At 34.0% G+C, this 66187-nt stretch overlaps 2 protein-coding genes across 2 annotated transcripts; one reads left to right on the forward strand and one right to left on the reverse strand.

Moving 5' to 3' along the window:
- Positions 1-543: 543 nt before the first annotated feature.
- On the reverse strand, positions 544-35142 carry LOC145256439 (transmembrane emp24 domain-containing protein 10-like). The gene is made up of 5 exons (XM_080115344.1): positions 34732-35142; positions 5753-5873; positions 5177-5247; positions 3465-3591; positions 544-872 (listed from the first exon to the last, which is right to left on the reverse strand). Exons 1-5 carry the CDS (start codon positions 34906-34908, stop codon positions 751-753), a joined length of 618 nt encoding a protein of 205 aa, XP_079971470.1. The 5' UTR covers positions 34909-35142; the 3' UTR covers positions 544-750.
- A 154-nt stretch (positions 35143-35296) lies between these two features.
- Positions 35297-56430, forward strand: LOC145256440 (large ribosomal subunit protein bL33m-like). The gene is made up of 4 exons (XM_080115345.1): positions 35297-35434; positions 46521-46586; positions 52794-52900; positions 55607-56430. Exons 2-4 carry the CDS (start codon positions 46558-46560, stop codon positions 55654-55656), a joined length of 186 nt encoding a protein of 61 aa, XP_079971471.1. The 5' UTR covers positions 35297-35434; positions 46521-46557; the 3' UTR covers positions 55657-56430.
- Positions 56431-66187: the final 9757 nt, after the last annotated feature.

The raw sequence follows: 66187 nt of genomic DNA on the forward strand, positions 1-66187 counted from the left end.
CCCTTACATCAAAGTGACAATGTGCCTTGTTTGGGGGTGAAAATGGAATGAAAAAAAAAAAAAAAAAATTCATCAATGGCTGAAGCAAGGCTTGAAGAGTCATCACTTTTCCTAATGGTATTCATGTATATTTGCATAGATTTCAGAGTCCGTTATATCTATCAGGTATGCTTCAGTTTAAGACAGAACTTCCAAAGGACAAAGCATTTGGAAACCAAGACGATTAAACAAGAAAAGATTATCTGGCTTTGAAACTTAAAACTAAGCTCAAATGTTTACGAATTAGAATTCTTGTATGCCAAAATAGAATTTAACTTGTTGGTTTGGATTGGAAATTAATATGTGGATTAGAGTTTCTATATCACTTGGTAGATGAAATTTAATTAAGATGTAGAGAGGGCACATTGTGAAAACTTAACATTACGAGTTTGTTCTTTTAATGACAATTTTTGTCTGGCACTGACCAATTAGATAAACTTATACAAGTGCATAAGAGTTTTGCCATTAATCACACGTCAGAAAAGAAAAGAAAAGGAAAGAAAGTTACTTTTAACATTTTATTTTAATGTGGTGTGTGACTTCTTTGACTTCTGAAACAGTTCATATGTTGTGTGCAAACAGGAGAGAGGGAGAGATGAAAAAATGATAGGGAAGGGAGGGGAAAGGAGAGGGGGTATGAAAAGGATTTAGTCAGCTCTTAAAAAAAAAAATTAAAAAAAATTAAAAAAAAGGAAGGAGGGGAGATGAAAGTTACTCAATGAGTTTTTTGGACTTGAAATATCTACGCAAGTAGAGGACTTGCCACGTAGCCAATCCAAGCAGACAGCACATGGAGAAGATGCTGAAATACATAACTCGCGAATGGGTCGACTCTGAAAGTAAAAAAAAAAAAAAAAAAAAAAAAAAAAAAAAAAAAAAAAAAGAAATATCGTTAAACAGAATCTCAGTGTATAAAACGATAAAAATTGCTGAAACTAGGTCATCTATATTAATAGAATGATCTTGACTTCCGCCCATCCACCACTACCTCTACAGTTTCAATAGGAAAATAACCGAACACAAATTCTATGCATTTTTTTTACTTGGGAGTCACCATTTATCAAGGCCCGAAGGCGACTCGAGGATAAGGGTCAATGCATGGTAGTGTAGTAATTGTTAATGGTGTAAATTGGGTAGAATTTGATTATGGGGATGACTAAACAAGAACTTGTTTACATTTGATTTGAACACTACCATTTTGTATTCAACTGGGAAGCAGGCTTCACTTCCACAACATTTCCAGCATTTTCTAAAACATATTTCAAAAAAATCATGTGTACATTTCATTCCCATATTATATTTCTACATTTTTTAGATGAGGCTTGCTTATTCATATTTGGATGCTACGGAAAACTGGTTTCATCTTGAATGTTATTTTCAAGGTTTCAGTCAATGTAAACTCTGGCCTTCTTCCGGTGTATCTTGTTGAACTTATGCAATAAAGGGTTCTCTTCGAAATTCTGTACAGATTTCTCAGAGTTTTTATTTATTTATTATTTTTTACACAGTGATCACCACTTATCAAGGCCCGGAAGCCACTCAGGGATAAGGGTTATTGCAAGTGCATTATGTTAATGTGGAGATTTGATGAAGTGTTTACTTAGGGGGGGCGGTTCATTAGGGATTTGTTAACGTTGGACTTGAAGACATCCAAGTTGTAGTCCGTTGGGAAGCAGGCAGACGGAACAGAGGTCCACAGGCGTGCAGTTCTAAGAAAGAAGCTTTGTTCATGGAATCCACGTTTTGATATTTTTTTTTGAGTTCGACAGAAAGATTCCCGAAATTTGACAAGACACTCAAAGATTGAAGGGTATATTGACCGAAATGTGAAAATTACACTTCAAGGTGAGAACAGTCGTCTGAAGAATCTTAATATGAATTTCATCCCCTGTTTAAAAATTATTACATTTATTCCAAACAAAACGTCTCTCACAAATATATATTCCCATACATAAGGTAGCAAACATTTTCACTCTCTATCCACTAAGTCCTTTCACTTCACTAAAAAATCCTCTAGATAATCACTCATTACAAATCTTTTTAAGTTTAACTTTTTTGTCAGATTAGTGTAAGCTAACGCAAAACCATGGAGGATGTATTATTGATATCTGATCAGTCATGTATCAAAAAAGTTTCTCTCAGTTTGCTTATTTCGTCACTTAAATTCTTTTCGTATCTGTTTATGTATGTTGTGACTCGCATATTTATATCCGGATTTATCAATTAATAGCATTGGTTTAATTTTTGTTTCACATTTGTAACAATCTGACACTGGGTTGCTGACTTCAAGCCATCTATCCATAAGAGGAGGAAGAACACAAGTAGTTGTTCAGACAATCTCAAAGAGATATCCTTCCCATGGAGATAACATTTCACATTCAACATGTATTAGTATTTAATCATAATGATTAAATAAAAGCACACTCATTTTAAGCAGTTTGTAGATGCAGACACAATGTTAAGAAACAATGGAAAAATTGAGTTCTATCCAGAATTCTTTAAAAAATTTGAAATCTATATGATGCATGTATCTGTGAGAAACAAAATCATATTTCAAAAATCACGTAACTTTATCAAGTAGTTTTATTTTTATAAAGAAAATAATTTTTAAGCGATTAATAGGAATTCGTAGCTATTAGGACAAATTTCAAAAGTATGAATTTAGTTATCTCCCTTTGTTTTTTTAAGAGGGTTTTCAAAATGGCAGACAGGAGAGCGATTTTTCAGATACTCATAAACATTGATTTTCTTATTTAAAAATAAGACTAGTTGATCAATTTATCTGGATTTTTGCAATGTGATATTTTCATTACAGATTTTTTTATATTTTCAATATAGAGGGAATTCTGTTGAACCAAATTTTGTGATTCTCCACAAATGCAATGTCTGCTGCATATGCACAAAAAAATAAAAATAAATAAATAAAACTGAATTTTCAACATTACTCGTCTTGACCTCTTCTTGGTCTATATCCAATTTTCTTATATATGTAATTAAAAACTACATTCAACAAATGAATTAGATATTCATCAAAATAAATCAAAAGGAGAATACCAAAACAATTTTCTTAAAATCTCATTTAATAAGAATTCAATTATCAAATTAAATCCATCAAAATGCATTTTGTTTTTTTTTTCTGAACAAAAAAGTGAATTACTTTACAACTCTTTGAAATGTGAAAGGAATTTAGAAACCTTTGAACTATCAAATAGAAAGTTATTTAAAGTGGATTTTAACATTTTTTTTATCAAATTCCTATGTAATAAAAATTAAACCAAATTAGATTTAAGCATTATATAAATAGAAAAGATTATATTAAAAAACTTATAATTTTATAAAAATTTAGTTCAAATTTAATGAGATTTTGACACAAAAGTAGGATCAGGTATGAGGTTTGCTAGAAAAAAAAAAAAAAGTCAACTGACCATTTGTATCTCTCATTTCTTCTTCTCTTGCTCTCATGTAAGCAAAATCATCAACAATTGATTTGGACAAATCTTCTAGGCGCCGGAGTTCCACTTCTAAAGGTTTTAATTTTTCAGCTTTTGCCAACTAAGAAAATAAAAAAAAAAAGTGTTCTTACTCAAATGAAGTTAAGCAATTTGTACATTTTAAAACTTCAACTTTTTAATAAAATCAATAGAAAAGTTTTTGAATCAAATTATTTAATCGTTTGACAAAAAGGCATCCAGGTTTCTTTTACTATATTTGAAAAAAAAAAAAAAAAATGTATAACATGCAGGTGTATACCACCATGTTTATTTAACATTTGTTTTACATGTGGATATTGTATTTCTATTAGGCTTCATTTTTTTTATGAGCTACCACTTATCAAGACCAAAAGGTCACTCAAGGATAAGGGTTAATTAAGTTGTCATTAAGACAGTGAAACATAAGGATTAGTAACAATGGTTTAAATTGGGTAGAAATTAACAGCTAATTTCTACCCAATTTCAACCATCACTTTTTCGTAGAAACTACAGATATAGCTGAAATTTTTGTAAGAACCTTTGTTATAAAGGTACAGCAAATTAAGTATTATAGTATTCATTTGATGCACAGTTAAGGATTAATAAAGATTAGTATTTAATGCAAAAATGAACAAATTTAACCATATTCAACTATTAAATGTACTCATTCTAAGTTAATTTAAGAATAATATCACAGGTCAATAAATGATGGTGATAAAAAAAAAAGCTGTTTCAAAGCAGAATTGACAAAATTGAGGACAAATTCATACACATAAATATATCAGAGCATTCACACAGAAAAATATTCTAAATTCAAAAATGAAAAATAACGAATATACTTCTAACATAAATGTAAAAAAAAAAAAAAAAAAAAAAAATGATTGCTGCAAATGCAGATTTTAATCACTTATTCTTATAGAACATTTAAAGACCTCTTGCTTTAGCAAAGGAAGACATATCAATTGTATACAGTACATTTAAAAGGAAAAAAATTCAAACAAGTTCCCAAAGGCAATTAAAATGAGTTTTCTACCTACCAACCAAATTTGTGCTTTTAAATCTTTGAAAGTTTTTTTTTTTCCAATTAAAATTATTAGACTAAAAAATAAAAATGTCTGACTATTTTGGCAAATATCTCTGGATTTTTTTTTTGTCTTTTTGGATGTAAAAATACATTATATATATATATATATATATATTATACATACCATCAACTATTCCAAGTACAATATAATTTACTTTACTACCTAATTGAAAGGAGAAAATGAAAAATAAAAATTTTGAGATGCTTGTAGAAATGAAGTCAGCCATTTCTGATTCTGAATCCAATGTAAAACAATCTGAACAAACTTTTACTGAAATAAAGTTTTCAAAGACATTAGAACACAAAAAATAAGTCGGTAGAAAAGTAACTTTGATTGCTACTATTTGTTGAATGTTAGGATTTTTTCACCCCCCTTTTTTCGTGTCAACTATACTGCACAATCAAAGATTCAGGTAATGATGAGAATGATGAAAACAAAATAACTTTTGTATTTTAGTAATATTAGTTTTATTTTTTATTTAGACTAAATGTTACATTTTATCTAGGACGTCTTCAGTTTGAAATATGCATCTGACAAAGTATTGTGGCTTTCAATTTTTTTATACGAAAAACTAATACTTACATCTTCATAACTCATAGCTTCAACACCATGTTTCATAATGAGGGTCACTTCACGGTCAGCACCATGACCACCTGAAAAACAAAAAGAATAAGAATGATATTTCTATTTTAAGACAGACATTTTGAAATTTTCCATCTCAGATAGCCATGAATGTTAAGATACAGAGAAGGGAATCCGGTTTCATTTATCTAAGAAAACACTAAAATGGTTGTCACAGACACAACCTGAACGGATTGAGTATTGCAACATGGGATTGCTTCTGTCTTAAGAAAACAGGCACCTTCAGTCTTAACAGGATTGTTGGAAACAGATGCCTATTAACTTGAAATACCAAGACTAAGTTGCAGAAAAAAAAAAAAAAAGTTCCACAAGCCTGTAGTTTTTGGAAAGAAGCTACTAGAATAGGAAGTTGAAAGGAATTTTATTATATTTACTCATTTCCATCCTTTGAACTAGGTTGGTTTGTGATGTCTGTTTAAAGAAAATGTCTTCAGAATATTTACGAAAACAGAATTTAAAAGGATGTAGGCTCATCAAAAAGGGAACCAAATAGATGTTTATTTCGTCAATACTTACCCGCGACAAGTTTGTTATCAAAGCAAACTTCAAATACATCATATTCATCTGTGGTGAAAGCAAATTTGCCTTTTTTTGCATCTTGTTTTGAATATAAAATATGTCCTTTCGAATCTGTTACCTGCAAACATGAGAAAAGAGGTTTTCATTTTAATACAAGTATTGAGCAATTCAATACAAAAAAAAAAAAAACCCAATTATTTGCGGGTGTAGATCTCCATGGCAGTCACCTGACAGTTGAGTTTTCATCTGAATTTTCCACTATGCAATGTTTTATCTTGTGCATTGGCGCCGGTAGTCACAGATATTTGGTAAAAAAAAAAAAAAAAAAAAAAAAAATCCTTCTGGTAACACCAAGCGTTACTAAAAATAGTTTTAAAAGTTTCTGGAACGCTTGATCCAGTCTAGTGCCATCACAAATCAACTTCTTTATTATAAACGAAATTTCCATGTGCCATTTATCGTTCTTCACTTACACATTCTTGGATCTCTGGTTACATTGACCTCCAACTAGCACTCACTCAGGGTTGGACATAACAATGCATAGATCAGCTGAAAATCTAGCTCAGAATGGCCAAACAGGATACAGAACTCCGTCTGACCCTCTCACTTTTATGGGATTCACCACTGGAACCGTGATTGATTAATACTCATGTCAGCTACTGCAGTAGACTATCATTTGCGATCAGCATTCGTTCAGGAATGCAATAAATTCTATGTACATGTCATTTGATGATCTATAGAAATGAAACCTGACCAGTAGAGGTGGAGAACGTGTATGGAGAGAAATGATATGAGAATGATACAATACAATGTGTAATACGAGTGTTAAAGACAAGCTTAGATTCAATGAACACAGAGGAAGATTAAATCTGGACAGTATAGAGAGAGGTGTACAAAACAGGAGACTTTAATAGTATGGCCACATTGAAAGAATGGATGAGAGTTGAGGTGGCAGGTTCCATACACAGGAAAAGACCAAGAAAAACAGAAAAGTGATAAAAAAAAGAGTTTCTGAACCTTAGAAAAAGAGGGATAAAAAAAAGACCTGGCCAGAAATAAGTGTTTGGAAATCAATTTCTTAAAGTTATGCAATGCGTACTAGCATGTAAAATGTTTTAAGACAACTTTTAAACTTTGCAAGACAAAACAAAACAAATCCTTGCATTCATAATCTTTTCATTTTTTTGTTCTTAATCTACAATTCACTATATTTTCTCCCCAATTGAAGAATTTATAATTTTATTTTTTTTTCCTATCTTCAATCACTGCATTTCTGTATCGTCCCATAAACACGGTCCCTTTCATTTAAAAATTATCGCACCAGTTAGGGCATGTTATAGAGGTTGTACCAATAGTTTACAAGTACATATGGGATTTATAAACTTCCTATTAGGAGAGCAAAGATTAAACATCTTCAATAATCTTTAAAAAAAAAAGTTTTTCACAGATTACCTCAGTATTCACGATGTTAAAGTTTCAGTCATCATGAATAAATCATTGCAAACTTTCCAATACACATAACTTTTCATAAAATATACATTAAAATGGATATTTTATGATAATGCACATAATCATTGCAACTCTTAACAAAATTTATCACTTGTGTTTCTTGCGTCTATGCAATTTACCTGATTTTTTTTATTACTATTAATCAAATATTTAAATATAAAATGCAAGAGTGTAAAACAATTTTTCTAATTCTATGAAAAATAAATTTGCAAATTAGAGAATTCATTTTTTTTTTTTGTAAAATAAATCAAATTTTAATATTAAAATAAAAAAGAAAAAAAGAATTATTTCGCCTGACTCTTCAAAATTTCCAAGGAATCTGAAAGCATTTTATTAAAAAAGTAATGCCTGGTTTGGAAAATCCTCCATTAATTGAATGATTAAGAGTTTCTGAAACTCTAGATCTAATAGTTTTACAAATTGATTAAAAACAAATTTTATAACAATTGGTTCAATTAATAATTTAATGACCAGACAATACTTTAATAATTTAACTTTCAAAATCCTATTAATATTACAAAAATGTAAAAACTCGCAAATAATGTTAGATAGGTATATCTATTAGGATATTATTTTGCTAACTTTTGAAAATATTCTTGAATCAAGCTTGAGAGATTTTCATAAGGACATGATTCAACGAGTCTTAAATAGGAGTCTAAAAACTTATACAGTAGTGTATCTGGGTGTTGGCCAGGTATAGGGCTTAGAGAAAATTAAAAAAATATTTTAGTTTTCCTTTTAATTACTAAAAAGAAAATTGCATTTATCAACATCTATTATATAAAAGCGAAAATGTGTGTGTGTTTGTGTGCATTTTTTTTTTTGCATGTCCGGCAAAGGCTTTTTTTGGGGATCGGGGGGGGGGGATACCATGTCTTATACTCCCTAGATTATAATATCTCCGATTAATGAAAGGAGGTCGTCTATCTTTTATTTGAGCGACTTTTATTTTATAAAATTCACACTATCCCATGGTCCTGCATGTTTGTTGGGGTTTTAGTATAAATAAAGTGAAACTAATTGAAAAGAAGTCAATTCTTTGGCTTTCCCGCCAGGGATGTCCAGAAAGCAATGAGCTTTGATCAATGTGGAGGAAACCCTGTCATATCAGACAATTGCTATTCACTTGGACGCTCCTCTTTTTATGGGGATATGGTTTTTCCAAACATCAAATACGCAGAAAGCGTAAAGGCTGACTACAATATGGTGTTCAAGTCTAAAGTAAATAAGTTCTTGATGAGCCGTTCCATATAAGTTATCAAATTTACCAAATTTTCATTACTAATGATTACTATATTGTCCAATTTCTACTGTACACCCTTTAACCCTTATCCTTGAGTGGCCTCTGGGCCTTGATAATATGGTGATGCCTATGTAAAAAAAAAAAAAAAAAAAAAAAAAAAGCTTAACTGGCTCCGCATGATTTAATTTCTCTATGGTGTGATGTTTGACCTAGAAACCCAGACGTTCGTTTAACCACCTGCGTTTTAAAAGCGTTTATTTTCAACCATTCTCACTTGCTCTGCTGCCTTAGCGCAGCAGTAACGGGTCACGTTTTCTTTTCCAACAAATACACATAAACTGGCTTGCAGCCAAAGTTAAGTGTGGGATTTCATTCCCTTATGGCGCGATGCTTGACCTCATTAAATTTACGCAGCTGTGTGAACTCATTCAGCTAACTTTTTTAATCGTTAAATTTCAACCCTTATCACTTCCGCTACCCTCGTAACGTCGCGGTAAGTTATCAGGCTATCACTTTCTTTTTGCCTTCACCTCAAGGCTTCGGATTCAAGCCTACTTGCGTATCAAAACTTTTTTTTTCTTTTATACCTCCAAACACCCGGGCAACACCGGGCACCCACATTAGTCTATAACATAAATCTCACCTGTCTGTTTAAAATGTATGTATGTATATATGCCTAAAACTTTCGACAGAGGCAACAGATATTCACGAGATCGGTATCATTTTGAAGCTTGACCCTTCGGACGACAAATATTGTAAAATTGGCCCAAAACACTCATTTCTTTACCCTCAACAGGGTACTTTTCTACAGGGAGAGGGGGGGGGAAGGATCGCTTTTTTCGCTGATATTTTCAAAAGTCATCCCCTCTTTTCGATTGTCTAGCCTTAATTTAAACCTACGTCACTTCAGTTTAGCGATGGACGCAACAGCAGAGATGTCAGTTTTTTTTTTTTTTTTCACATTCTTTGCGGTATGAGTTTGAGCCTTTTTTTTTTCTCAACACACACCTCCAAACACCCGGGGATTCAGGCTAATTACATATAGACGAGAAACATGCACACACAGAGAAAAGATCTATTGTTATAGTTTTATTTGTTGAAAGTAGGAAATAAAATGTAATTGAAAAGGAAAGTTTGATACAATTTGTAAAACTAAAAACGGGTAAGTAAATATTTATTTTGTCTTCCATGCATGATTGAACCCGGGGTATCCATGCGTGTTATTGAGTTGGTAACACCTGCTGCATCAACTCAATGCATACAGATACCCCACGCACAAGGAAGACCGGGTTTGAGTGCATATGAAGTGACGACTGGTTGAAACATAACTGGTATCGATGTTTTGATTCGAACTTGTAGGGAGATCAAGTAAGAGATATTCGGTGTTAAAACTCATAGCAACATCGAAACTTTCTTCAGAAGGAAGCCAGTTCAACACGTCTAAAGTGTGTCACTTTGGTATGATATGGAGTAGGTTTTAATTATAGGACAAAGAATTCAACAAATACTTTACTTAAATCTCATCTATATAAATAAGGCAACGAGAAAGTCGACCGCACTGAAGAGTTTTCTCCGTATGTGTTCAACAAGATGCGAGAAAGAAAATTGTTAATCTTATTCAGTAATCCTTTCACACTATTCTTACGCATTCATTACACCAATACGATATTTCTGTCATCAAAAGCTGCATGTTTTTAGAATTCAAAAATAAAAGTTAATTTTGTTTTGCCGATTGCAGTTTATTCAATGGACATTTTAGATTTATAGTTACAAACATGTTTCAACAATAAAAGATACCCAGATATCATGCACCATATACTGGGTCCTATGGAGTGGCCATCCTGATCACTAGAGCTGTGACAACGGCATATTTTTTTCATTCTTTTGACTCTTGAGTATATATCCGATGCAGTTAGACACAGTTACTCAACTAAGAACCACATCACTCTACATAAAAGCATATAAGATATCAACGGATATATACTCGAGAGTCAAAACAATGAAAAGAATATTCTGCTGTCACAGCTCTACTGATCACCAGGTACGCCCTCTTCTGACTTCTTTTCTTCAGTACACCGTAAATCTGTAGTGTCGTCCACACTCTTTAATGCTTTGAAAGATGCAATAACAAGTGTCAAAGGAATTAAACACCCAGAAGATTTGAAAAAAATTTCATACAGAAGTGATTTATGATTCAACATAGATGGTGGATAATTTGAGCATCTCTTAAGTTAATGATTAGTAAAATAAAAGTGTATTTTTATGAAACTTCTGGCCTTCTTCAAGTGCTTAACCATGACGGGATAGGAATGCAGTCTCTTAACTCAATAATTACTGCCTTCCATAGTTGTCTCGCTACATTTTTAACCAACTAATCCTCTGGCCTGCTTTGGGTAGGATTAAAACTGCTATCTTCAGATAACCCTCACCTGGAACCGTAGAGACTCAACGCCTCTATCCACCACAGCACGAGCCCCGAATCAACAGATATGGAAATTACTCATCTCAAAGGATTTTAATTAAAAAAAAAAAAAAATAATAAAATAATAAAATATGCAAGACAAATTATATTAAAGTTTTCTAATTATCGAAGATTACACATGTATGGCCACTGGTTTTCTTTAGATAATTAGAAACTTATTCATGTTAGACTTGAAAACTGGGAAGATCGGCAGTTCTAGGAAAGAAACTTTGCTCATGGAATTTACATGTAGTTTTAGACAGAGATAGAGAAGAGAAATTGTTAGCAGTTGTAACTAGACAAGTGTAAATGTGGTGTGGGGGAAGGATTATTAGCATTAAGGAAAAGATATCAATTTGCCTTTTCACTCCCAACTTAGAAATAGATCACAATTTGCTGAAAATAAAGTAGGGGTCTTTAAGAAACATTTGAACACCAAATGTTAAATATTTGTCCAGAAAATAAAACAATATTGTCAAATCACTATTCGTTATATTATAATCAAAACAATCATTGAATTAAAAACAAATAGTTGATTATTAAAATCAACTTTTCCCAAACCAATATGCAAATTAGTGAAGCTTGTGATTGATATCGTATATACATAGGTAGTGCATAAATTTATACAAAGCTGAATTAACTTGAAATATCACAATTGAACTTTGTGAATGAGAAACAGGCCCAACTTCAGCATTTTTTTTTTTTTTTTTTAATTTTATTTTATTCTAGCTAGGCTAGGATAGTCTAGAGGATGCCAAACATTCATAAGCTATCTCATATTCCACCAAAGAGATCTTTTTAAGATTGTAATCATTTCTTTAAGTGTAATTTTGTATCTTGTACTCGATTCACAGGGTATATTTGCGAGGTAGTTTTTGAAACTCATGTTTACGAGTTCGATCACTCCTATAATTACTGAAATGATAGAGATCTTCCTAAGATTCCAGTTTCTTTTCATATCGTACATAAGACATCAGTATTTCGTTATTTTTCATCTTAGCTCTGCTTAACCCAATATCATTGAAGACACTAACTTCTAAGGTTGCTTCTTTCTCCTTGTCCCATATACCAGGTTTAATAGCTCTGTTTTCTAGACCCGTTGCTGTAGGAAGAGTCACAGTGGACATGCAGGTCAAATGCAAACAATTACAATGATGCAGACACCACATTCGTTATTACACTCTCTTGATACATTTCATTTGATTTTGCGAAAAAAAAAAAAAAAAAAAAAAAAAAAAAAAAAACTGCATTTATATTTGTTTTACTTGTATCCGACAAGTAGGCTAATTTTAATGATGCCATTTGTTGCTCATAAAAAATTACAACTATTAATTCTGACGTGGCCTTTTTGAAGCACTACTATAGCAATGAACAAGCAAAGTTTCATTTTAACAATAAATCAATGCAAAGCAGTTGTAGAAGAAGAAGAAAAAAAAAAAAAAAAAAAAAAAAAAAAAAAAAAAAAAAAATGGAGAACCAAATTATGGATTCATCAACTGAAATAATTAATCTTAAATCAAACACTATTTTGGATTGGTGCATTTTAATTACTATCACACAAACTGACACAATATTATATGTATGCCAGTAGCATTCACCCCAGGTGGATTGAACGGTCCTCCTCCAAAAGGAGGGAATTTTGAGGGAATATTAAATTCAGTCGCCCAGTCAATCATAACCAATGATATTGATTAATCCGAATATATTGTTCTACTAAAGGTCAGATTAGTCTATGGTGCAGATGATCATTTTCTACAGTGGCGAAACATGGCCAGTTACAATGATAGATCTGCATAAACTTGAGCCACAACAACGATTGCCTTCACTGCATTCTACACTGCCATTGCGTAGATAGAACACCAACTTAAGATCTAACTCTTGCCATTTGTCTTTTTATAACGCCATCTAAGATGGCTTGATCATGCACATCAGTGTTCAGAGAGAGTTGATCCATTAAGTAGTCCTACCTACATATGTGGTTGACAAATGTGCTGGTGAGAAAGTAAAAACCAGTACAGCGACAATTAGAAGCAACCTAGTAGCACTATCAGGCCCACAAATAGTTGATCTTTGACTATGGAATTGGGATTGACTAACTATATCATGTGACCTAGTGCAGGATGGTCGGAACTGGGCTGCCATGGACAGAGATCCTGTAATTGCTCAGAAGGAAGCCAACTGAAGCCAATCAGAGTGATAGCCATTACAAGTAGTGTCTGTATATAATTGTATTGCTCAAAATTAATGTCATTCTATATTGGTCAATGTATGAAACCATGATGCAGTGATTAGGGTACTTGAGAGGGGGGGGAAGTCAAAGGTTCAATCCTCAGTGTGGGTGATCGAAAAATACAATAGCGAATTACTTAGGACTTCTATCCAGTCATGGCCGACGAAATGAGAGCATGCTACCCCAGTGAAGTAAATAAAGGGTTCCGTTCAAAATTCTGTCCAGGACAGAAACATTCTAGAGTTTGACAAGATATACCTGAAAAAGGTTGGAGGTTATATCAACCGTGAGAATAGTAGTCTGAAGAATCCAAATATGAATAATCAATCCTCATCTCCAAAATGGGTGGGGGGTAAATTGGTAGTGAGGGGTGGGGCGAGAAAACAGTAGGCAGTTTTGGTGGAGAGAGAGAGAAAAAAAGTGGTAGTAGGCAGGTAGGCTGAAACCCATAATGCAGAGGGGGGGAAAAAAAAAAAAAAAAAAAAAAAAGTGATGCATTTGCTGATGTCTCCACAGTCCGACCAGAAGTTCAGAACGTTGAAATTAAGCGAGGTCAATCCAACAGATACGATGATTTGCAAAAATGGCGATCCCCCCCCCCCAGCACCTGTAGAAAACTGACCAGTTGAGGGTGAAGGAATTAATATTTTTGGCCAATTTTTCAGTATTTGTCATCCAAAGGGCTGAGTATTAAAACAATACCGATCTCGTGAGGATCCGTCGCTTCGGTCAAAAGTTTTTGAGAGACATACACGCATTTTGCCCTTATATATATATATATATATACTAGCGGGGGGTACCCAGTGTTGCCCGGGTGTTTAGAGGTGTGCGTGTTAAGCGGGGGAATCAAAACAAGAATAAGTGAAGTAAGAAGCCTGTTTGAATAAAAAAAAAAATAAATAAAAAAAAAAAATGTTAAAACTTCTTAAAAAGAGATCGTTGCCTGGGTGTTTGTGTTGGGGGGGGGGGATTTAAAAAAAGAAAAAAAAAAAAAAAAGTTTTGGTAAGTAGTTAGGATTGAACCCGAAACCTTGAGGCGAAAGTGGAAAAGAAAGTGTGCAAAAAAACCTGACACGTTACCCGCTCGGCCAACAAAGAGCAACCGAAACACGTTTGAATTTATTTATTTAAGTATTAAAAGCAGAATTGAAACGTGCCCGCAGTAAAAGTTAACTCTGTTGCTTCTATTTGACCTCATTAATGAGGTCAAATAGAAGTCGCACAGTTAACTTTTGCTGCGGGGCAGTTTTTGGGTTTGTTTACCCAACTTTGACTGGTTTTTTACCCAAGATGTTGGGGGGGGGGGAATCAGCTCCCATTGTCCAGATTGAATAGCAATTGTCTGATATAAGGAGTTTGGCCCCCCCGCATTGATCAAAGCTGATTGCTTCTGGACATTTTCCAGTGTGAATGCCGGGAACAGAGCCTTAGCTTTGAATTAGTTTCGGTTTTATACAAAAAAGCAGAATGAACGCAAGACGGGCTGAAATAGCAATAATTTTGTAAAAATCGACGTAAATAAATCTAGAGGCGACCCGCGTTCCCAAATCCTAGATATTATTATCTAGGGGATATATAAACAGATCTAAGCGATAGTACTCCCCCCCCCAGTGTCAGCGAAAAAAGCTTTTGCAAGACATACATAAAATGATCACACATTTTGTCATATATATATATATATATATATATATATAGATGAAAAAATGTTATTTTCATGGCAAGTACTAGACTGAACTCCCCTTAAACTTAATAAAAATAACAAAAAAAACAAAACAAAAACAAAACACTTAACTAGCTACAACCATTATATACGATTTCCTCCACTATCTGTGCCTTAATCTAAACGTATATTCCATGAACAAAGCTTCTTTCCCAAAACTGCCTGTCTGTGGAACACTGTTCTGCTGGCCTGCTTCCTGGTTGAATACAACACTAACCTTCAAATCCAATGTAAACAAATTCTTGTTGAGCCGTCCCCATAAATAATCAAATTCTACCCAATTTACATCATTAACGAATACTACACTATCATGTTACATTCATTAACCCTTATCCTTGAGTGGCCATTGTGCCTTGATGATAAGTGATGATTCTAAAAATAAATAAATTTAGTCACATTTTCGTGTGATTTTAATTTAAGGTTCTCAAATCCACGGATAACCTAATCATATATCATATGTATAATATAAGCAGCTTTAAGGTAAGTTTAATGTGAAGTTAAATACCTGAAAAAAAAAAAAAAAAAAAAAAAAAAGCAAATGAGACTGAAGAAAATGTAATCACAAAAATCAGTGACGGTCGAAAGATGTTGCTTTTGCAAGTCTTTCTAGAGGACCAGAAAACACATTTATGACTGACTGTATGATTTATGTCAGAATGATTATATAGTTACTAGGATTCGAATATGAATGAAGGCGCTTCAATCAAATGATGCTAAATATGGTAGAGAGCCACAATTCTTTAAGGTTTCCACTGGATGATGCAGAATCGATAACGTTGCATTAGAAGCAGGTCTCAAAAACTACTGATATTGAAACAAATCGCATTTGAACATTTCATTGTTCAAGAATGAAAACAGATTTCGCTAGGTCACATATTGGCAATAACAACAAAACTCAACTGGTCGAGACAATACGGCATTTGCCAAACAAAATTTTTTAAATCCCCTGTAACCTAGCAACAATATGTAAAGTTGTTCACCCTGGTCAGGTTGAGTTGCCTTTTTCCATGAGCTTACATGCAATGGTTAACAAATCATGATCCCATTGTTGGAAGCCAACCACCTGTGGATTGGAGAGAGCCAAGTCCTTGATGGTTGTCGTCAGTTGGGCACAAATATGCCTGCGCCACACAGAATCACATTGTGCATCATTTTATGCACATGCATACATGAGGTGCTTGTGCAAATCAGAAAAGAAATCGCAGGAAAGACAACAAACTTTGGAGTTATTGGCAGAGGTAGTCATAGTCAAAATCCTCTAGCTTCCACCAATTAACCATATTTTGCAGCAATTTTGCATTTATGGCCATGATCGATCAAAGACAATTTTAAACTTGAGCACGACAGACCAACATCCGAGCGCGACAGACCAGCGAACTGACAGAACTTTTTATGGATATGTTTGGACGCATTTCAACCAAGGCATGATTAATCAATTCTAAGCAAAGAAATAAATTTCAAATGATTATCACCCAAACACATAAACATCTGGGTTTGTCGATTCGAGTATAAAGTGTACACGTGGCAATAAAGGTTATTTTGACATTTTTATGCTGTCAAGAGGACACTCCCTTCCCAATCGAAAATAAACATCAAAAGTAACAAGAATAAGGAGGAGGGCGTTGCTTGGTTGGAAAGTCTGGGATCGTCGCTTAGTACTGACTGTAATCACAAAACAATCAGAGGTTGAGGAGGGGGTGTTAGCGAGTGTCAATTTACATACTGACAATGAATCGCAAATTATAAAGATTTTAAGTTATTTTCTCCCATTTTCTTTTCAAATAATTTAAATATAATTACTGGTTGATTAAACAACAAAAAAATGTTGCCCTGACTTTTGGGTGTTCTCCCAAATTGAAAATAAAATAGGGGCAACTTAAAAATAAACGACCTTACTGACAACTACATCTTAAAAATCACAAAAAAAGTAGGGACAATTTTAGGTTTTCGGTGCACATTACCTACGTACGTGTCAATATATATATATATTTACGACTGTAATTTGAACCCACCCCAACAGCTTGTTTCATGGAAATGTGTATTTTAATATCGGTTATTTCCTATTTTAATCATGTAAATTATTGAAAATGAAATCGGTTTACACAGCGATTGTCAGCATACCTAAACACCCAAATGAAAACCTGAGCAGAAAAATTCTCCATCTTTCCAAACAAATCCAAAAAGAGTAGCTAAAAGAACGAGAACAAATTCATATTTTTTTTTTTTTTAGTTAAGATTGTAAAATAAAAACATTTAAAAGTGGACCCCCCTTCCCAATCCACACTTAATTAAAAAAACAAAAAACAAAAAAGAAAACAAAAAACAAAAAAGAAAACAAAAAACAAATATGAACTCTAGTTATGTGTCCTCATTCTTGTTTCGACATGAAAATGGCGATTATATTTCTTCGGTCGACTTTTCATATGTACGAGATATTTTTTATTCATTATTACTAAAAGTTTTTAAGTTCATTTAAATTAATGATGAAACCCATTTCACTAAATTTATGTGACTGAGGTAGAAATTTCCTTAACATACATATAAAAAAAAAAATTGTTTTCAAGAATTTTGTCATCATCATTGTTATCTGACAGCTTATTCAATACAAAACTGATTTTATCTATAACGGAAACTTGTAATTTTGTGGGCTCGGCTAAACATCAGAAGCTACACAAGATACAATTAAAACTTCACATAAACATCGCTCTCTCAATGTGATTATCATTCGGGTTAAAAAAAAAAAACTATTAGCAATAATGCACAAAATAAATTAAAAAATCAGTTTTCTTTTTATTACATTGAATTGGGAAGAAAAAAAACCCAAAAAACTTTTCCATTCAATAAAAATAAAGTTTAACAAAATGTTTGAAACTATTTTATCGTGTTATTTACGCCACTTCTCACCCGGGGGAAGAAAAAAAAAAAAAAAAAAAACAGCAGCTTTGCTAGTCGTCGTTATGCTCGTCCATAAATAAAATATTAAAAAGGGGGAAAAAAATCGGTTCAAAATTAGTCGAGAACAAAAGAAAGCGTACAAATGACAGCGTAACAAGTGCTCGATTGGATCCCGTTTTATTTGTACAGCTGACAAATAACACGTCAGCTAAACACATTCCGGACACAGCTGTTGTCGGGAAAGAGAAAAATCATTTCATAAAAAAACATTGTGGGGAAAGAAACACGTTGATCCCGCTAACATCCTCACACCCTCCGGCCAAATCAATATCAAAAGTAGATAATTAAGTGGAAACAAAATCATTGATTAATGAACATCATTTTCATCTTTTACGTTTTTAAAACGCGAAGATTTTATTTATTTACTTTTTAATGTAACGGAGAACGAGAACATTTTTATTACACTGAAATTTATAAATTAAATGTTGACATTGAGAGCTCATTCCATACAAAAAATATCGGTAAAACTATACAAACACCGTGACAGCGAATTACCCCTACCCCTAACCCTAAACCTAACCCCAACCCCAACCCCAACCCTAACCCCAACCCAAACCCTAACCCTAACCCTAACCCCTAACCCTAACCCTAACCCTAATCCTAACCCTAACGCTGTCACGGTGTTTGTATAATAATACCAAAATATCAAACAACTTTAGTCCTTATGAAATCAGTTTCGAATATTTACGGAGAATTCCTAATTTACGATTTGACAGGTTACAAATAATTTTAACCGATAAACATTACTGTGTAAGATTAAATATTTCATTGAAGATATAAGCACATTAAAATGCCGTAAATATTAGTTGCGAATAAAATAAAGGGCGCTTCTACACTATCAGAACGAAATTTTTCACATGAAAACAATGGTTATCTACGTATTCCTCGTAATTTTTATATCCAAAAAATTTAGAAAATCAATAAGGTAGAAAATTATTAAAGAAAATAGAATTTCAAGAAAACGATCATATTTTCTTATGTAAGACACAGGAGAGTTCACAAGGGAGGTAATTTTCGGCTTTAATTTATTTTATTAAAAACAAGATGGCCGAAAATTTTCAACAGCTAACACAAAGTTATTTATTTTTAATAATTCAGTAATATTCAGATAATTTCGACTGCATAATTTGGAAGCAATAGTGATTTATTATAATTGACAAATCAGTAAAAACCATTGTTTTTTTATCATCTGAAAACGCCATTTATCGATTATAACATTTCGTTCTAATAGCGTGGAAGCGCTAAATAAAGTGTCAGACAGTCAGGGATGGTACCGGACTGGAAGAGCCTAAATTAAATAGAATTAAAATGGGGTTTCTTTGATATGACATTTATCTTAGTTCCTTAAATAACAAGATACCCGACCACCCCCTTAACCCACAATCAAGTTAACATGCTTATATCTTGTATTAAATATTTTTTGTTTTGAATAACCATATTCGGTTTAATGTTCGTTTTTTTTTTTTTTTTTTTTTTTTACTACATGCTGGCAGGTGTTGAACGGCTTTTTCCAAATTAACCTATTTTTGTACAGGTCTTTAACCATTTTTCTCTCGAGTTCATATTTATGACTTATTCCCATGTTTTCTGGCCTTCTCATGAACTGGATCTGCTACCTCAACTGTTTTACATCTACTAACCCAAAAACTCCTGCTTTCTTTGATGAAACTTGCAGAGAATGCTGTTTTACGGTTGTTATAAAAGTGGAACGGACATTTTAATTTCGTTCCGTTTTAATCCTTTCTTTTTAACTTGACCTCAAAAATCGTAAGTCATCGAACGAACAACATTCAACAATCGTACTTTTTATACATAAAGTTTTTTGTTTTTATATATAATTTTTATAAAATGTTATTAACAAAAAGCAAATAATTTAATTTTTAAACGAAAAAGTCAATTTGGTATACCTTTTTGGTATTTTTTTTATACAAGTCCAACTCATTGGAAATGTCGACTTTTATAGGTTTTCGAGTATGCTTTTGGCCAAGATCAAAGTGTAGTATCTGTTCTTCAGATGCTGCACTTCCATTTCTTGTTTTCTTTCGGTGGAGGAGCAGTCCTTCACGACCGAGACAACTTTTTATTTTTGTACCTTTTCTCCACGTTAAAAAACGACCCTGGTATCTAACTCTGTCCCATGGGGAGGCATTGTAAATAGGTACAATGAATAAACCCCCCAACCCCCCCCATGTTAAGAACGGCTTTCGGAAATGATACCTCCAACCTTTCCATATTAAGAACAACTGTCAGAATAGACCCCCCCCAATCTTCCCATGTTAAGAATGACTTTCAGAATAAACACCCCCAAACTTGCCAGCATACCCAAAAACCTAGAAAAATTGACATGTCAGATGTGAACGGCGAATTGGACGTAAAAACGGAACAAAATTTTATTTCTGTTCCATTTTTAAAACAAACTTAAAACAGAGTATTCTCCACAAGTTTTACTCTTTCTTTGAACATGGTCATCGAAATCTCCTGTTCTGCACACATCTCTACTGTGCAGATAGAATTTCCATATGTACTCGTAAATATTTATAAATTAGAAATCGTTCCTACTTCAACTGGTATACATTTACTAACTTAAGAACTCATGTGACCATACCATCAAAGTTTCCTTTTTGACACATCTCTATACTACCCAGACTTAATCTTTCTTGACTTGGCGGCTGCTCCCATAGAACACTCCTGAATGAATGCAGATCACACGAAACGGTTTGCAGCAGTCAAGATCAGCGCCAAACGCCATAGACTTGTGACTGGAGATAGGTTCAACGTCAGTTTTGATGGTATGCAACCATGTCTTTAGCTGGCTTCCTGAGAGTCTTCACCAATCTTGGAACAGCTTTGTAGCTATTGCTTTGTGAATGATCTGTATTGCGGCATACAACATGGATGAACCAACAAAATCTCTTCAAAAGTACTTGGTTGGCTCCAGCAGACCTGCAGAATTCGGCCGAAGTAGAGCTCAAACATTACCAACCATTTGTGATTCGCGGATCTCATTGGTCAGGTCTTTCAGCTGAATAGGAGGATCATCCAAACAAGTGCCAGACAAATCCGGACTTTCATGCGTATTGTGATATCAAGATGAGACTACAAATCGAGTTAATAGGCAACTGAAAGCATGCCAGGCATTGCTAAGTTGAACGTCGAGATCAACTTAACCGACAAACATTGAGCCCAGGTATTTGAAATGATCAACCTCTAAGAAGAATCAGAGTAGGAATCTTATGAGGAGATTTTTATATTTTCATAACATTTACCTTCATACCAAGCTTAAACGTAAAGTGTTGCAATTTATTTATGCCTGATTGCATGTTAACAATGTTTTCTTTAAGAATGGCTATATCAGAATAAAGTCAGGACAAAGTTGCAGCCAACAGAAACACCAGAAAAATCAGCAAATGCATTGTGGATGATCCTGTCAGAGTGGGCAAAAGAACACAACCCCGTCTAGCTGTAGCGTGGATGTCAAAGAACTCCAATACCTGGTCATAACAGTGAATTTTTCTCTACATGGAATGGTAATATGCTTCGATGAGGTTAAGCAGCTACGACAAATTTATCTGCATGTATTATCACTCATAGAGCGCCTCGGATCAGAGTTAAAATGCTGCAGCAAAATCCACAAAGCAAATGATCGTGCATTGTTCAAGGGTTCTCAACCCTCAACAATTAGGTTTCACTTCCATACACATGGCTGATATACTCTTACTTTGGTTGATAGTGGTAATGATATAGAAAGCAAGTACTTGTACAGTGTATGGACCATGTTGAAATAACATTTATAAAGCCATTCTGGACATGGCGAGGAAGAGATTTTTTTTTTTATTATTCAGTACTTTCACCTAAAAATTTATAAACAAGATACTGTAGAAAAAAAGTTTGGCTCATAAACTGCACAAGCACCAAAAAATATTCCAAAATACAAATAGTAAAATGAAAAAAAAATTGAATACAAAAAAATTTAATCTAATGAGATGTCATTTTGCAAAGCAATATGCAAATTAGTCAACCCTCATCCGTCAATTGTATAGATATAATGGAGTTATTAGAAAGTTGACTTTTTAATCTAAATGTCAGTGCAAAAAAATACCCTCCACTTCATACATATATACAGATAAATAAAAAAAATGATACTAAATATTCATTGCTATTTGGCAATAGCAAGGCTCGTTTTATTTGGATTATTCAAACTAATGTTCTCATCTTGTATATTATTCTCACATTTTGGACGATGTGACCGCCAACCTTCAAGTGCATCAGCTCGGCAAAATGCACATCAACCAAAATGCCAGAACACCAAAGATGAGACCAAAAGTAATTCATTTTTCAAAAATTAATAAATGTATCGAAGCTGCAGTCCCTCCTAATATATATCTATGTATCTATAAAAATGAAATTGTGTGCGTGCTGAGTTGTGTGTTGTGTTCTGTGTATTGCATTGTGTTGTGTGTGTTCTGTACATTTCCCACCCAAACTGTCAATTTTCAGTCTACAAACTCTAGATTTGACATAAAAGGTATGGAGATTTGGGAAAATCTTTTTAATCAGTTTTCAACCAGAAATTTGTCCTTTGACAACTTTACCAAACTGTCAATTTTGGGTCTAAAAACTTGAAATTTTAGATGTAGGTTCCTTGGACATGGATCAAACTTGAATTTTATTTCAGCCCAAAACAAATGTTAAGGGGTCAAAATTGGGATCAAAGTTTTAAAAAATTTGACCTTTGCGCTCTACCAAATTACTCAGCCAATTTTTGGTCTAAATATTTGAAATTTTACATAAAGGGTATTCAGACACGCAGCAAGCTTTTTAATACATTTTTTGGCTAAAATTTGGCTGCCAATAGGTTAAAGTTGAAAGAGTTGACTGTTGCAGACTCTACCAAACTCCTCTGCTAATTTTGAGTCTAAACACTTGAAATTTTAGATGTAGGTTACCTGGACAGGAGTCAAACTTTTTAATATATATACACATACGCACATAAGGTTATGAACAGTACATAGGGGCTGAGCAAATCCGGACTGAACTGCTAATTTATATATATATATATATATATATATTCTGCAACTCCAATACTCAGGATACTTGAATTATGTTTCATTTTAAAAACGTGCACTATTATTGTGGAGCCAGTGTTCATGCTTGACATCCACAGAAAAATACATTTTCTATCAACTTGAATTATAGAAATTAAAACTGTTTAAAATGCCTTTGTAAAAAAAAAAAAAAAAAAAAAAAAAAAAAAAAAAAGGGGGTTCAGGGCTTGGAACAGGAGTGCACAGTGATTCTCCTTGATTTCTAAAAAAATGCTGGGTGTGCTTCGAGATGATAGGGGAGAATCTAACCAAATTTCTTTTCCAATTAATATCATTTTACTTCCACTTCACACTACTCAATCGACGCTGAGCAGATCTTTGGCTCCTAAGAAAAAAAAGTGTGGTATTATTTTTTTTTTATATATATATTTTTTTTACATGGGCATCACCACTTATCAAGGCCCAGAGACCACTCGAGGATAAGGTTAAGAGTGTACAGTAGTCAATTGGACATTATAGTAATCGTTAGTAATGGAAATTCGGTAAATTTGTTAACTTAAGTGGAACAGCTTATCAAGAATTTGTTTACGTTGGACTTGAAAACAACCATATTGTAGTCAGCTGGAAAGCAGACAAACGGAAGACAGTTACACAGACGTGCAATTCTAAGAAAGAAACTTTGTTCATGGAATCTATATTCAGGTTTAGGCATAGATAAAGACATTTTTAAAACATCAGTAGGAATTATTAATATATTGAGAATAAATTAAACATTTAAAAGAAAATAATTTAATCAATTTTTTGTGTTGAAGAGAAGATTTGTTATTACTTAACTGATATGTAGTCTAGTTTACGGACTGTGCTATAATAATTTTATATTCAGAAAGCCATTCTTAACATAGGAAGAGGGACTTTTTAAATATTTTGTACTTTCACTTAATTAAAAAAAAAAAGATACTGTCATAAATTGAACTTAACTAGAAAATCCCATCTAAAAAGTAGCACGGTGTGTAAGCTCCACATGTACTAACTAACCAATCAGAACATTTACCCCCTCCCCCTCTCACCAGAATTCAAATATATTAAGTTAACTTTGGTGCTTATTCAGATTGCCACTTATGGCGGCATTTAAAATTACAGAAATGTCTCAGATGTACATACCAGTCACGGAATGAAGATGAAAAATTCTGAAAATTACGTAATTTTTTTTTTTTTTTTTTTAATTCAAGAAAAAATTTTACTGTTTCGATGAGAAAAAAAATGAAATCCACGAATCGGTAGACAAGAGCAGAAACTGTCAAAATAATAACTTAATTGCCTTCCCCTTATGTTTTCTAGAGAAATATGACATTCTCTTTAACTTAAGGAATCTTTAGGCTTTGATTTTTATTTCACTTTGCTCTTTTTAAAACTATTTGTGTGTCGTTTGATCACTAATTTATCAAAATTTTATATTTTATTTTAATCTATTAATAAAATTATTGAATGTAAACACCTTTAATATACGAGAATCCGCTAAGAATTTGAAAGTTAAGTTTCAAGGCTTTCAAATCCCTTTCAAAATTTGAGGGTTTTTTTTTATATTACTATTAACAAAAGATTGAAATGGCCGTTTTGTTTAAGCATAAATCGCAATGCATTCTGGTAGATTTCACTGCATTTTTTTTTTTCAACAATTTTTTTATAAACAGAATTTATAAAATTGTTTTATTTTACATTGTATTTTAATTTAAATAAAATATGTAATTAATATTGTTTACATAAGAAATAAAAACATACTGACCGTCACAATTTATTAAACAACAATTTGAGTTTAAAAATCGCTGAATACGGAAGGTAAAATTTTTTTTTAAAAAAGCCGATATTCATTCCGGAAATGATACAGTCTATTGACACGTGGTTTTGAATGACATGAACATTTCATGTTTGTTTCCAACAATCACAATTAAGGAATGGTCTCAAATTAACCAATCAAGGGCAATCAGCTGAAATTGAAGAAAAATCGTCTGCTCTGAATATTTTACTTTATGATTTGAATATTTGCCCATTTTACATATCTTAATATACGAGAATCCGCTAAGAATTTGAAAGATAAGATATTAAATTTCTTGCTTGTCCTATTCGGAATTTTTGGTCGTGGGCCGCCATCAACAGACCGCCCCTACGGCACCAAACGGTTATAACCAAACAAGGCAAATTTTACACTGGAAATTTATGGAAATTAGCTTGAATAATTTTTCAAATGAAAATTAAAAAAAATAAAAAAAAGTCAAGTGAAAATTTTAAATGATTACTGAAATAATTCTAATAAAGAAAACTGACTTTTAAAAGAAATTAAATATTAGTGGGCAATGTGTGGCCTGGAAGACCAAATGAGGACTTGCCATTAAAAAGTTGATTTTTTTTTTTTTCGAATAAATATCACATTTAAAATTGTCGCTGGCAAATAGATCTCTCATCATATTAAGATCTAAATTTTCCCATGTATTCCTTATAACTTCACTTGTCGCCATTTTGAATATTGTTTACAAGTCAATCTGGTCTCGTTAATTTTTTTTTTTTTGGTTGGGGGGGGGGGTTCATTGTTGAGTCCTGTGTGCGCAAGGAAAGTTAAGTTTTATTTCATTTTTTATATGGAGGTGGGTCATTTTTTATTTCTCGCCTTTTTATTGGGGGGGGGGTTAAATCTCTTTTTTGCTCTCAATTAAGGAGACGGGAGCGGCAGCTGTATTTACTGAAATGGAGTTCTTCCTGAGATTCCAGTTGCTTGTCATGTTGTACATAAGACCTTGGTATTTTGGCATCTTTTCCCTCTCAGCTCTGTTTAACTTAGCATCACCGGGATCACTAACTCCGGTACTTGTTTAGTTTCATCAAAATATTAAAAAAAAAAAAAAAAAAAAAAATGAAAATCACTTAATTTGATCAATGTTTTTTTTTTTTTAATTTTTTTTTTTACAGAGAGAGAAAAAAAAAAAAAAAAAAAAAACGTTAACGAGCGCTCTGCCATGTTGCCTATTTTGCGCATGCGGAACGGGCGCCAGGAGAGATCGTTCCAATCATCGCTTAAAGTTTGTCAAAATTTGACGAGATTATTTTGAAACATCAGAAAAAATACATAGATAACTATTTTAGTTTTTTTTAATGTCCTTTTTTAATCCCTTTTTCATTTTGTCAATTACTTTTTCGTTTAAAAGGTACCCCCTCCTCGTCCTCGAAATAGGCAAGATGGCCACGATACGATCGATCTCATTAAAATTTGATTTTCCTCTATAAAAAAAATAGGTGATTTTTTTGTATGAAAATTTTATTCCATGACGAGTACATACAATTTTTTTTTTTTTTCAATATTTTTATTGAATTAAACAAGTACCCTAACTTCTAACGTAGTCCGATATCACGACGTCGACCGTCTAAACGAAACAAGTGAAACTAAACTGTCAACTGATGGCTTCCCAAGGCCACAAATTCGGAACATACAGCAACAGCATGAACAAAAAATATTGAACATGGTCATTTTTTTAATAACTATACATAATATTGAGGTAAGTTCTGTTTTTTCTTGACATATAGTAAATTCGGTTTCGTTTGAAAATAAATTCAACAACCCTTTTAAATAAAATCCATATTTTTAATTTCAACAAAACTCCTTCATTAAAGTTGTCGATATTTGTGCTGCGTTAAAATCCACACTGACAATTGAATATTTAAGACTGCACTCTAATTCTCTCCAACAATCACAACCAACTATTTTGCACGTTTACCGAGATGCCAAATCATGACAAAAACGCAAAGAGATCGACTTCAACGACGATCAACATCACTTAGCAACGATCACAGCAAGTTGAATGTCACCCTAACATACCCCCCCACACACACACAAGCTACATAAGCCCCCCCCCCTTAATTGTCGTGTTATGGGAGGAAGGCATCATAAATCGAGAATCAAAAAGTTCCAACTGCAGAAGGCCTTCATCCCAAGCATCAGGGAACGGGTAAATACTTGGGAAACAAAACTTTAACAGAATGGATCTAGAGATTTTAGTTTTGGGTTCTCACTAGTTGTCTCCCCGTTTTTACGTTTGTTTGTTGTTTTTTTTCTCGCTGATGATGCTCCTATTTCGCATTCATAGCAGTGGGTCGACATCAGTGGACTTCCGAATATTTTTTAAAAATTCAAATCAATTTTTATGATTTTGTGTATTAAATTGTAAGGTAATTTTGCTAAAATAACTTTTTAAATTTAGTAATCGAGTATAAAAATTAAATTTTTACTTGATTAAACAATTCGAAATAAGAAAAATGACGTTTTTTTAAACTATTTTTACTGTGCAATAAGTTTGAAATAGATTAAACATTAAAAGAAATGGTAAATGATGGATTTGGTGGAATAAAATAAAAGTCCACCGATGTGGGCCCCAGTCCCCACCGCTAAAAAATTGGGATAGAGTATATAAATGAGAAAAAACGAAAATAGAAACAGAGAGACAATAAATACATGAGAACCGGGTTTGGGATAAAAGGACAAAAAAAAAAAAAAAAAAAAAAAAAAAAAGGGCCTTTTGAAACTAAGTCCGACTTGGCCCCCCCCCCCCCCCAAAAAAAAAACTTTCACGAAGGATTATCTGTATTGTTGGAGATAAAGGTATTAGTTTTTTTTAGGAGGCGGAGAGGAGGCATAATTTAATCCTGACGAACAAGGTCGTGGGTCAGGCCATGAACTTCATACGTGGATATTTGAACAAGAAGGTAGAGATAATATTTATTACTTATATATTGGAAACTGGTTTTGCCGTTATTGTACATAATTTGTTGGATTTTATTTGGTTTTCCAAACCAACTCGCCTACGTAGGGGAGGGGGTTGCATATGTACTGAATTCATATTAAAAAGGTGGACGACATGAAGGCCTTATTTAAACAGGTTACTTCGAACAAAGAATTAAAATCAAGTTTCGTCCGTCTTTGTTTACTTTCTCCGTCAGCTGATATTTGTGCTTCTTCACAATAAATGCCCTAGAAAAGTAACTTCTGATTAATGTTACCAGTTTCAAAATACAGGGTGGGACGATAGAATTGTCACCCTAAAAAAGACGACACGATTCCATTTTCGTTTTACCGTTTTTTTATTTTTATCGCAGACTATCTACTGGTTGGCCAGTTTTGCACAAATCTCAAGAGCGATAGGAGCTTTCTATCATTTCTGAAAGTAACAATGTTTAAGGAGCTAGATCGGAGATGTGCCGCTACAACTCATGCTCTGTCCTCTGTACCGATCCAAGCTAGGACAACAGGACCATTACCAGCACCCTCAAAATGCATTGCTTTATTGCCACGAATAACAGGGACGTGCCTAGATAGCAGTGTCAGAAATCGTCAGTAAAAATTCGTAGTAAACACTGGAATATTTAGACTTACCGTCTTTCGAAGTTTATAACTTCTTGAAAAATGTAATTCAAACCCTAATTTTTTTTTAATTAAAAGAGCAAAGACCAAATGTAAAAAGAAATAACAGGTTTAATAGCAAATTATGCAATATGTTTTTTAAAATCGGTTTTCTTTAAAAAAGATTTAAAGAAAATCAACGAAATTTTACTTACTTCAATTATGAAAAATATATAAATTCCAAAAAATCACTTACCTATAAACATTACTATTCGATGAGTACTTCAATTGTTCATTGTTAAGAATTCATCCATATTTATACTTATATTCCACCTCATTTTTAAATAAAATACTTTTTTAAACAAGGATTTAAAAAAAATGCGAACTCAGATTTTTTTTTTAATTGTTCAAATAAAGGGAGACAGGTCTGATTTTATTCACCTTTATATACCTGTGGCTTTAAAGGGACATAATATCTCTTTTTATTGCGTGCTGTAAACCAAAATTAGTGTTTTGGTGTGTCCGTAGTTAAAAACTGAATACATTCACTTATAAGTTTTGCAGTTAAACAAAAAAAAACAGTCCACCGCTTAAAATTTTTTTTTTTTTATTCTCTTAATGAAATACACGAGTTTTTGATGGATATATTTTAATACTTCTTTATCGAGTGCATTTTTTTAAATAATATCTAAAAAAGAAAACATTGAATTAAATAGAAAAATTGTCGTAAGCGTCCGATATTTACTTGACATTCTAAGCATAACATAAGCTTCCACTTAAAAAAAAAAAAAAAAATCAACATGGTTTAAAAAAAAAAAAAAAAAAAAAAAATACAGGTAAATTTCAAAAAAACACTTTGTTTTAAATTAGAATATTTTATTTATTGATCTTTTTTATCTTCAATTTGTGATATATAAAACTTTGGTGAGTAAATTAATCATTTAAATTTTAATAGACATTTCAAAATGGGGGGGGTGAATTTAAAAAAACAAACAAACAAAAAAGAAAACGCTTGTCTAAAATATTATATTTGTTCTTTTGGAAAGAGCATAAAATTTCACATTGACCCTGTAAATATCGTAAAAATTAAACCAATAGAAAAATTTTGATAGATTTTTAAAGTTTAAAAATTGAAAATAAATTAACTCCTAAAATTCAATTGATTTCATTACGTAAAAAAAAAAAAAAAAAAAAAAAAAAAATGGGCGCATAATGAAGGTACGCCGGCACTTTGTAAACATTTTTTTTTAAAAATAAAATATTTCTATTATTTTTTAAACAACTTTAATAGTTTATTTTGGAAGTATATTCCATAAAGAAAATAAACAACTTCAAAAAGAGAAGTCACGAGTTTCTTATATTTTATTCGCAGTTTTGTGTTAGGGGTGTCAAAAATTCCCAAAAAATTCTGATACACCTAGTGGTGCCTAGACGGATGAAAAAGTCTCTGGCCACAGTTATGATTTTTGTGGTTTCCAATGAGGGTCTCATCATGCCACTTCACATTTTCGAAGTTTGCTTGTAAGTCAACACCTAAGTGTACCTGGATGTGCCGAAGGGTGTAGTGATCCCCTGGTGCAATTAGGTGGCTGCTGGCAAACCCTGAGTGTTGCAGCAGGACTCGGCACAGGCCTACAAATCCAAAGTAACACAGGCTTGGCTTCAGAAGGAGTGTTATGACTTTGTATCCTTCTCTCACTGGCCCTTCTCGACCTGAACCCGCTGGTGGACTACTTTGTTTAGTCATACGTCTGGAACATCACCGACATGACCTTCCACAGCACAAAAACCAACCTGATTGCCGCCATCCACCAAATGTTCACCGGCGATGGTGGAAAAGGCATATGGAGGCAGGGATTGAGGTTAATAGGGGTTACTTTGCATAAGTGTCAGCCCTACTATATAATCAAGTCACCTGAATTGATTTTTTCAATAAAAATTTAAAAATAAAGATGCAGTGTTTTTTTTTGTGTTTTTTTTTAGTGACAATCGTTCCACCTGTATTTTGTTATTGTGAAAAACGGCCAATTCGTTTCCATATTTTAAAACTGATAAACATTAATCAGAAGTGATTCCAAGGAATTCATCGTAAAGCACAAATAGCTAATGAACAATGTAAACAATTATGGACAGAAGTTTATTTTAACATAACAGAGGAGTACTAGGATAATTGCTATTTCAGTTACGTAAATTATTTAGAAATTGTTTCGAAATGAAATGAAAAAAAAGTAATTGATCTATTTGTAATCAAATAGAAAAAGAAGCTTGGTAAGGAAGAACGATAATTCAAATTCACAAAACACCGAAATTACCGCCATTCTATGAAAAAACAAACAAAAAAAAAAAACAGCTGTCATCTTTATAAACAAATGCAACAACTAGTTATAATTTGCGATATTTTCAACCCCTTCTCCAGTTTTCCTACATATTTCTTGGCCTTTCTGGGTTAGGGTTAGTAATGGTATTTTTTTTTTATTTTTGGTTAGTTATCACGAGTTTTTTTTAATTTTCTTATTTTGTCCAAGCTGAGGATATGGCATCCTATCGGAAGACACATTCACTGGCTATCTCACATATTCTACCAGAGAGATCTTTTTATGGTTCTAACGGTCCCTTTAAATACAATTATTTGAATCTCTCTTGCCTTCAGATATATTTGCGAAATAGTTTTTAGAACTTTTTTTTTATGAGGCCAGTTGTTCCTATAATTACTGGAAATACAGAAATCCAAGATTTCAGTTTCTTTTCATGTCATAAAACCTTGCTATTTCGTTATCTTGTCATCTCAACTCGGTTTAACCCAGCTACATTGGGAACACAAAGTTCTACTAAAATTGCTTCTTTCTCCTCACACCGTATAACTATGTCAGGTTTAATAGCTGTTTTTGAAGTACATAGCTGTAGGAATTGTAGAGTCATGGTGGATGGTGTAGCGTAAACAGAAGCTGTAAAATGGCGGAAAGCAGTTCGTGGGTTCAGGGGTTAATACCATGCAAACGGTAAATTTGCCCCGGGTTTGATTATCAGATTCATTGTCAGCGACCTGGATTACCTCTAAAGAATCAAATTAGAGTGGTCGTTGTTCTATTGTAGCGTATCTGTATATTTACCGACTTATTTCCAATTGTTCTTTCTAGTATATGCTCCCAGGACTTACTGCCGCATTAGATATTCAACTTTTTACAAATCGTCCAGTAGAGATATTTACATGCTCCATTTTGGGTCGTATAGTAGCTGCCACTCAGCAGAACCTTAGAACTGGATGTAAGGTGGCTTACACTACTTGTGTGGTAGAAACTACACTTGTCATTGCTGAGACCACTTTTAAAAGCATTGGTTATCAAGCTTTGTTCTTGGGTAGCCGTTATAATCCTCTTCTGATCATAGTGGAGAGGTCCTCTTTTTAGTCTATTGCAGACGAAAATGATTTTATAAGATTTTTTTCAGTAAAAAGACAAGAAATCACTCTTTTTTTAAAAAATCTATTTTGGTTAAGTTTGACAGATATTGTGTATCCCGCTGAAATAACGTTATTTAGAAATGCATTCTTAATAAGAGGAGAGTGTTTTGTAGCTATTCTGTACTTTCATCTAACAATTTGTAAAAAATAATTGGTCCAAACATTAAGTCGAAGAAAAAATGTTTCGTTTAATGCTTACATTATTTGGCAATGGCTTCATTTCCAATCTGTTCAATAAATCAGAAGCAGTCGAATTGGGCCCTGTTTTATAAACTTGCCAATAACTGTCCTTATTATATTGACCCAGTTGCAAACGAGAAACGGTAATTAGTGCTAGGAAGTGTTCAAAAACTGATGTGACTAACGATATTAAAGAAAGGAGTCGCACTTTAATTTTTTTGTCCATTTGGCGCTTCTACAGAATTGGGACGAGATTTTGTAGTCGATAAATGGAATTTTCAGAAAAACAATGGTTTCAACTGATTTTTTTTGTTAAGTTACAATGGTAGCTCCCAAATTATGCAGTTGAAATTACCCGAATATTACTGAATTATTAAACTAAACTTTAATCATGTGAAAATTTGTTGCCATCTTGTTTAAAATCAAAACGGAAAATTACCTCCCTTTTCAACTCTTGTGTCATACGATCGTTTTCAAATTATTTTTTTTATTTTTAATAATTTTCTACCTTATCGATTTTCATAATTTCTAGATATAATCTTAAAAATACGAGGAATACGTAGATACCAGTTTTACGATTTCCGAAATCTCGTCCCAATAGTGTAGAAGCGCCAAAATCGACGATCATTTTTATATAATTAAATTCTTCCGAACAGTTTTTACTTACACAACATTGTTCCTATTTACTTGCCTCCCCACGAGGGCAAAGTTACACAATGTCGGTGTTATGTGGGAAAAATCCAGCTCCCCAAAATGGGGTACTCTGGATAGGAACAAAAATAAAAATTCTCAGTCTAGAAGGACTTCTCCTCCACTGACCGAGGACAGAAAAGGTTTAGTGTAGCATCAGAACAGATACTACACTGTTATTTTGGCCTGAAGGAAAAAAAAAGTTTTACTTCGTGAAACGCTGAAATGAAAACAAGCATAAGTTCAAGACCGATAACACAAATTTATAATTTTCTAGTTAAAGGACAGACTTTAAAATTAACATAAAAAGGTGCTGGTTTGTATTATTATACAACAGATTAAAAAAAGTTGTCAAAACAAATAAATAAATGTTATCAAAGGCAAGATAAGTTATTTTACCTAACTCGATAATTTTTTAGTGTTTTTATTTAATGTAAAATGTTTATTCAGCTCGAAAAAAGTGTTTACCGATGTACTGGAAAATTTAAAATTGCGCCGGATTCTCTGCTGAGTGCTGAACACGGTAAGTTTGGAAAAATGAATTAAAAATAAAAAATATATACAAAATACTGTTAAAAACCCACCGAATATATGTCAACCTATGTCATAATAACATATATTGAGCGAGTTTCTAACAATATTTTGCATATATTTTTATTTTTAATTCATTTTCTCAAACTTACTGTGTTCAGCAGAGAGTCCGGCACCATTTTAAATTTTCCAGTATCGGTACACAGTACACACGGTTTTTCGAGCTGATGTTACATTAAAAACACTAAAAAAACATATCCAGTTAGGTAGAAAAGTAATTTATCTTGCCTTTGATAACATTTGTTATATAATTGTTTGTTGACAACTTTTTCGAATCCATGTGTACAGTAATACAAACCCAAAGGTACTTCTGCAGAAAAGCTACCCTACTAATTTTCTTAGTATTTTCAAGTTGAATTCAAATTTTACGATGCAGAATAGTTGCAAACACCTTGTTAAGAATGGCTTTCTAAATAACGTTATTTCAACACGATAGCTTTTCCTAAAGTACTAAAAAGGCTCTTCCTTAACCCTAAAAACAAATTATTTCTTGTATAGTGATAACCTTTTACTAAAAATGTAATCTCGATTTTTGAAACGGTATTTGTGGCAATGTCATTAAGGGGAGATAACTTGTTTTCAAACCATTTTCTTTTGGCAAGTCCGAAGAATAACTTTATTTTAAGAAACTAAGAACACGAAAAGTGCAATTGGAATAAAAACTATTAAGTACTTCTGCATTTATCAACACGCAATTTCCACGAAGTTACTCGGGTGTGACCGGCAAACGACGGGAAGAACCGGAAATGGTCGACAAGTAGTTTCCATTTCCTTGCCTCTCCACGAGGGCAGAGTTGGTCAGTTGGACACAAGGTCGATTTTTAATGCGGGGAAAATCCAGCTCCCTAAAAGGGGCACTCCGCATAAGAACAAAAATAAAAATCATCTATCATGAAGGATTTCTCCTCCACTGACCGAGGACAGAAAAGGTGGAAGAAGTCTAGCAAGAACAGTTACTGCACTGTGATCTTGGTCCGAAGGTTAATTAGACATTTTCCAATGTATTAATGAATTTCAGTGGTCGTCGCCATTCTTAACATAGGGATGGGGGTGTAACAAAGTATTTTTTTCTAGAAAGGTTCGCCCGGCAGTTCCCGTCATCTGTCGATCCCGAGTAACATTGTGAATAAAATGGAAGAGTTAGAAAAAAAGTTCTTTTTTTTTTTTACACGACCTGCCCAGCGCCCCAGCGTATCCCCACCTCATGTTAAGAACGGCTTCCGGAATAAACACACCAACTAACCTCTTCATCTTAAGAACGGCTTTTGAGGTTGGGGGTTGGTGTTTATTCCGAAAGCCGCTCTTAATATGGGGAAGTTAGAGTGTTTATAATACGCTGGATAACATCGAACACATTTACCAAAAAATTAAAAAATAATACAATTATTATTACAGGTAGGAAATAAACATGGCTTAACTTTGTAAGATTTTTTTTTTTTTTTTTAACGCAGAATAAAAAAAAAAAAGGATATATTTATGTCAAAATGTATATTTTATCTAAATACTTACAGCTAAGTTTGTTTTTTGTCCCGGCGCCTCTGATAATTCATAATCCCCAGTCACCAAAACATCTTTGTGGATTTCTTCACGAAGACATTTCTTTTGGTTGGGCGGTAGATGAAACATGAGAGAGTCCACTAACGGCAGGAGAAGAAAAACAGATACAAACAACGAAGGAAACTCCATTATTTTCCCTCACAGATTAAAAGTAGAAATGTTATAAAAAAAAATCTACCAAATAAATAACAACGAGACTTTCTAATACGAGTCTCTGCTTTTTCACACACCGACACGCCGCTGCTGCTAACGTGGCATTCGGGTAATTTCGTACACATCCGGTTTCACATTCGGTGAATTTCGGCAATGTGTTTGCTATGAACTAACGAAGTCGCTACATCGAAATCGGTAAATTTCGTGAGCTATCGCCGCAATAACTTCCGTTTCATTCGGACATAAACGATATGAACGCAGTAAATATAGAAATATCTAAGAAACAATCTTTTAAAAATATTTGATCAAATATAAGTTTTAAAATAATTAATGACGCCTGTTTTAATATTTGATACTGCGTAATAAAATGTTTTATTTGCTGCTGGATTGTTATTAATAGAAACTTCCGCTGTGGAAGTAGAATTTTTTCCATGTGTTTTCATTTTCAAGGACGTCATATTTTCTAATGTTTTTTCTTAAGAAAGTCGACCTTGTTTAATAGGTAAGCTTTTATTTTCAATTGGAATATAAAAATAACACTTGGATTTGTATTACTGTACACATAGATTCGAAAAAGTTGTAAAAAAAACAAAACAAAAAAAACATATATATCAAAAAAATGTTATCAAAGTTACTTTTCTACCAAACTTGATAATTTTTAGTGTTTTTATTTAATGTAAAGTGTTTATTCGGCTCAAAAACCGTATAGTGTTTACCGATGTATTTGAAAAATGCAAATGGCGACGGACTCTGTGTTGAATACGTAAGTTTGGAAAATGAGTTAAAATTAAAGAACTATACAAATACTGTTAGAAACCCACTTCAGAAATTTCTCTTCTTTCAGATAAATTCGACGCGAAACTACTAGCCTGCAGAAAAAAATAATAGGACGAAATAAAAAGGGTGGAGGTAAAGAATAAAATAGAAAGATCTTCTTTTAAAACGGAGAAGAGATTTTATTTACAAAAAGTTGCAAATTTTTCCCTTTGCAGGCATTAAAATACAAAAACAAAGAATGCCAGGTAACAAAATATAATACAAAAAAGACAAAAATAAACAACAAAAAAAAAACACTGGTTCTTATATTGAAAATGCCGTATCAACGAACGAATACAGTATTAAAAAATTCAAATAGGAGTACTTCCTAATCACTCTTTCAATAAATACGATAAATTTTAAGGAACGTACTCACGAGGTTGATGATAGACAGCACATGTGCTCTTTTTGGTCAATTAAAATCTCTGAAATTATTCCAAAATTACTTTCCTTCATATATGTGCATACCGTAGCCATGTAAAGTTCCAAGAAGTTTGCCTCGTCGCGACCGGATATATTTTGCCGAGTTGTTGAAGTTATTTTTTTTAAATTGACGTGAACACTAGAATATTTCAGTTAAAAGTCAAATATGAACAGGTAAAATTATAGAAGAATAAAAACCCGATCAAATGAGGTATAGCTTGTTTAAACAGTTACATCAAATTTAGCTTAAATTTGCAGGGGTTTTTTTAAAATTATAAGTGCGGACTTTCTTTTTGACGCCTGTGTATATACATAAAGACAAACAAACAAAGTTTGGTATAGGTGTCAGAAACACCCAGGTATATGGAGATGTAATACTGATGGAAGACCCCTATTAAGGAGGGATCCAATCTTCTAGTGTGCAGTATTGAAACAAACATCTCAGCATCAGAAAACTCACTTCTAACCGAGTCTCAGAAACGTCCCAGAACAAATCGATTTTGACTTCGATAGCGCTTGCAATATTGCAGGAAGCTATGTTGAGGCAGGTCTTGAAAACACATTTTAAAACAATAACACCTGCACGTGACTCCAAAACAGGAAGTGTTCCACTTAAAGGAGCAACCTCATACAACAAAGGTTTTGCAGGAGATCTTTGTATAACATAACCTACACTCTCACAGGAGCTCGAAGAAGTTGAACTACACACCATGTAGTCAGCAAATTTGACAGGATCCATCATAGGATTCTTTATTTAGTTACATCTAACATGAATCTGGACGTCCCAGTCCAACTTGAGTTCACTTAACTCTTCCAAAACCATTCTCTCCTTCGTTTCTATAAGGTGACAGGTGGATATAGGACTTTCTGTCGTAAGGTCTTGGAGAATTTCTTTTCCAGTGCTAACATTAGCACTTAAAGAAGTGCACAAAACTTGCACTTTCATACAGGATTGACTACTGGCCTTCACCCACTGACTATTCTAAGAACTACATGACCTGAGTCATGTATCACTGTCATGACTAAGTCTCTCAATATTCTGACAAAGTTGTGATAAATAAGCACACATGCGAGTTTTCGAATTCATATTGGTAGTGAGTAAAACACTGTTAATATTTCATGGAAATCCTTCCAAGAATTTCACAAAATTCATATGATTCATGCCCACGCATAACAAGTTGTGGACATGAGTGGTATCATTCATGGTACCTGGGAAGCTCACTCCCAATACAATATTTTTCTTTAAAATATCACTGGCAAACTTCCAACCAGAAAAATAAAACTTCAGCACCTGACTATGCAGATCCTCTGAAGTGGCATTTGCAACAAAGTTTTCAGACTGTGATGCAGTATTTCCCAAGCCAAACTTACCAGCACTTAGCAAACAATCTTCAAAGTCTGGACATTTGGGCTTAGGAGTTGGTAACTCGCCAAGCATCAAGTTTCAAATATCTCAGGGTTGCACAAGGAATCACAGTCCACACCATCTGCCAACCTCGAGAGAATCAATCGAACCTGGGACAAGAACACTACAACAGCATCCGCTTTTACAATCGAACATCCACATCCTCGTGCAAGGAACAATCACCCAACAACTCAGTTATGTCATCTACCGATGATAACCACTCATCAACATCGGCCTTCATTGTCATAAAGTAAGGCTTTGCTAATTCCCTCTGCAACTGCAATAAATCTAAAACAATGATTATCTTCCCTAAATAAAACTTTTGTTTCCTTACAAAAAGTCTGGAAGAACGAGTGACCAGCATCGTGTAGCATTTGTTCTTCAAAAATATGGACTAACTCCAAACAAATACAAAAAACAGGCGTTCAAATATACACAAAAAATGCACACACAAGGGTTACAAAGGTATATGCATAAAAGCAAATGGATATGACCTCGCTATCGAAAATTATCATAAATATCTGCAGCGTACAAGAAATCATTTTAAAATAAAATACAAAGTGTATTATGTACATGCAAATGCAACAAGTCTTAGGGAAGGTAGAATTTAATGCATAATACAATATTTGTAATGGTATCGTCCAGTTAATTCACAACTCCGAGACATTAAATACATTTGAGAGAATGCATGTGTTCATTATAAATCAAAATAGTGGAGTATATACTTAGTCCTTTTCTTTTAACATATTGGGGAAAAATATGTACATATAACTAGCACCAGTTTCGGACACAGCGTCCCTATTTACTTGCCTCCCCACGAGGGGATAGTTAGATAAAAGGTCAGTTCCTAAAGTGGGGAAAATCCGGCTTCAAAAAGATATTGAACACGCTGGATTAGGATGAAAAATCAAATTACCTCAGTCTAGTAGGATCTCTTATTCACTGAATAAGGACAGAAAATGCTATAGTTTCTCCCAACATAAACCACAATACTCGTGAAATTTCAACTAATGCAAGTAAAATGCAAATTATATTCCAAAAGAGGATTATGAATGTTACAACTTTAATTCCAGGGAGAAAATGGAAAGTATATGCATATTGCTAAACCCCTTTTTATCAGGAAAAATATGAAAAATAGTGCGCTATACTAGACTATGTAAAATATATTAGATAGAAATAAAAATGCTAAATTCAGAAATGAACTAAATATGACATTCCAATCTCTATACAGTGGCAGATGGCCATTACACTGCTCGTCACAACAAAGTATGCAAGTACATCCATTGGAAGATCTGTGGAGAGATGCAACTTGACAGATCGCTGAACATCTGGGAACATTAGCCACCACTAATAACATCAAATGGAAATGTGACCGTGTTCTATGACAAAGACATACAGGCAGGCAGATACAGAAAAGACAAGGTCATCAAACCAGATATTGTTATATGGAACAAGCCTGAAAGAACTGCGCTCATTGTTGATATCACAGTCCCAAATGATTTCGTCCTTAACAGATGAACGGGAAAAGATAACAAAATGTCAGGACCTAAAAAATGATCTAAAAACGACATGGTCTCTGAAAGAAATAAACATTATATCGGTTGTGATAGGGGCGACTGGATTAATAAAAAAGAATCTTCATAAATACTTAGAAGCAATCCCTGGAAGACCAAGCTGTAACGAAATACAGATAGCAGCCATAAAGGAAACAGTATCTATTCTTAAAAGAGCCCTCGGATATAAATTTAAATCATAACGGAATCTAGTGTTAGCTCCAGGAGGGAGCCCCTTGATCTCCTAAAACTTACTGAAGTAAAATAAAAAAATAAAAAAATGTATTATGCTAAATCCGGGAATTTTAGACAAATGTCAAATGTTCAACACAGACACGCAAATTTAAAAGTTTTTTTTTTAGCTTAATGTGGGAAGGAAATTGTAGTAGTCTATCTATAAAGACAGGTTCTAAACAGGCAGTCGTAAGGTATGGGGAGGTAACAGGAAGGGTCAAGAAGTGCGCTGGTGAAATGAGTACGTCTAACGCTAGCTAAAGTAATAACTTGACAGAAAGAGAATTAAAAGGTGTTTTGAAATAGGAAAGGATACACTTAATTTTCAAAGTGTTCCAAAGTAAATTTGGAAAATGCTTTTAAATAAGGGCAGAAAATTTGCAAAATACTTTTACATGAGGGCAGAAAATTTGTAGTAGTCGAGAGAATCTAAGAAATAGGTTTTAAAGAGGCAGGCGGGGGAGGTAGCAGAAAGTTTCATGAAGTGGGCTGGTGAAGTTAAATTTAACTCTAGCAATACTAATGCCTTGAAAGATAGAGAATTAAAACATGTCTTGATTTAGAAAAGGATACACTTAATTTTCAAAGTGTTCCAAATAAGGGAGCAGAAAATTTTCAAAATGTCAGAAATTTATCCTCTTTCAGATAAATTTGACGCAAAACTACTAGCCTGCAGAAAAAAATAAAAGGACAAAATGAAAAGGGGGGGGGGTAAAGAATAAAATAGAAAGGTCTTGTTTTAAAATGAAGAAGAGATTTTATTTACAAAAAGTTGCAAATTTTTCCCTCTGCAGGCATTAAAATACAAAAACAAAGAACGCCAGGTAACAAAATATAATAAAAAAAAAACAAACGCTGGTTCTTATATTGAAAATTTCGTATCAACGATCGAATACAGTATTAAAAATTCAAATAAGAGTACTTCCTAATCACTCTTTCAATAAATACAATAAATTTTAAGGAACGTACTCACAAGGTTGATGATAGACAGCACATGTGCTCTTTTTGGTCAATTAAAATCTTTGAAACTATTCCAAAATTACTTTCCTTCATATATGTACATACCGTAGCCATGTATATAAAGTTCAAAGAAGTTCGCCTCGTCGCGACCAGATATTCTTTGCCGGGTTGTACTTCTTAGAAGGAAAGGCTTAGGGAATCCTCGTCCTCGACAGGCAATAAAACACGTCTAATCTCCTCGCCACCGGAATCCAAAAGAGGCCAATTTTCACGCTGGAACCAGTGACGTCATTATCAGGGAGCTAGTATCGCCCTTTTATTCAAATTAAAGGGAGCTTCCTATAAACCCAAAATATACGAAACTAAGTCCAATAAAGGGTATAAAATACAGAAAATCAAATATAAGAACCAGAATAAAAATATAATAAATGTATATGGGAGGATGCACAATTGTTGATACAAAAAAAATTTCAACAGCACTCAATATATGTTACCATAACATGAGCTGACATATATCCGGTGGGCTTCTAACAGTGTTTTGTAAAGTTTTTTAGTTTTAACTCATTTTCCTAAACTAACATTTTCAACATAGAGTCCGCTGCCATTTGCATTCTTCAAATACATCGGTAAACACTATATGTTTTTTGAGCCGAATAAACATGTTACATTAAATAAAAACACTAAAAATTATCCAGTTGTGGTGAAAATTGTGGGAATGCAGGCTTAACTCTTAAATGGCCTTGGTGTGCGCTTTGCCGATGCAGTGTCGTGATGCTGAAAAGGGTCCAAGATGGCACCTGCAGCCTTATATAACAATGCAGTCTCGCAGAATCTTGTGTGCTCTCGTGCACATATGCAAATTTGGAGTACTGTCTTTTATAAAAGCAGGCCACTGGAGCAGATGGGGACAGACATGAAAACAAGTCTACAGAAAGTACTGACGGATGACGCTGCTGCAGTGAGCTGAGGTTTTGTGTACTCTTTTTTTTTTTTGCAACAACAAGCTATTTCGGCGTACATTTTTTATCATGGACAGATTCGACCGGAAGCTGTTGCCAGAGTGACCGAGGACGACCCTGTACGAGGGAACTCGTGCATCGACAGGAGTGAGTTTATAGTTTGGGTGGATGCCAGCACACTCGCCCTTGCCGTTGCTCTGGTGGTCAACAGATTTATTGTAGAAAATGCCTGCTGGCTTCGGCCGAAAAATGACGCCGGCCACATAAACCTGACTGAGCTTGATGCTACACTCAAACGGGTAAATCTGGTGCTTTAGTGGCAGGCCAGAGTGCTACACATCGTCACAGGCTCTACGTGCTGCATCAGTGGATAACCGATGCCTTGAGTGGGAAAGCACGGTCGACAACGAAGGCATCGTGTGAAATGCTAATACGGAGACGACTTGCTACCCTGACCGAGACCATGAAGGAATTCAACCTGGTCGTAGATGTGACACTAGTACAGTCCTGTCAGAATCGCATGGATTGCCTGACCAGAATGCAACGCTGTTAGCTGGACCTGCCAAAAGAAGTGGACAAACCAACACCTGTGAATTGCGCTGCAGTGGGGCGTCTGCTTAGCCCGGGCCGTGTTGCTGATGTCCATTGTCAAAGCGGGCACTCCGGTGTAACCCGAATCCTTTACTTTGCCAGGCTGGTCGACCCCTATGTGTCAAAGAGGGACGTAAAATCTGTGAGGAGCTGCAAAACCTGCCAGTCAATTGACCCAGCACTTGTCCGGTGGAAGAAAGGAAAACTGAGAGGAAATTGGAACAGATTCGCAATGGATGTAACTCACCACAACGGCGGGCATTTTTTTACGCTCACCGATTGCGGACTATCTAGATTTGCATTGTGGCGGCCCCTTCGCCGGCAGGACTCGACCGCCATTGTCCGTGAACTGGAAAGTGTCTTCCTTGAGCATGGTCCCCCTTCTGAGATACTGACCGACAATGGCACCGCCTTTGTTAGCGAGCAGTTCAAACAGTTCACCGACAGTTGGGTTATATGTCTGCGATTTCAGTGTGCCCATGTGCCTAGCGGGAATGGAATTATTGAGAGAAACCACAGGACCATCAAGACTATTGCAGCTAGGAAGGAGTGTACGGTGCCAGAGCCGGTCTATTGGTATAACGTCACTCCTAAGGACAACATTTCACCATCTACCACGCCAGCCGAAGCACTGCACAGATACCACGTCAGGGTGAGGGGGCGTGGAGACCAGCCCATTGCCCGAGCCGGAGGCGACGAGAGAGAGAGTATCAAAGAGGGGGATGTTGTTTGGGTTAAGAACCCCCACAGCAAGTGCACCACATCATGCTGCGGAACCGGGCGTGTTACTGAGGTGATCAGTTCGCAATCAGTGCAGGTTGACGGGAGGCCTCGTCACATCAAGGATCTTTGATCGACATCACAAGCGCAGCCGCCACTCAGCGATGAGAGTGAGACTGGATCCGAAACCAATGAACCATTATTCTGGGTTACGCCAACTTCGTCGGACAGCAACCCTGAAACCGAGGATGAAAGCACAGGTGAGGTCGAAGCCCCCGCACCCCCTCTCCGAAGAAGCACCCGATAAAAAGGTCACCTCGTCCCTGCCCTCTCTGTGATGATGATATCGGGGTGAGTGTGGCGAAAATTGTGGGAATGCAGGCTTACCTCTTAAACGGCCTCGGTGTGCGCTTTGCTGACGCAGCGTCATGATGCTGAAAAGGGTCCAAGGTGGCAGCTGCAGCCTTATATAACAATGCAGTCTCGCAGAATCTTGTGTGCTCCCGTGTACGTATGCAAATTTGGAGGACTCTGTCTTTTATAAAAACAGGCCACTGGAGCAGATGTGCTCCAGTGGACAGACATGAAAACAAGTCTACAGAAAGTACTGACGGACGACGCTGCTGCAGTGAGCTGAGGTTTTATGTACTCTTTTTTTTTTTCCAACAACACCAGTTAGGTAGAAAAATAACTTATCTTGTCTTTGATAACATTTATTTGTTATATATTTATTTTTTGACAACTTTTCTGCATCTATGTGTATAGTAATTTAGCCCCCCCCCTCAAATACCATAGCCAATAAAAGTTATTTTTATATCTATAGGGCTCATTTTTATGTGTTTTACATGCTATTTTTTCAACTCCATTTTAACATGTAAAGTTTGCTAGAAATTACATCATGACATTAAAATTTGAGGCTATGACATTATGATCAGCAAATTCAGAGTTTTAATATAATAATAAATAGATATATTGGGAAAGAGGATGTCTCTGCATATCGTCCTTTAGTAAGTGGTTAAAATTTTTGAATTTATGGCTGACAGAACGAGAGCATGCTACTCCTGTGAAGTAAATAAAGGGTTCTGTTTGAAATTTCGTCCAGATTCCAGGGTTTTACAGAAACATTCCCAAGTTCGACAAGATTTACCTGAAGAAGGTTGATGGTTACATCGACCAAAACATTGTCAAAATGACACTCAAGATGAGAATAGTAATCTGAAGATTCCAAATAATACGAATAAACTTTTGTAGTTGCAACTAATTAACATATGGGGATCAGCTGAGTTAAATGGAAGAACAAAGATGGAAGGCAGAGGTTAAATTTTGAACAGCTTAGAGGACAGAGATGAGATTATCAAGTGTTCATTGAAGAGGAGTTTAATTTCATTAGAAGGATTACAAGACAAAGACAACATTTCGGCTGAAATCCTGAAAGACAGCACAAATATACTATCAAAATACACAAATACATTATCATTATTATACATAAATATTATTATTATTATTATACATAAATATTATTATTATTATTATTATTATTATTATTATACATATTATTATTATTATACACAAATATATTATTATTGTTATTATTATTATTATACATAAATATTATTATTATTACTATTATACACAAATATATTATCACATAATAAACTGGGTCTGCGAGACTGAAATAACTCCCTCCCTCATGACTGAAGGGATGCCACTCTAGTACCATTCTTTAAGAAAGATAATTAGCGATGCTGCAGCAACTACCGTGATATCGACCAGATTGATGTGTCTACTAAAATATTCATTTCAATTCTAAGACAATTCTAATCCGAATGCAACTCTAGAATAAGGTCAAACTAATGTGCTTTTCATCCAGATTATGAATGTATGGATCAAATCCGCACCCTAACATAAATACTTGAACATCATAGCAAAAGAGAATCATCTGTTTCATTGACCTCAACAAAAATAACCTGCTCAGTGACATGCAATATGGTTTTCGTTCTGCGAGATCTACAGCTGATGTACTAACTGTTATATCACACATGATTAATGAATCTTTCAACAGGGGCTTCATTTCTTGAGCAATAGCTCTTGACATATGAAAGGCTTTTGATAGAGTATGGCATAAAGGTCTACTTCACAAGATCACCAGCTATAGAATAGCTGGAAATATTCTCAATTAATCAATCCTTTCTCTCTGATAAGCTTATAAGATTAGTCGTTGATAAGCAGAAATCAGAAACTCGGTGTATTAACGTTGACATCCCTCACAGTTCCATCCCAGGCCAAACTCTCTTCCTGATTTTCATCAATGATCTCTCAAATCTCATTCTTAGATCATTCATAGACATTTATGCAGACAACACCACTATCTATGGCAACACTTCAAAGGTTAGCAGTGACCAAGATCCTTCTGATTCTATCTCTTCTGATCTTGTGAATGTGGTGCAATGGAGAAAGTGGCTGGTTAATTCTAATGCATTGAAAACCAAGCTTCTCTCCTTTCATCATAATCCTTCTAACCCCCATCAAGCCCCAATTTAAATAAATGGCTCTCATCTTGAGGAAGCTCCATGTCTTGAAAAGCCTCTGGGATTGACCGTCACTCCTGATCTGAAATGGAATACCTACATCAAATCTGTTGCCAAGATCACTGGAAAAATGATCTTATCACTATACCATTCCAGGAGATATCTCACTGCCGATGTAATCCTCTATCTGTATAAAAGCCAGGTATACCCTAAAATGGAGTACTGTTGCCACATCTGGGCAGGAGTTGCTTGGCAAGCCCTATCCTGCCTTGATAGAGTTCAAAACCGGCTTCGAAACCTAGTAGGTGATGCCCTTTTCTCTTCCCTGCAACCTTTTTCCCACAGAAGAGACATTGTGAGCCTGTCTCTGCTCTATCATTATTTTCATGGCAAGTGCTCAACTGAACTCCAATCTATGGTTCCCTCTTGCCAAACATTTATAGAAAGCACTAGATTAGCTACAGCCACTATATACGATTTCCCCTACTCTATCAGTGCCTAAATTTAAATGCAGATTCCATGAACAAAGCTTCTTTCCCATAGCTGCTTGTCTGGAACACTGTTCCGCTGGTCTGCTTCCTGGTTGAATACAACATAGTAGCCTTCAAGTCTAATGTAAACAAGTTCTTATTGAACCGTCCCCATAAATAATCAAATTCTACTCAATTTACACCATTAACAATTACTAAACTACCATCTTACATTCATTAACACTTATCCTCAGGTGGCTTCGGGCCTTGATAAATGGTGCCTCCCAAGTAAAAGAAAAAAAAAAAATTATCTCTGCTGCATTCGACTACTGCCTGGAAGGTTATGCAAGCAGATGGTATTTTGCTTAAATTTTTAAATTTCCGTAAAGCATACATAAGATCAACATGATCCCGTAGATGTATGTATAGTGAGGCTTCGTAACTCTTTGCAATACGATCTAGTATTTGGCAACGATGTGTTCTTTTAATGACATTCTTCAATTACGCCATTGACTGGATCACTTTGAATGCCTTAAAAGAGTTTCCTTATGTCATAGTAGATGCAATTTCGATGATGATGCAGATGATATCACGCAACTCGGTGAAGCATCTGTTCATGTCCGGTTTGTTATTGATGAAACTCAGTATGTTGCATCGCAGATTGGGATTAAAACAAATACCTCAAAGATAAAAACATCGCTACCGGTTTCATCCCAACACTTATTCTCCTCAATGGTAATGTTTTTGAAGAGGTTGGGAGTTTCAAATATCTTCAGTTTCAAATATCTTCAGTTTCAAATATCTTCAGTTTCAAATATCTTGGCACGATCATTACAGCTATATATCAAGGTAAGTGTAAACTTATTTCACTCTTAAACACTAAAAAAACATTTAACAATGATGATTACGCTTTCTTTCCGTTTTTGCAGTGAATTCTTGATCAAAAACGACAATCTTTCAACGGACATGCATCAGCGTTGGGCGAAAACTGGAAAGTAAGTAAATTCTGGATATGTATGCATTTAATAGCTGGACGCCTGGTGTTGCCTAATCGTACAATACGATTGAACATGATATTTTAATTTATGTAGATTATGTAAGTATTATTATAGAATCAATCCTCTATTGAATATTATATATTACGAGGAATAATTTGCGTGGTGGGCTAATTCACAAAAAAATAATAATGGTAATGTTGTTCGTCAAATTCCGTCTGTGTTTGTTTACAGTATCACTGTCAGCTGATATTTGGGCTTGACGATGAATGCTCTGGAAAAGTCACTTCTGATTAATGTTTAGTTTTAAAATATGCAAATGAAGAAATGATGTGCAACAATTTTAAATGGTACCTCTTCCTTTATTATGTTTAGGTTTAGGCACAGATAACCTATTAATAAGAAAAAAAAAACAAAAATAAAATGGTGAGGTACACTCGGCTTAAACAGGGAATCATTCGATCTGTAGTCGAATGATCTGCTACTCAGCTATATCTCCAGATGTCAATGATTCTTTTTTAAGACAAAATGGTTTGCTAAGATTTTATCATCTCCCCTACCTGTGTAACATAAAATATTTTTCTGTAAAAATTATTTTTTTTTTTATCTATAAGAATAAAAGACTATTTTTAGGATCGGATTTGTTCGATTTTCGATACTTATCAAATGAATTTCTACGCAAATCATGTCTAAGAACACTGCCAGACATATAAATTACCTTTGTGTGAAATTTAAAAAATGATAGAACAATAGACATTCCTATTATTTGGAGAATGTCAATATAAGAGCAACGAAGATCAACATACAAACAGAATTCAGAAGAGAATGAGTCGATGATGACAGAGTAGTGAAGACATTCCTACACTGCACTGCCACTGCACACCTCAATGCCAGCCACTCATCGCTTCACTGTTGTCTGTCAATTTATAAATAACGCCAAGTTGTTTATGTTATAGTTTTTTATTTGACAAAGAAAACAGAAAGTAGTCACGTTGACTACACACTGTGCTGAAAAAATTATTATTTAGAAACTTATTCTTAACATGAGGAGAGGCTTGTAACTATTCTGTACTTTCACCTAACAAATTAATAAACAAAAGATACCATAAAAATTGAATATAAATTAAAAAATCCAGTGTAAAAAAAAAAAAATAGCATGGTCTGTAATCTGCCGGGCACATTTTAAAAAAAGAATAGAAAACGAATTCAAATTTTAATCTGTCGATGTATAAGTAAATGTGAGAACTTGTTTGTGATCTATTTTTCACTTGTTGGTAAAGAAATTTTGTGTTCTTTCTTACATGTATTAGGAAATTAAGAAAATATTGCGATGTGTAAAAGTAAATTACATTGTTTTCATGTTATTGGTAAGTGCAGCCGTCCATATGAGTGCGAGTTGTTCGTTTTTACCATCTATTTGGAAGAGTAATTACTAGGGCTATGACAAGAGAATATTCTTTTCATTATTTGGACTTTCGAGTATATATCGGTTAATATCTTATATGTTTTTAGATATAGTGATGTGGTTCTCGATTTATTAAATGAGTCTGTGTCGGATATATACTCGAGAGTCAAAACAATGATTCTCTTATAATTACTCCCTAATAATTACATGCAAGTATTGTGAACTGATAGTTTTGGTCTATTCTCTTATTCCATTAAATCATTAAGAATAACGGAGCTGTTGTTAAATGAATCCGTAAATGTAATGTAGTATCTAGAAATATTAATATGTAGAAAGTCAGATAAATCAGCTACGTGCGGAGAAGTAAACTTATGAATAAATGGTAAGTGGTGATTTTGGGTTATGTGAGAGAACTGAATTACATCATGGTAAAAAAGCCTTTCGGTGAGATTACGTATTCGAGAGAGTATGCCCACTAAGATAAAAAAAAAAAAAAAAAAAATTATTAAACAAGGACAAAATGTATATATTGTTGGCTAGGAGCACACTTTAAACGTTGTGTGTAGAAAGTGTTTTGTTTTATTCGTATATCAAAAGTTACTACGGAAAAATCGTCTCTGTTCTATATTAATATAACAGAGGTGTTTGTCTAAAAATATTTAGCCGATGAACTTTAGACTACTGGTCACATAACACTGGAATTAACAGGAAATAGTAATTATACACCAAGGATGGTTTATAATAAATATCTTTGTTTTGGATGGATGAATAACATGTTCAGAAATATGTCAGCATTTTGAAATTCAGAACGTTCATTTCAACTTGCCGACATTTTTTTTTTGTTTTTTTTTTACACAGGCATCACCACATTATCAAGGCCAAGAGGCCACTCAAGGATAAGGGTTAAAGAGTGTACAGTAGAAATTGGACAATATAGTAATCATTAGTAATGAAAATTTGGTAAATTTGATAACTTATATGGAACGGTTCATCAAGAACTTATTTACTTTAGACTTGAACACAACCATATTGTAATCAGCCGGAAAGCAGGAAAATGGAAGACAATTCCACAGGCATGCAGTTCTAAGAAAGAAGCTTTGTTCATGGAATCTACGTTTAGGTTTAACCACAGATAAAGAGTGGGGGGAATTAGTGATAGTGTTTTCTGCTAGACAGGTGTTTCTTGTGAAAGTTTGGCGAGGGGGGGACCATAGATTGGAGCTCAGTCGAGCATTTGCCATGAAAATAATGATAAAGCAGAGACAAACTTGCAACATCTCTTCTGTGAGATAGAGGTTGCAGGGAAGAGAAAAGGACATCTCCTACGAGGCTACGAAGTCATATTTCTGTTACTTTTGTGCATGCGCAAATTCATTCATAGCTTGAAGTGGTTTAATTTTAAATCTTTCTTATCTATCTGTCGATAGCTCTAATGGTTGGAAACACGGCTGGAGTGCTAAATGTTTGGTTTTGATTCTAGCTGATGGCACCCAAGTCATTTCTTTCTTTAAACTTTTGAAATTAGTACTATATATATTCAATATAGAATTGACTCTATCTGTATAAGAGCCAGGTGCGTCCAAGGATGGAATGCTGTTGCCGCATCTGGGCAGGAGCTGCTGGAGGGGACTTGTCCTGCCTTGATAGCAGCCTCATGGGAGATGTCCTTTTCTCTTCGCTACAACCTCTTTCTCACAGAAGAGATGTTGCGAGTTTCTCTGCTTTATCGTTGTTTTCATGGAGAGTGTTCGACTGAGCTCCAATCTATGGTTCTTGGAGCTGAACGCCTGTGGAATTGTCTTCCGTTTTCCTGCTTTCCAGCTGTCTATAATATATGGTTGTCTTCGAGTCCAACGTGAACAGGTTTCTGATGAGTCATTACACTTAAGTTAACAAATTTACTGAACTTCCATTACTATTGATTACTATATTGTCCTTTTGACTACTGTAAACCCTTATCCGTGAGTGGCCTCTCGGCCTTGATAAGTGGTAACGCCTATGTAAAAAAAAAAAAAATGAAATCTGCATGAATTAAAATATATTTAAGCTATTTTATGACCAGGCAAGGCCGGGTACCCTCTGTGAGTTTATTAATATAGAGATAACCCTCATCTCAAAAATTTAGAAACAAAATAAGACTACTTTATCAGTCTATGTGATTTTTGGAATATGATATTTCCTTTCTATCACATTATACAGATTTTTCTTTTATATTTACTTTTTAATATAAGAAATATAATAATATAATAATGTAATATAAGAAATGACATTGCTTAATATCTGGAAAACTACTTATTTGCTGAAAATATAAATGCAATATTCGTTTTCAGCATACTCTAAAACCTATCAAAGTAATCATTTTAAATGTTAAGGTGGAAACAAGGTAAAAAATTACTGTTTTATTTCTTTGTTTACATAGTTGAATTTTCAGTAAAACAACAAAATAGAAATGACAAAAATTACCATCAACTGGTGAATATATAGTTGTTTATCAGGATTCCTGGTATCCTGGTACTGTGAAAGTTACATCGAGGATTCATGTAGAGTACGATTTATGGTTGCATTTGAGAAAATAGGGGTATTTTTGGGCCAGATAGAGAGGCTTTACAAAATTGAAAATTGGACTGGTCCCAAAATGCATAAGTTCTGGTCGACTTATGGGAATTTCCATCTTTTACAGAAATCCAAAATCTATGTGTTCTTTGATTTATTTCTGAGATTAATTCATATCTACTCAATTTTTTTTTTCTTTGAGTGGAGTAGTAAATACAGGCCATGAATGCTCTTTAGGCATTCAATGGCTACACCCAAGATTAAGCTCTCCTTTGGTAGGGAGGCAAGTAAATACCTACTCTCAATAAAGCTATATTTAAATACCACTATAATACTTAGTTTTGTTCATGAATAGACACCCACTGTATGATACCATGCACCAGTTTAAAAAAAAAATTGAAATTTGTACATCTTAATTTATAATTTATCACTTATGGTAAAGAGATACATCAAATTTGACTGCATAATGAGAAAGAGCACACAATTTTACATAAGACTGCCAAGTTTCATGAGAATAGCTTGAAAAATAAATAAATGATGACGAAATTACTGAATTTCTTGAAATTCGGAGGTCTGTAATTTATCCCACTTTTTCTAAAGAAAAATGTCCACGGAAAAGCCTAAATTTTGGCACTTCAAATCCTCATAACTTTTGAACTACTGATGGTATTTGCATAATTCAAACGGTTTTAAGCATCTTTTACATAGCTCTTTTCATGCAAGTTGATAAAATAACAATTATCTAAAAAGAAAAAATCAACTTGCAATGCTAAATGCATAGTCGGTTGATTGCAACAGTTCACCTCAACTTTTACTTCAGCTAAACAGGAGTTCAGAGAGGCTTGATCTGATCAGTTGGCCGTTGTATCATGCCCTAATATCTGTAAGTTCATTTTCGACTATATCATCAAATTTGATGATTCTAGAAATAAAAACCTTATTTCTCCCTTTTTTTTTCTCCTCAAATAGATACTAGAAGATAATGGCTGATAGTCAATCATGTTGAGAACAAAGATTACCAATGCCAAAGAGTAAAGTTTTCTGACTGATTCTTTCTGAGAGTAATGTTTTCTAAGACTAATGATGACACTCTCTGTAAGATTTAATTCTAAGAGTAATGCATTCTAGAAGCAATCTTTTCTATGAGAAATGTTTTTTGGTGCTTCTATATTATAACAACGAAAAACTAATGAATTTCAAGTAAAACAAATGATACCTATGCAATTGTCATATCTCAAATAGTAACATATCCAAAAATTATGGAAAATGATAGATAGAAAAATAGTTATTAATGAAAAACAGTTTTTGATAAAGTTTAGATGCGGAATAAAATTTGCTCGACATTTTGAATTACGTTTATCATGTGACATAAATAAAAGTTAATTATCTCCCCTGTCAATTCATCTCTTTTTTTTTTTAGTAAGTGTACTATAGTGATTTCACAAATTTCCTTTTCTGTTAATAATTTTCTACCTGATCGTTTTTCATAATTTGTGGATATGTTACTATTTGAGACCTGACAATTACGTAGATGCCATTTTTTTTACTTGAAATTCAATATTTTTTCATTATTATAATGTAGAAGGACTGCTTTTCCTATAATTGTAATGCAATGTATTGTAAGAATGTAAAATGATTCTTCCACGGATAGAACTAGAGTTGACAACTTTATTTAGAAGTAAATAACCAATAGATGGTTGATATGCCATAAGCTAAACCAAACCTTACCAAACCATCTGCTATTCTCAACCTTTCCTTCATCATTGACCCCTCAGCTTTAGGTATTTTTTTTCTATTTACCTCCTACTTCCATACAAAAAATTCATAGTCATATGACAGAAAAAAACAAGAAGGTCAAAAAGAACCTTTTTATTGTTTGGGATTTTAGTTTTTGTATAAAAAAAATATTATACACAATACAACAATGAAGTTAGTCATATTGGACATGAATCTAGGTATATACGTTTCTTAGACATGACACAATCTGAAAAGAAATAATTATTTTTAAATTACCAAGTACTTCAGTTATTTACCCTCAACTATATAATTTTATACCCTCATGGGTAAATTTATGCATGATTGAGAACCTCTGATACACACGCTTAAAAAAGGTGTATGGCTTGGAGCACCACACCAATATTATTTAAAGAATAATTAAGCTCTTTTAATTACATTTTGGTATAATTTGAAAGAAAATCTTGTCATTGTTAATTGTCTTTTGTTTTTTTGTCTTTCTTGTATGTTTACAGGGTGTTGCTGGTCCTAATGGAAAGTTGTGCAGGAACAGGACACCGGTTTGCTCATATACGCCTCAAAGTGTCTGATAAAGCTGAATTGATTCGATGGGATCCTTGGGGTAAGTGTTTAAATAAACAAAATTTTATTTTTCATCTTTGAGTTTTTGGACCATGTGTACATTCAGCACCTGAGGTTGGTCTCTGAAAAGTGTCGCATAGGTGAGAATAGCCAAGCATGAGATAGCTCTACGTTTGACATGACTCGTCTGATTATGATGATGACAATGATCGTGATCGTCCTAGCAGTACAATTGCAAAACTAACAATCAATTTACTGATCTGGAGAATATTTAGCTGACTATTATTAAGAATTAAAGTGCTATAATTTTAAATAAAAAAAAAAAACGTAAATAAAGAAGAAACATTGGCTTTATTTATTTGAATAATAGCTGAAAATAACATATTTTAAATACGATTAACAAAAAGTCAATTCAAGAATCTTAGGTAGCATGACCCCTGGAGTGAATGTAATATTACAATAGCTGAAGACTTTAGTTAGAATAAGTTTGAACAATTAAAAAGATAGAGTGACAAGAATAACTATGGATCCATCTCCCAAAGTTTTTGAATGACCTTGTGTCTAGTTTATTTATGTTTTTTTTGTATAATTTTTGTAAATAAAGATGGTGTCAACTGATCTCTTGGGCATTATTGCCAATCTTGGTTCTGGAACTATTACTTTATGGATGAGCTCTCTTGTGTTGCAGCGTGCAGCATGAATTAATGAAAACTCTTCTTTAAAAGAGCTTGGTCACAGGGGGGGATGATCCTGCGTTACGTCTAAATTTGTGTATTGGAAACAAAATGGTGCTGGAAGACCTGCAGAATTCGGTGAAGGCAGTACAGATCAAACATTACTAACCTTTTCAAATGCGCAGCTCTCATTAGTCAGGTCTTGCAGTGTGGCACAATCAAGCTCCCTTTTTTGGAAGAGCAGGTAGGTTTCTACATTAAAAAACCTTATACCTAACTTATGACTGACCGTGGTTGTGGGGAGGCGAGAAAGAAAGTGTTATTATTGAAAAACATGACGGCTTCAATAACTGTTGTCAATCACATATGATTTGAGCCAAGAGTGATAGTTGTTTATCATATTTAACCAAGTCAAAACAATCTAAGACCCTAGAATTCGAAAGATCAAACCCAAAAAACTCATCATCGAGGCATACAAAAACAAAACAGTGTTCACACGTTATGTATGAATATCTCCCTTTTTATGTCTTTCACTCTCTTTCTTTCTTTCTTTCACTCTCTCTCACTCTCTTCCAATGAAGGAGAAGAGGGAGATTGAATTATATTGTATTGTTTAAAACAGTCGCGGCGTTGGACTCCGTCGAAGGCAAACATGTAGTAGTCTGGTTTGTTCACAAGTAACACCAGACATGGGTCGACAATCGCTTAATTTAAATAATGTTAAATGTAAAATAAATTATATATTTTTATAAAAATGCATTTGTTTGCTATTCTTTTACAAGCGTTAAATTTCAGCCTGCAGTCCCTACCATTTAATGCCGATGACGGAAACGCTGCCAGTAACGACACAAAGAAGTCACAAGAAGCCATGCCAGGCAGTTATAGTCGACGCTATATCAATTCGTTGATGCTTCTATGTGTCTATCCTGGGGAGCTGGCTTTCCCAACGTAGTAACTCTCTCTGGGTAACGTATATTGTCATAGCAGCCATAAAGAAAGATCGTCTGAACAAGCACCTGATAAAAACATGATCAAATAGTGGCAAAGCTAAGGAAGTATACGATTAATGATTGACAAGTATTGATCAAATTGGTCACGAATGGTATTGTCTCTATTTATATAAAGCTTATATATGTTATATATTTCTATGTACATGATTCACTCTTAAACTAATTAACTGATCATTATGAATTTTGGAACACACTTGCTAGGTGTAAAGGATCGTAATATGAGTTTTACTTTGAATAGAGAAATTTGGTCACATTTTTGAAAACATTATTTCATAAGTTTAATTTGAAAATTTAGAAACCCAAATAATATTATATAACTAGCAGGACCTGTGGAAATTCCACAACAGACTCATTCATATGTAATATATTGATGTTGGCATTCTGTAGTTGTTCAGCATAAATGAAGATGCTCTGATATTATTGTAGCTTTTTTGTTAAAACTGCAAAATATTTATCTAAGTTAGCACAAATGCACGGCAAAGCCTGATCGTAAATTATGTTTAAATTTGATATTTTAATTCTTGCAGATTTTGTATATATTATTATAGAGTTAATGTTCTATTGATTTTTATATATTAGAAAATTGCAATTTCCAAACTTGAGTTCCTTCAACCATAACCCAAACAAAACTTATGAAATATACTTGGTAAAATTGTTTATGACAAGAAATGGAAGAACATAACAATTAAACGACCTGGATGTAAGCGTGACATAGGAAATAACATATGCTATTGTATTAATATATAGATTTTTTACTAAATAATTAAAATTTGCATGATCACGATAACTTCTTTATAAAAGAAGACTTAGTGTTTTTTTTCCTCTTCATTTTGTTGGTGATATTAACTTGAGTTGTCATCCCTTCACGGAGAGAGAAAAGTATGTGTTTGATGTTGTTGACGTTGCTGTAAAGTCTGGATCACTCTGTATTGCGTGAATTTTGAATAGAGAAATTTGGTTACGTCTTTGGAAACATTTTTAGTTTTTATGTAGTTTTATGCAAACGTTATGAAATGCATGTACATTTTTTGTTAATGTTTGATCATTTTTTTTTTTTTCTAGTTCGTGCCAAAGTGCTTTATAAAGAGAAGAAGAAGTTGAAGACATTGTAGAGAGAAAGGGTTTGTTGTGTTTTGTCATGGAAAAATATTATTAAGGAGAAGAAAGGGCCAAGGTTCAAGGACAAATGTATATAAATGTCATTTTGACAATCGGCAATATTTAATCTGTGCTCCACTCAAATGTAAGATGTTGATTGACATTTCCAATAATGGAATCCATGAATAGTGGCAAAGGGGAAGGAAGAGAATGATATATTTTCTGTTTTTTATTTAATAAAATACAATTTTTTAAAAAAAACTTCAAAAAATTTTTTTTCTTTTTAAAAAATTTAGATATTAAAACGTGTGCGGAAATGTTTTTCTGCATATAAAGGATGTTGCAGTAAAATCTGACAATTGAGTTACCATCAAGATCTACCGAGGAGAGTGATGATGCCCTGGATGAATGAGATCGCTGCTGAATGCCTTTCCAGGAAGAACCTGCTAATAGACATAAGGCCTTGATGACACAGGCGTGGTTATTCAGTGTTCCTCGCCACTGGTTACTAGACTTGTGGCCACTCTCCTCACCCAGCTGCAATCTTCTTTACTATTTCTTCTGGGGTTTGATTGAGGCAAAGAACAATAAACATGCTCACAAGGTAGTCGACTCTCTGAAGGTTGCCATCGTGGAGGAGTTTGCTGCTACAGACAAAGACATGGTCACAAAAACATATGATTAATTTTATGCCCACCTTACGATGGTCATTCCGCAGCAACTTAAAAATAATGTAGTATGTAACTCTGACTATTGCTAAATAAACTGTCGGGTTTCTGCATATACAACTTTTGTTTTTATTGCTTATTTCATTTTGTTTTTGTCAACTGTTGGATTTGGCTTCAACCTCCTATATGTGTATGTGTGTATACTTCAATTATGATTAAATTTACTTGCAAAAATTTTATTAAAAAGTTATCTAAAGAGACAAAATATAATGTCTGAATGTTTAAAGCGATTTTAAACCTGGATCTGTTAGGCATCATCAAAATCTCCTCCAGTACGTTCTTACTCCGAGCAGAAGCATGAAACAGAATGCTGTTTTTCTTTTGTTGAAACAACATTAATTTTACAGTTTTGAATAATTTTAAGTCTTCCTGTTGTCTCTTTTTTCTTTCTTTTTAAAAAAAATTTATTAATAAAATTAGAACTTCATGTGTGTTTCATTAAACTTTAGAATTAAATGGAGTTATCTCCCTTGCGCCCTCGTCTTTGTAGCTGAAATTTTCAAGATGGCTGTTGTCGCGATCGTCCTCACTAAAATTGGATTTTTCTCTGTAAAAAAAAAACTACTTGATCGAATTAAGCATTTTTTTCTTATGAGAACTTCATTCCATAATGAGCACATACATAGGATTTTTCTTTTATCTTCGTTTTTTTAAATGTTTTTGCTAAACTACATAAACATTGAATTTTCAATTAAATTATCATACAATCTAAATTATAAAGTTGAGCTAATTTCTTGTCCTATTTAACGTGAATCCACTTTTATACAATAGATGCATCATCTTTTTATATACTGCTTCTATATATGTGATGTCAGTCGCAAGGTTAACTAATTTGCATATTAATTTTAAAAAATGTTTAATTATATTATTGAAAAAATAAATTTTATTTTTATTGTTTTTTCATTCAATGATTTGATTTTAATTTAACAAATAATTCTGTTTCGCAATATTTTTTATTAACTGAACAAATATGGTTCAGATGTTCGTTTCTTTAAAGTGTGCTGTAAAGTAGTTTGTGGAGGTACCTGAGGATGTAAGAACTAGTGAGGAATGTGAAGGTATAGTAGGATAAAAGTGTTATAACAGACAAGTAATTGGAATATAATCATCCGGATTTGTTATTGACAAGATCTCAACAAAGTGGCAAATCATAGACTTTTCATGCCCTGAGACAGGAACGTGATTGAGAAGGAGAATGAGAAGTATGGCAATTACACTCTGTTATTCTTGGAGCTAAGGTGTATGCATAGTTAAAACTAAAGTAGTACCGGTAGTAGTAGCTGCACTAGGTGTGGTTTTGGAAGGATATTGAAGGAAACTAGGAATTTCCGATATGTTGTGCGACCTTCAGACCTCTGCTATTGTTGGTACCTTAGAAAAACCCTCGATCTTTGAAACTTCTGGTTTGGAGCTGACATGAACAAAGCTTCTTTCTTAGAACTGCATGCCTGTGGAACTCTGTTCCGTCTACCTGCTTCCCACCTGACTACAACTTGGATGTGTTCAAGTCCAACGTTAACAAATTCCAAATGAACCACCCCCTTAAGTAAACACTTCATCAAATCTCCATATTAACGTAATGTACTTGCAATAACCCTTATCCCTGAGTGGCTTCCGGGCCTTGATAAGTGGTGATCACTATGTAAATAAATAAATAAATCAAATCTCTTTATAGGTAGTCATTATCAAACAAAATCATTATTATTAATTTCCCTTCTGGATTTATTTCTACAAGGACCATTCCAAAACTAAGGCCTCTTTATTTTTTAACTAAAAAACTAAAACATTGTAAAGTTACAAAGAGGGAGCGATACCATTAAAACAAGCGACCTTGTGTACTGCAGAATTTATTTTCTACATAGTTACCAACATTCTCAATGCATTTTTTATAAGTCTGGAGCATAGTTTATCACTCACATCTCTGTCACTACTCTGAAATCGATGAACCCATCTTCTAACTGTGTTGATATCAGCTTTGTAAATGTTTAACAGGTGTCAACAAATGTTGAGCGATTTCTGCATAGAGAAATTCAGTGATACATCTCTGCTTTTGATAGGGGTTGCTTTCTTAGAGTCTCACACTGCCAATATTTGCAACAGAGAGATGAAACTTTCAGATCATGAATGCATAAGTTCAGTCATCATAACAATGCAATTTGCAATCCCCTCTGATCCATTCAGGTGGAATAAAAGAATAGAAGGTACTGCTTTAGGACTGTCACTTGTATCTCAGCCTGTTTTATTTTGCATCTTGTGTCCAAGTAAACAGTCAAACTTGCTATTACTTAATGTGTTAATCTTATTGTTTTTTAGGATGTTGGCAACCTTCACGTGGTCCTTCCCATAAGTACCAGATGTTTTTTCTAGAAAAATATCGTGGAAACCAATGCCAACAATAGAATCTTCATATTTATACGATATGATGATGATTATTTTTGTTGCATTTCAACTTTGTGTCACATACACAGAAAACCAAGTTTCTGTAATCATTATCGAAGCATAACTATATTCATACCTAAATAGATGCATGTTTTCCTTGCTTCGGTCTTTGAGCGCGAGGACTTTACATCTTAAAATCAAATATCTTTATTTCTACTTTTAAAAGTTATCTAAAAAGACAGAAGATATAACGTCTGAATGTTTAAAGCGATATTAAACCTAGATCTGGTAGGCAGCATCACAATCTCCTCCAGTAGTGACATCTTACTCAAAGCAGGAGCATGAAGTAGAATGTTGCTTTTCTTTTGTTGAAACAACATTATTTGTAAAGTTTTTAATAATTAAATAAAATTAAGTATTAAGGTGAGAAAAAAACTGAGGGAAGACAGAGGAAGTTTATTCTACTTGATCTTTATCCTACATTACTGCCCAGTGTAAAGAGGGGGAACATAGAGATTGATTAATCATATTTTATCAGCCCATCTCATTTTTCATGTTCATGTATTGTGTGCTTCAGACTAACTGCCATCTTCTCTCTCCTATTTTCTCTTTAAGGCATCTGATGTCATATCTATTTCTATTAATTACCACAGTCTAAGTATCCCCACCTTGAACCCAGCAAGTTGATCTCATCTGACCTATCATTACCTATTATTCTCAACTAATCATGTTATACTACGTTTCTGAATTTTTGAGATGAGGATTGATTATTTGGATTCCTCGGACTATTGTTCTCATCTTGAGTGTCATTCTCACAATATTTCAGTCGGTGGAACGGAACCTTTTATTTAATTCATCACTCTTGTTCCATCAGTCGTCACTGCATAGAAATCTTAAGTAATTCACAATTGTATTCTGAGTATCATCTACACTGAGAATTGAACCTTCACCATCCAGAAGCGTATCAGTAGAACTGAATTGTTATTCAGTACTTTATCCGTTGCACTACAGGTCCTTGTAGGACATGTATAGGAATGTGAGATGTTTCTGAATTTTTGAGATGAGGATTGGTTATTTATATTATTTGGAATCTTCGAACTACTAATCTCATCTTAAGTGTCATTTTCACAACGTTTCGGTTGATGTAACGTCTGACCTTCTTCAGGTGTATTTTGCTGAACTCAGAAATGTTTCTGTCAAACTCAGGAATCTGAATAGAATTTCGAATGGAATCCTTTATTTACTTTATTTTCTCACTGTCAGGACGAGTGCGACTGATGATTTTGTTATGCCATACCTGATGAACTCTTATAAAGGAAACAAATGTTCTTGTGTGTTGCATTTCAATCTTGTTGAAATGTTGAGCGATTTCTGCTTAGAGAAATTCAGTGATGCATCTCTGTTTTTGATAGGGGTTGCTTTCTTAGAGTCTCACACTGCCAATATTTGCAACAGAGAGATGAAACTTTCAGGTTATGAATGCATAAGTTCAGTCATCATAACAATGTAATTTGCAATCCCCTCTGATCCATTCAGGTGGAATAAAAGAATAGAAGGTAGTCGCTTGTATATCAGCCTGTTTTATTTTGCATCTTGTGTCCATCAAGTAAATAGTCAAACTTGCTATTACTTAATGTGTTAATCTTATTATTTTAGGATGTTGGCAACCTTCATGTGGTCCTTCCCATGATTACCAGATGTTTTTTCTAGAAAAATATCGTGGAAATCAATGCCAACAATAGAATCTTCATATGATATGATGATGATTATTTTTTGTTTACTGAAATATTGTTTCAAGTAAAATGTCTTGATAGCAATTAAATTCTGCCAAAAAATGGAATTATTAAAAGAAAAAAATGAAATTCTGCCAAAAATTGGAATTATTAAAAGAAAAAAAATGAAATTTTGCCAGAAAATGGAATTATTAAAAGAAAAAAATGAAATTCTGCCAGAAAATGGAATTATTAAAAGAAAAAAATGAAATTCTGCCAGAAAATGGAATTATTAAAAGAAAAAAATAATGAAATTCTGCCAAAAATTCATTTCACATGAAGTAAATCCGACCAATCATTAACATTAAAATGTTGTATTTCAATCTTGTGTCACATATACAGAAAACCAAGTTTCTGTAATCGATATCGGAACATAAAATTCACAAATTATATTCATACCTAAGTAGATGCATTGTTTTCCTAGCTTTGGTCTTTCAGAATCTTAAAATCAAATATCTTTATTTCTACTTTCAAAATGATTAAGATCAGAAAAAAACTTAGGGAAAACAGAGGAAGTTTATTCCACTTGATCTTTATCCTACATTACTGCCCAGTGTAAAGAAGGGGAACATAGAGAGTAATTAATTATATTCTATCAGCCTATCTCATTTTTCATGTTCATGTATTGTATGTTTCATCGGGTAACATGCTCTCTTTCCATCGGTTATCACTGTGTAGAAATCTGAAGTAATTCACAATTGTATTCTGAGTATCACCTACATTGAGAATTGAACCTTCACTATCCAGAAGCGTATCAGTAGAACTGAATTGTTATTCAGTACTTTATCCGTTGCACTATGGGTCCTTGTGAACATGTATAGAAATGTGAGGTGTTTCTGAATTTTTGAGATGAGGATTGGTTATTTATATTATTTGAATTCATCGGACTACTGTTCTCATCTTGAGTGTCATTTTCACAACGCCTTGGTTGATGTAACCTCTGACCTTCAGGTTTATTTTGTTGAACTCAGGAATCTGAATGGAATTTTGAATGGAATCCTTTATTTACTTGATAGGATTAGCATGCTCTTGCTAAGGACCTCTATCCAGTCATGACGGAATGAGAGCATGCTACCCCTGTGAAGTAAATAAAAGTTTTTTTTGTTTTTTTTTGACAAATATGGTAAAATATTCCCAAAAATGAAGTGTTTTTATTGGTCCCCTGATTTCTCGGAGAGGGACCTATGTTTTCTGTGGCGTTTGTGCGTCCGTGCTTCCGTTAGTTCAGACGATTGCCAGATAACCATCCATTAGTTTTTCTGAAATTTTGCCACAAATTGTATTTCATTAAATAGATGTGCACAGTAAAAAAATTATTTTTGTGAAAATTCCCATTGCGTCTCCAGGGCCTCAAAAAAGGTAAAAAAAATGCCCCAAAATGGCCAAAAATTAAACGTTTTGATCATCCATTGGATTTTCCTGAAACTTGGCCAAAATTGTTCTTAATATAAATCCAGTATGGGTGACCCTGGCAAAATTCTGTTTCGCGTTCCCGGGGACTTTCAGTGCTAAAAATGCCCCTTCATGTGGCTCTTTTTTCATATTTCTCAACAAAAACTTGATATGTCTGACTATATAGTGGTTTTTCACGGTGGTCAACTCAAATATACATGTGTTAAGGCCTGAAACTGCCCTGTTATCCATTTACGCTGGGATTCGGCATCCCCAGGGGCTCAAAAGAGGTAAAAAATACCCGAAAATGGCCAAAAATTACACTTTTTGCCTCATAGCGTTTGATTCATCCATTAGATTTTCCTGGAACTTGGCCAAAATGTGGAACCCATTGTTCTTAATAAAAATTCAGTATGGACGACCCTGGCAAAATTCTGGTTCACATCCCTCTTGGACTTTTAGTGCTAAAAAACATGCCTTTTTGGTGCTCTTTTTTTCATATTACTCAAAAACTTGATATGCATGACTATATAGTGGTTTTACATGGTACTGAATTCAAATATACATGTCTTAAGGCATGAAACTGCATCGTTTGTCCATTTTTCACTGGGATTCGGAGTTTCAAGGAGTTCAAAAGAGGTTACAAACGCCCTCAAATTGCAATAAATTACACTTTTTACCAATAACTTTTGCCCCATCCATTAGATTTTTCTGAAACTTGGTGGAAATATGAAGGCAACGTTGGCCCTTCACACTTCTCACATTCATCATTTCTTCCCTATTTTTTGTGGCGTCATTTCACATGCAGCACCAGAGGGGGATCACGCATGCACGGCTTATTAGCCCTAAAAGCGCCCCTGTGGCAAACCCAAGAATTATTGTGAAGTATAGACAAACAAAACTATATAGAAATCAGTTAGTTACAACTTTTCAGAAAGTTTTATAAAAATCCATGCATCAAATTTTTTTTTAATAAACACAAAAGTGTCAATTTTAGCCATTTTTAACCCCTAAGGGGGGGGGGGAGCGACTGGAGTTTTCCCGGAAAATTCATTCAGTTATTTTTTTTTACTCATATCATGTTTAATGTTTGCGCAAAATTTCAAAAAATTCCAAGGCGTAGTTATTGACAAAAATGCGGACAGACAAACAGACAAGGGTGAATCTACAGGTCCACCCTCCTTTTGTTGGGGGACCCCCCCCCCCAAACAAAAAGCTGATCTTTCATTTCCTGTTGTAATCAACTGATCATTTTATATACTAACATTACAATCTCTCTTTCATACACTAATAATCTGTGCTTTTTTAGATGTGGATTGATTATTGGGATTATTCTAACTACTATTCTCATCTTAGATGTCATTTTCACAATATTTTGACATTTTGTCAAACTTTGAAAGCTCAAGTCTCCTTGTAAGCGACCATCAATATTATTTTTTTTTTTTACAAAGAAATCACCACTCATCAAGGCCAGATGCCACTAGAGGATAAGTGTTAGTGAGTGTACAGTAGTCAAAAGAACAATATCATAGTAATCGTTAGAAGTGTGAATTTGGAAAATTGGGTTACTTAAGACGAACGGCTCATCAAGAACTTGTTTACATTGGACTTGAAGACGGCCATATTTTAGTCAGCTAGAAAGGCGTGTAGTTCTAAGAAAGAAGCTTTGTTCATGGAATCTAGGTTTAGGTTTATGTACAGATAAAGATTGGGGAAAATTATTGATAGTGTTTTCAGCTGGATGAGTGTTTTTCGTAAATTTTTGACAAGGAAGGACCATAGATGAGCACTTGCCATGAAAATAACGATAAATCAGAGACAGGCTTGCAATATCTCTTCTGTGGGAAAAAGGTTACAAGAAAGAAGAAAAGGCATCTCTCACTAGGCTACTAAGTCTATTTTGGACAGGATAAAGCTTTCTAGCAGCTCTTGCCCAGCTGTGGCAACAATACCCCATCCTTAGCGTACCTGGCTCTTATATAGAAAAAGAATTGCATCAGCATGTAGATATCTACTGAATCAATAGAAGGATCCCACAATTTTTCCAGTGACGTTGGCAATGGATTTGATGTATATGTTCCATTTCAGATCAGGAGTAAAGGTCAAGCCCAGAAACTTGTCAAAACATGGAGCCTCCTCAAGACAAAAGCCATTCATTTCAATTGATGATGTAAAGTTAGAAGCTTGATTTTGAATGCATTAAAAGTAACCAGCTACTTTTTTCCCCATTGCACCATATGCTCAAAATCAGAGGAGAGAGAATCAGAGAGGATTTGGTCATTTACGGCCTTTGATGTGCTGCCATAAATGGTAGTGTCGTCAGCATAAATATCTATGAATGATGTAAGGATGTGATTTGGAAGATCATTAATGTAGATCAGGAAGAGAATTGAGCCCAGGATGGACCCTTGAGGGACTTCAGCATTAATACTATGAGCTTCTGATTTCTGCCCATCAACCACTACTCTTATGAACTTATCAGAGAGAAATGATTTAATAACTGAGAAGACATTTCCAACTATACCATAGCTGGAAATCTTGTGAAGTAAACCTTTATGCCATACCCTATCAAAGGCCTTTGATATGTCAAGAGCAATTGCCCTAGAAAGAAAGCCTCCATCGAAAGATTCGCTAATCCTATGAGAAATAACCGTAAGCATATCTGCTGTAGAGCTAGCAGAATGGAAACCATATTGCATGTCACTGAGGAAGTTATTTCTGCTGAGGTAGTTGACTAATTCTCTATTTAACACAGATTCAAGTAACTTATCATGCACAGGAGACTTATTGGTCTGTACTGAGAAGGATATGACTGATCACTTGAATTCTTAAATACAGGGCATACTGATAAGATTTTCCAGGGTGATGGGAGCAATTCTCCTTAAGACAATGTTTAAACAGCTTAAGTATGGGAGCTAGTTATGGTTGAAGCTTTTTCAGCCCTATAATTGGAATGCCGTCAGGGCCAGTTGCTTTACTAGAATCAAGGTTTTTGATTAGCTTGGTAACATCACGCACAGATATTTGTATGTAAGTTGAAATAACATTTTTAGAAATGTCTACTAGTCTCTATGAGTGACTATTGATCTATTTGTCTTTCTATATTTTCATTGGTCTGTCAATCAATCGGTCTCTCAATTTATTGGTCTGTCGGTCTACTGGTCTGTCAATCTATTAGTTTGTTGATCTATTAGTCTCTCGGTTTATTGTTCTGCCGATCGATTGGTCTGTCAGTCTTGGTTTGTGTGGTGATGGTGCTGTTGTTGTTGTTAAGCATCATTCATTCATTTCATATGAATCAGATGATTTATATTGGCATTTGTTTCCCAGATATCTTTCTAGTTAGAATTCTTTCAGGTACTAAAAGTAGACACCATGTGAAAGTTGCCAATATCCTTAAATGAAAGTTTCTTTGGAACGAATAGGATTCAAACTCAGCACACTGAGGTTGTCAGTTCGTGTCATTAAACATTTAGACATTGTCACCTCTCGATGATGATTATGATGATGATCCACAAAACAAAAAAAAAAATCTTCTACAAATCTGAACTTCCTATATTAATAAAATTGTGTGACATGCATACTTGCTGCACACATCCATGCGCATGCGTGCACAGTTTTTTTTTTCTCTCTCATAATCACACACTCTCTCTCTCTCTCTCTCTCTCTCTCTCTCTCTCTCTCTCCATATACATAGCTGGAATCAAAGTCTGAAGTCAAATGATTTTTGTTTAGTCAAATGATAACCGATTAAAACAATCAATTTCAAGATTTAATAAAAAAAGGCAAACAAGATAAGTTACAAAAGTTTCATTTATTTAAGAAAAAACATTTTCATAAAAACAAAATACCACAAACTAGCTGATTGACCCAATATTGCCCGGGTGGAAAACACACCGAAAGATTTTCTTTAAATTCATGTTTATAATTATTTCTTAGAAAATGACTTCCAGCTTGTAGTAAAATGGATGGTCACATTCGATGCTTCCAAGACAAATTATTCATATTCAATCAGTGATTGCCATTGTAAACATGGGATGCATGTTTTAATGCTGCATATGAACGACAGATGTTGTAGGTGATAAATGTTTGGCTTAAGGAAGAATGCGAAGCACAGAGAATTGAAAATATCTCTGGATGGAATTCAGCCATCTAGATTTTTATTTGAAATAAAATAAGTACCTCATTAAATAGGGAATCATACTGAGATCGACCTATTCAAGAAAAATAATGTTCCTAGATAGGCTCCACGTTAATCCCTAGTCAACTTCTGA

This window comes from Euprymna scolopes, chromosome 32 (assembly GCF_053919585.1).
Source record: "Euprymna scolopes isolate OS-2025 chromosome 32, ASM5391958v1, whole genome shotgun sequence".
Classification (NCBI taxonomy): Eukaryota; Metazoa; Mollusca; class Cephalopoda; order Sepiida; family Sepiolidae; genus Euprymna; species Euprymna scolopes.

Excerpts from the sequence above, each read along its gene's own strand:
- LOC145256440 (XM_080115345.1), top strand. The coding sequence starts at position 46,558 with ATGCATCAGCGTTGGGCGAAAACTGGAAA. Across the intron at positions 46,587-52,793 it reads CGTTGGGCGAAAACTGGAAA|GGTGTTGCTGGTCCTAATGG; the intron begins GTAAGTAAATTC and ends GTATGTTTACAG. Across the intron at positions 52,901-55,606 it reads GATTCGATGGGATCCTTGGG|TTCGTGCCAAAGTGCTTTAT; the intron begins GTAAGTGTTTAA and ends TTTTTTTTCTAG.
- LOC145256439 (XM_080115344.1), bottom strand. The coding sequence starts at position 34,908 with ATGGAGTTTCCTTCGTTGTTTGTATCTGTTTTTCTTCTCCTGCCGTTA. Across the intron at positions 5,874-34,731 it reads GACAAAAAACAAACTTAGCT|GTAACAGATTCGAAAGGACA; the intron begins GTAAGTATTTAG and ends TCATGTTTGCAG. Across the intron at positions 5,248-5,752 it reads TGATAACAAACTTGTCGCGG|GTGGTCATGGTGCTGACCGT; the intron begins GTAAGTATTGAC and ends TTTGTTTTTCAG.